General features: G+C 41.8%; 2 protein-coding genes and 1 long non-coding RNA gene across 3 annotated transcripts; 1 reads left to right on the forward strand and 2 right to left on the reverse strand.

The window, feature by feature from the left end:
• Positions 1-5,130: 5,130 nt before the first annotated feature.
• On the reverse strand, positions 5,131-13,889 carry LOC122430690 (pregnancy-associated glycoprotein 1-like). Its single transcript, XM_043451534.1, has 9 exons — positions 13,789-13,889; positions 12,559-12,709; positions 11,465-11,582; positions 11,247-11,365; positions 9,851-10,044; positions 8,837-8,953; positions 7,153-7,294; positions 6,967-7,065; positions 5,131-5,280 (listed from the first exon to the last, which is right to left on the reverse strand). Exons 1-9 carry the CDS (start codon positions 13,887-13,889, stop codon positions 5,131-5,133), a joined length of 1,191 nt encoding a protein of 396 aa, XP_043307469.1.
• An 11,151-nt stretch (positions 13,890-25,040) lies between these two features.
• Positions 25,041-41,422, forward strand: LOC122430912. Its single transcript, XR_006266404.1, has 3 exons — positions 25,041-25,162; positions 28,440-28,442; positions 41,353-41,422. It is a non-coding gene; the product is annotated as an uncharacterized LOC122430912 (long non-coding RNA).
• A 3,710-nt stretch (positions 41,423-45,132) lies between these two features.
• LOC122430618 (endogenous retrovirus group PABLB member 1 Env polyprotein-like) lies at positions 45,133-46,535 on the reverse strand. Its single transcript, XM_043451343.1, has one exon. The coding sequence runs from the start codon at positions 46,290-46,292 to the stop codon at positions 45,390-45,392; it is 903 nt and encodes a 300-aa protein (XP_043307278.1). The 5' UTR covers positions 46,293-46,535; the 3' UTR covers positions 45,133-45,389.
• Between the last annotated feature and the right edge of the window lie 25,554 nt (positions 46,536-72,089).

Below are 72,089 nucleotides of genomic sequence, written 5' to 3' on the forward strand. Positions count from 1 at the left end.
TGCTGAAGCTGAAGCTCCAATACTTTGGCCACTTTTTGGGAAGAACTGACTCTTTAGAAAAGACCCTGATGCTGGAAAAGATTAAAGACAGGAGGCAAAGGGGAAGACAGAAGACGAAATTGTTGGGTGGCATCACCAACTTGATGACCATGAGTTTGAGAAAGCTGTGTGAGTTGGTGATGGACAGGTAACTCTAAGGTGCTGCACCCCATGACGTAGACATGACATAGACATTATATAGACATGGACATAGACATGACATAGACATAGACATGACATAGACATGGACATGACTGAGAGACTGAACAGAACTGATGTACAGAGGGCGATCAGGAAGCAGGCAGAAGTCTTGGGGCAGAAGGAGGAAGGAACAATTCCTATACAGCTGACAACGATGGCTCAGCAAGCCGTTTCAAGCTGGAGAAGCTGTAGGGAAGCAATTCTATGCCAGGTGGAGAGAATGGTAAGAGAAAGACAGGGTGGCAATGCTAGGATATCTCAGAGGACAAGATCCCTGTTCTATTAAACTTTATCCATGCTCAATTTTCTTAGATGATTGGAAACATGAGTTTTGTTTTGGAAGTGGTAGAGCAATATTCAGTGGAAGGACTGATGCTGAAGATGAAATTCCAACACTTAGGCCATCTGGTGTGAAGAACCAGCTCATTGGAAGAGGCCCTGATGCTGGGAAAGATTGTAGGCAGAAGGAGAGGGATCAAAATGATGAGATGGTGAGATGGCATCACGGACTCAATGGACATGAGTTTGAGGAAACTACACAAAATAGTGAAAGACAGGGAAGCCTGTTTTGCTGCCATACATGTAATCACAAAGAGTCAGACATGATTTAGCAACTGAACAATACCAAGGAGAACAGAGGGTCCAGTGAAGCCTCTGGCCCTGGTAGGAGTGAAGAAAGATTTAGGTAAAGGGGAGGCTTCCCATTCTCTGGTGCAGGTCCCTGAATCCAAGACAAGGAGCACAAGATACTGAATGTGTTATGAAACATTGTTTTCCAAAAAAATAAAAAAAACTGTTTTCTGCATGACTGAGATCTTTGACTGAGTTTGTGCTCTAGATTTTGCTGAGGGTTGTGGAAGGAAATTGGGGTGGGCTGAGTCTGCAAAAACCAGGTGACCAGCTGCTGGAGGGCGAGGCATGTGGTAAACATTCTGTACTGGGTGGAAAATGAATCCACAAAATGTGTCCCTTCTGGGTTATACATGCCAAAGTATCCCATTGTTGCAGCAGATCCCTTCAGTGGTGTTTGGGGGCAAGTGAGAAATGCACCATTCGTGGTTTGCTTTTATCAATTCCTGTGGGTAGTTAGATGACTCAATGTCTGGTTACTTCATTGCATGTTTAGAATCATGCTTGAGAAAGAAAACTAGATGAGGTCCACACATATTTTGTCGTTAAACAGCAAGCATAGGAAGGTTTTTAAGGCAACTGTTGGTAATTTAAACATGAGAGGCCAAATGGGGACAGTTTCATTTAAAAGGCTGAGATTGGATTGTACAGGTTGCCATAGTTGGTGCTATGACAAGTAGCCATAACTGCTGCTTGTTGCTATGCAGGAGATGTGGGAAACTGACAAGAGACCAAAAGCCTTACAACTCTCCTTGCAGTGCTATTTCAGGTTAGAAGTAGTTGGCAAGGAAAGGCTGACAGGTAAGGCAGGGAAAGGAGTAATCTGAGCCAGTAATCATTAGCTCTTGTTGGAGCCAACAAAACAGAAGCATCGACTCAGTCAGACTTCTGTGTCATGGTTCTGGGTGGGAGGATAATTCATATTTGTTCCAGACTCAGGAACCCAGAAAGCCCTCTCAGCACCACTTGTTCTTAGCAGGCACACATGCAATCGAGAAGGTGCAATTATCATCATGGTGCCCATTTTCTAGATGAGAAAACTGAGGTTAAGGGACATGATCAAGTTCACACACTTATGCATGTGAATCGCCAAGCAAAAACCAAGGGCAACAGGCCTCATTTGTGTCTTTTTGTTCCACACCCAATGGGAGTAGTGGGTGGTGATCTGGGACCAATGCTTAGGCAGAAGCAAGCAATATTCAGGCTTAAATTAAAGAAAGTAAGGAAAACCACTAGAACATTCAGCTATGAGCTGAATCAAATCCCTTATGCTTATATAGTGAAGATGAAAAGTAGACTCGTGGGATTAGGTCTGGTAGCCTGAAGAACTATGGAAGGAGATTTGTAACATTGTATGGGAGGTGGTCACCAAAACCATCCCCAAGAAAACCAAATATAAGAAGGAAACACAGTTGCCTGAGGAGGTCTTAAAAAGAGCTGAGAAAATAGAACTGAAAGGCAAAGCAGAAAGGGAAAGATATACCCAAATGAATGCAGACCTCCAGAGAAAAGCAAGCAGAGTTAAGAAAGTCTTCATAAGTGAACAGGGCAAGAATTGGAGGAAAATAATAGAATTGTAAAGAGTATAGATCTCTTCAGGAAAGTTGGAGATAACATAGGAACACTTTAGGCAAAGATGGGCACAATAAAGGACAGCAAAGTCAAAGACCTACCAGAAGAAGATGAGATTAAGAAGAGGTGGCAAGAATGCTGAGAAGAACTGTACAAAAACTGTCATAAAGACCAGGATAGGGATGATGCTGGGGTCACTCATGTAAAGCCAGATATACTGGAGCAAGTAGTCAAGTGGGCCTTAGGAAACATCACCACAAACAAAGCTAGTGGAGGTGATGGAATTCCAGCTGAGCTGTTTAAAACATCCTAAAGAATGAGGCTGTAGAACTGCTCCATTCAATAATATGTCAGCAACTTGGAAAACTCAGCAGTGACCACAGTGCAGGAATAGGTCAGTTTTCAACCAATCCAAAATAAAGACAATTTCAAAGAATGTTCAACCTATCATGCAATTGCACTCATCTCATTTGCTAGCAAGATAATACTAAAAATCCTTCAAGCGAAGCTTCAACAGTACATGAACTGAGAACTTCCAGATGTACAAACTGGTTTGAGGAACCAGAGATCAAATTGCCAACATCCATTGAATCATAGAGAAAGCAAGGGAATCCCAGAAAAACATTTCCGTCTGCTTCACTGACTATGCTAAAGCCTTTCATTGTGTGGACCACAACAAACTGTGGAAAATTCTTAATGAAACTGAAGTATAGGATCACCTTATCTGTCTCCTGAAAGTCTGTGTGTAGGTCAAAAAGTGCCAGTTAGTATCAGACATGGAGCAACTGAAAGATTTAAGATCGGGAAAGGAGCATGAAATGGTATACATTGTCACTCTGGTTATTGAACTTATATGTAGGATACATCATTCAATATGCTGAACTGGATGAATCCCAAGCTGGAATCAAGATTGCTGGGAGAATTATCAACAGCCACAGATATGAAGATGACACCTCCCTAATGGCATAAAGCAAAGAAAAGCTAAAGAACCTCTTGATGAGGAGAGGAGATGCAAAATGTGGATTAAAACTGAACATTCAAAAAACTATTCACAAAATAATACTCAACATTCATAGCATCCAGTCCCACAATTCGTGGCATATAGATGAGAGAACAGTGGAAACAGTGGCAGATTTTATTTTCTTGGGCTCCAAAATCACTATGGACCTTTACTGCAGCCACAAAATTAAAAGACATTTGCTCCTGGAAGGAAGCACGGCTATGAAAAACCTGAACAGTGTAATAAAACCAGAGACTCACTTTGCTACAGAAGTCTGTAGTGTCAAAGATATGATTTTTTCCAGTAATCATGTACAGATGTACAATCTGGACCAAAAACGGGAGAATGCCAAAAAATTAAGCTTTTCAACTGTGGTGCTTGAGAAGATTCTTGAGAGTCCCACATACAACAAGGAGATCAAGACAATCAATCTGAAAGGAAATCAACCTCTGACCCCTCCTGTCTCAGCTGAGGCATCTACTGAGGGCCTCCAGGTGGAGAGAATGGATGCTTCCACTGCAAAAGTGCCTAACCTTGGCAGCTCCAAGCAAAGAGCTTGCAGTCGCACCTCTGGAGGAAGCTCAGAAAGGCTGAAGGCTCTGTGTACCCTGGGTCCCCCGATACATGAGTTGCATTCTCCCCACAGCATTGGAGGCCAACGAAGGAGCATTCTGGGCCCTGGAGGAGGGGGATGGCTCAGGCATCCACTGGGGCCATCACTTACCAAGTAGGACTGGAAAGGACAGAGCAGGCATATGTGGCTGAGAGCTGGTGATTGGGGTGTGGGAACAAGAGGGCACCAGCTCTGCATGAACTACCTCTCCCAGACTCCCCTGGAGGAGAAGCCCAGTGATAAGATAATCTGAGATGGGATGAAAAGAGTCTATTTCACTACCTCTTAGAATTCCTCTGAATGAGCAGTTGGTGGAGTTGGTGGGTCATCACAAGCTCTTCCATGGCCTAGATCATCCCCCAGTCGCTATCCTTTGGGCTGCCACTCCCCAGCTTCAGTCATGTAGCTCTGGAGGAAACAGAATCATGTGTGCTGCTGGGTCAGGGCCAATGACCATGTAATGTCAATGATAGGACCCCATGGCCCTGCCAGGATGGCTGATCTGGGGCTGTACAGGTGATCTGAGGTGGGTCATTCAGAGAATACCATTGAACTCTGATAGCTCCGAGCTTCTTTCCTTACTAGGTGATGCCTTGGGTATATAAAACCCTAGGTCAGGTAGCTTGGACTCCCACACTAGGTGTAGAAGCCTTAAGGAAGAAAGTTGTCAGTCTAAGACCCCCAAAGAAGAGGGAAGGGAAAGACCAAGGATGAGAGAGAACTGATGACTTCTAATTTCTTGTGTCCAGTCACTGAGATCTTTGTATTTGCTCTGATTCTTGTGTCCTGGATTCCCAGAATCATTTCAATGAGTTCCCCTTTTCCTTGAAGCCAATTGGAGTTGGGCTCCTCTCAATTTTGATTCAGACTAAGTTCTAGATCCTTCACTCCCAGACACAAACAGAGGCATGCATTTGTTTCAGCACCATTACAAGTGAAACCCTTTATTCTTTACTGAGAACAGGGTGTGCAGACCACCAAATTCAGTTCATCAGCATCCTGGGCAGGAGTGCCCTAAGTGTGAGTGAGTGTGTGTTAGGAGTGGCCTTACTGATTCCTGAATCACTCCAAGCATTTACACTGCCTGTGCCAGGCCAATCCTGTCATTTCCTCGATCATAAACCGAGAAGTACTGCCTCAGGAAGACGTCACCCAGGACCCAGGTCTCTCTAGGTGTATTCACTGGGATCGGTTTAAAGGTGATATAGCAGTTGCCGTCAGAACCCTGGGGAGAATCAGAGACACACACCAGTCAGGCTGAGCCCTTATCAGCGACTCACCCCAATATCCAAACCGAGCACCATTCTTGATTTAATTTCCCCTCTTTTGATAAGAATCAAGTGGTTTCATGAGCAGCAAGGGATGTGAGAGTTCATCCAAAACCAAAAGGGGCCCATACATGCAGCTGCCATGAGGAAGGGTGTGGTGAGTGGAGGACTGGGAGTTCAGGAAACAGTGGAATGATAAACAACAAAGTCCTACTGTAGAGAGTAAGGAACTATATTCAATATCCAGTGATAAACTGGAAGAAAAAGAATGTATATTTCTATGTATATAACTGAGTCACATTGCTGTGCAGCAGAACTTAAGGTGACACTGAAGATCAGCCACACTTCAATACAATTTTGAGAAAAGAACAAGAGTGTCCCTTGGTTCTCCTCACTCCCTGTTTCTTTTCTCCTGACTCCTGCTCCTTGTTTTCTCTACAGAGAATGCAGGTCCTCTTCTGGCATCCCCACAATCCAAACTGTATTAAAAAAACTTTATTTTATATTGAAGTATAGTTGATTAACAATATTCTGAGTTTCAGGTGGACAGTAAAGGGACTCAATTGTATGTATCTATGTATCCTGGTCCCAAAGATACCTCTCCTACCCAGGCTGTCATATAGCTGAGCGGATTTGCCTGTGCTACACAGTAACTCGTTGTTGGTTATCCAACTTAAATATAGCAGTGCCCACAACACGTCCTTGAAGACTTAACTCAGGAACTCTGGGAAGCCTCCTTCGGCCCACACTCACCCTCTTTGGCCACTCCAGGCTTGGTTGGGTAATGTACTCTGGTTCCCAATTCCCACTGGTCAGTCCGTAGCCCTCATCACCCCTAGTAAGTCCCCAGTGCCCCAATGCAGAGCACCTTGGGATGCCATTTGCATGGAATCCAGTGTAGTGTTGCCTAGACCCAAGCAACCCTCCACATGGCTCCGTGAGTTTGTTGTCTTAGAATTCCTGAAATTCCCTCCCTTTCTCAAAGCCTTCCTTGAGCCCATCAGCCTGCTGTGTACTCCCACAGGGAGCTGACATGAAGTCTCCACCCTGTGCCGGGGTGAGCAGTCACTGTGCACCCTTTATTCACCTTAGTATCCAACATCCCCACAGAGGGGTTGGGTACCCCAATTCACAAAGGGGGACCTGGCCAGAGCAAGGGGAAGAAGCAGCCGAGATCTAGGGTGACCATGTAATTTATCATCCAAAGCAAGAAAACTTTGAGAAGGGAAGGGAGACTGTTAATTTGTGATGGGACAGCACACTGGGATTGTCCCCAGCCATTCACCTTGTAACATGGCCTATTTCAGGGACTGCTAGTGCTGACTTTCGTGTTCATGCACCTAAGAGTTCAGATTGAACTGAAGCTCTCTGAGGACTGAGGGCCTCAGTGTTCCCCTCGCCTTGTGACTCCCACCATGCCAGCATGGTGTGGCGTCTCCACATTTATTTCAGGATGATCAGTGTCCCAGACGGCCCTTTACTCTCAAGTGATTGGTTCTGTGGGAGGCACTGGCCCAGCCACAAGGCTCAGAGCATCTGCAATGGTGTGATATGGCCTGCAGAGGGCGCCCTGCCCCCAGCAGCAGCCCAGGGGATCCTGCAATCTCCAGTTTGAGAATGAACCCTCAGTATTGTCCCCTCACCTTGATGGCGTAGGCTTGAGCTGGCACTGGGTAGTTGATGCCATTGATGGTGAAGTCAATAGAGGGCAGGGTGTTGACCGCAGAACATGAAACGTAGTGCTGTTAGAGAGAGAGGGAGAGAGGTTGGCCCTGGAGATCCTTGTTGTGTGTGGAGACTGGGAGTGACCCTTGGGCATGACCTTTCACCTCAGAACCCCGTGGCTTGGCACGGAGGAACCTCAGGATGTTATCAACCAGTCTTCTTGGGCCAGTGATCAGTGATGTCCCGGTGTCCAGAATGGCCTCACAGCCGGCATTACAAGCAACAATGCGTCTGTTCATGGAGATGCTGAGAGGCAGTGGAACAAAGCGGTCATCGAGGTCACTCTGAGTCTCCCCAGAGCTTCCCTGTTCCCGACTGTCTCCTAAAGAGCCCTTTGTCTCTTGCCCTGACTCTCTTTATCTGCTCTCGATACGGCACCTCCCTTGACATCCTTGAATGCAGTACTTGAATACACCAGGATCTTTTGTACCTTAACACAAGCTGGTCTTCCTTCCTAGAAGACTCCTCTCCCCTTTGACTAGCAAATTTCTACTCATCTTCCAGATTCCAGCTTAATTGTACTGTTTTCAAGGAAGACTTTCCCCCGGTGTTTATCAGTCTCCTGTCCTGGTCAGTCTCTGTAGACCCTTCCCCATGACTAGCATGTACCAAAGTCACAATTCACTAAGTGTGTGTGTCATTTCTGTGCATCTGCTTTCTTAGATGTGAGGGCGAGTTTTATTCTCCTTGCCTCCCTAAAGTGCCTGGCACACAGTGGATGCCCAACATTTGTCTGTTCAATGAGTGAATGAAGACTATGAAAATAATGAGAAACATCCAAAGAGCTGTATCTGGTGGGGAACATATAATGGTCGAACACAGAGTGAAGATGGAGATACACAAGGCAGAAGATTCTCATAGTGGTGGGAGAGAGGGGCTCCTCTGTGAGAGGGTGTCTCCCATCACTGCTCCTACAACCAGCTCAGACCCTGAGACGCTGGCCAGGAAATACATGACTAGCCCATGGAAACTCCAAAGGACAGGTCAGTGTTTGTCTGAGGGTATCACACAGAATCCTATCAGTTATTGCCTCTGGTCCTCAGGTCACTCCTGGATCCTAACTTTCTGATTGTCTTAGTTATAGCCCCTGCCCCACTCTGTGCCCAGGGATGTGGGGTGTCTTTTTTATTAGTTGCTTTCACATTAAGACTGCAGCCAACATCTCTCCACTGCTGGGTAGCTGCTCCCTAAGGAGACCAGTTTTCCCCATTTTCTTAGGAATTTCCCTGTTTTTAAACTGAGATTTATCTGTATTGAGAACTTCCTTGGTCCCAGGTAGCCCTGGACAGTTGGTCATCTTATAGCGCTGTCCAGGCTGGTGAGATCCTCCCTGATCCTGTTCACCACACTGCAGAGTCCTCTGACCGTGCTCCCCGCCTCACAGGGCAGTGGGTGCAGCGCTCTCCCAGCTTCACAGACCTCTCTGGACCCTGTGAGGATCCTGGTCAGAGCCCTGGTCAGGAGGCCTGGGGATTATGAACCCATGGGCTGTTTGTGTAGCTATGTGCTTGTGTGTTTGTTTGTATGTGTGTTTGTATGTGTCTCTGTGTGTGCTTCTGTGTCTCTGACTAGCTATGCAAGTTTTGCATGTTTTTATGTGTCTCTGTGTATGTTTATACGTGTCTGTTTGTGTGTTTCCATGTGTCTGTGATTCTGTCTGTGTCATTGTGGGTGGTATATATGTCTCTGTGGCTATTTGCCTGAGAATCCATTTGTGTATGTCTGCCTGTGTCCATGTACAGTAGTGGGAGCATTTTTTTGGGCTGACCCTCAGAGGGAGAGGCTTACCGGTCCATGCGGACACACCATCTGCCTGCTTTGATCAATGGTACCCAGTTGAGCGTTCCCCGGTAGTAGGATGTATCCACCCCACCAAACATCACCACACTGCCCTCTGGATTGCCTCTGTAGAGAGAAGACAGTGGGGATCCTTGGAAGTCGGTAACAACAGCACTATCTGAGAGCTTTGCTTCTCCAACCATCAAGGCTCTAATAAGGTACTTATCTACAGATGCAGAAATCGAGGCTAGGAGCAAACAGACTGAGGTCGGTTACTGGGTAATGAGTGGCACAGAGGAGGGTAGAAGCTGAGTCACCTGGCTGGGCTCCACCCACAATATCTTCTGAAGACGCCCTGGACCTCCTGTGACCTGAGTGCTCAGACACCCTCAGAGGACAGAGTGCTGAAGAATTTTTTGCTTTCCTCTTGTCCACTTTGTCATTTTTCAGGAAAATCAAGACCTGGGAGTGCTAAGTGTGTGGGATCAGGTCACCTAGAGTTGGCTCCAAAGGCCTGTGACCTCCACTGTCCAAAGGGCCCCACACTCAGAAGTGATCCCACCTCTGCTCTCCCTGTCTTGAAATACGTAATATTTCTTGAACAGGGGTCCCGCACTTTTGTTTTCACTGGCTCTTGAAAATTGGGTAGCTGGTCCTGGGTTACCAGTAAAATTCTAATGAGGAAGGAAAGCTACCCACCATCCTTCTCCTTCCTTATCAAATTAATTAGCTAATCCTAATGCCTTTTCCTTCAACTTGTTTCCTATTGCCTTCCATTAGTCTTCATTCTCACTCATCCCCCGAGATCAAGTTACTGATCTTGAGGCCAGGAGCAGGGTTGTGTTCCAATAAAACATTATTTATAAAAGTCAGTGGTGAAGCCAGGTAGGGGCCTGGGGCCATAGTTATCTTGGATTAGATTATCTCTCCGGATACTTCTTTCTCAACTGTTCCATAATTTTCATGCAACTGAAAGCAAATTACAGCTAATTTAGAGAAATGGATTGTCCATCTCAGACTTACTTGCTCAAGTAGAAGGCAAAGACGGGCTCAGAAATGGCACCTTGATTCTTCAGGTTGTCAAAGATGGGGATAACTCCACTGAAAGAAAATTTGGGGTAGCCCAAGCCCAAGACACCATCAAAAGGTACTTCCTGATTCCTGGATATCTCGATGCTTAGACCAAATTGCTGGTCAGTACTTACAAGGTCCCCAATCTGTGGAAGAGAAGAGTGATCCCACTTACAGACACATGAATTGGGGATAGGACTGGGCTGGAGTGCATTGCCATTAGATCCTCAGAGAAGAATTGAGGCTGGGCTGTGTCTTTGGTGGACCTCAGGCGGTTAGACCAAGCTGAGAGGGGAATTTGGGTTCCATTTGAGAAAGGCTGTGAATTTTAAAACATCTGACCCTCTGAAAGACACCACCTGAGTGAGTCAAATTGGCCTCATGGCTTCTGTACAGGTGCGGCAACCAAGAGTCAGGCCAGGACCCATCGGTGCCCCGTTGTGGACAAAATGAGCCGAGAGCAAGGTAGCCTTCTCTTTGGCATCACTGTGACCTACTGGCAGGAGTGGACTGCATTCTCTGTAAGGTACTATGGATTCTGCATCTGTCCAGGAAGAGAGAAGCTGAAAACACATTCTTGCTTGCAGGGATCTATGAAATTACTGCCTGGGGAATTCAATTTTGGGGGTATGTGTGTCTTTGTGTGAGTGTGTATGACAGAGAAAGAGAGAGGGGGGAACTACTCAAGTACTTTGGGGGAAGCAAGCCATAAGTTATGTTGGACTCTCAAAGGCCCCCTAGTGTGAGAACTCATTTATCAGCCCCCTAACTTCTCAGGACTTCAGTTTCCCAGTCTGGGTACCTGAAGCCCTTGACTGCCCCGAGGGTCTCCAGATCAGTTTTATCCTGTCCCCAAACACCCCACAGCAACTTCAGTCCTGAAAAGCCAGCTGAGCTCCACTGTTTGCCACATGTGTGTCCTCAGCAAGGCCCTTACTGTCTGCACCTCAGTTTCCTCATATGTCTCATGAGCTAATCAGAGTAACTGCTGTGTGGCATTGTTGCAGGACTAAACCACTTATCACCTGAAAGTGGCTAGAACAGTGTATCAGAATATAAATTGGGTCCTTTTTTCCCCCTCTTCTCACTCCCAGCAAAATGAACCTTGAACTGCTCATGGGCAGAGAAGCTTCAAGTCCCCATCTCAAGCCACTCTCTGGGTTAGCTAATCTGTGTGCTCATCTGTCACCACGGGCACTCCCTCCCCAAGGACAGGATCCTGTGAGTAAGATGGCCAATATCTATGGGAGTTAGACTAGGAAGTGTCCTGCCAGATCATCCTGCAACTGTTTTGCAAGCAGTGGTCACTCCATAGCCAGTCCTGACTTAGCATTTGTTACACTGTTACCCGAACGGTGTCACGAGCAACAATTCCCTTCATCCTCCCAGAAACGTAATTGATGCTGAAGGTCTTATTGGTAGGCCGGTAGGTGGAAGACTCACGATGTCTGAACAAAACGTGTGAAGCTGCAGACACAAGAGATAAGTGTCACCAGGTGCCAAGGGTGCAAAACAGGGTGGCAGGGCAAGGGAAAGATGGTCCGGGTACAGGTTGTCTGTACTCACAACAGAATTGGCTGGTGCAAAACATAGAGGGCACCCACAAGTTAGATGAGCCTGTATCAAAGAGAACCTGGAATTTCTGAGGGGGTGTTCCAATGGTGATGTTACCCATGTAGATCATCTACAGGGAAAATGAGGGAGTAGGTTAGTGCAGAGCTGGCTACCCTCTATTCCCACTCTCATTCCTCCCTCTGGATGTCACATATCTCTTGAGATCACTTTCTAACCACCGTGCAGCTCACTGACTTTGGTCACAGAGGTGCCTGCATTTGATATATCTTTCCTGTGCTACATGGTATGCAGGATACTGACTCTATGACCAGGCGTTGAAGTGGTACATCCTGCATTGGAAGCACAGAGGCATAACCACTGGACCTCCAGGACCACTAGACACCAAAAGAAGCCCTGGTGCCTTCATTTGAGAAACTCTGTAGTGTCTTCAAACCAAGCCTTAGCACCCCCTTCTCCAGGACGTCCTTCTTGATCAACCTCAGCCACTCCCTCTGAAGTCAGACCACATCCAATCAACACCACACAGGTGACCCTTTCATTTGACATGTATTTACTAATATGCCTATCTCTCAGGCCAGCATGAGCATTCTTGAAGACAAAATAAGCCCTTTCTCTAATCTAAAAACAGTAACCAGTGGTAGATACTTATGGCTTTACACGGAATACGGGTTTATTGACTTTTTATGGCTGTGATTCTTGCTTCTGTGGAAATTGATTTCCTCTGCCTGGGGATTCACAATTGCTTTGTCCTTGGTTCTACCATTTGCTCAGTGACACTTCACTCTTCATCTGTAACTGACTGACTCACTTATTTCAGAAGGAACAATCTCCCTCAAACTAATGACACATCTTGGACACAGAAATGGATATTTATCTGCCACCTGCTAATTGCCAGGCCCAGTCACAAAGACCAACAGTTGAGGATGAGAGTGTGTTCTCCTCGGGGTGGGATCCCTGTTTTCCAGTGTTTCTGCCTCCTGCAGGATCCTCAACCCCACATCCCACCTGGCACCTCCAGATGAGCCCCGGTGCTAGGCTAGAGCACCACGGGTCACTGTGGAGCACCATCCTCCCAAAATACTCACATTCTTGATGTTTCTCAGGGGGAAAATAGTTATATTTGACCCAGGAGAAGAAGTCTGGTAGAGTCTGTAATCATGTTCCTCCAGGAAACTGTTCAGCATATTTTTTTCACTGCGGGTTTTTCTCATGATCTGCACTCTCGTTAGAGGTATTCTTTACCGAGAATTTGACCAACAAAACAAAGAAGAAGCTCCGATTAGCTGTCCGTGTTCAGGTAAAACTGTCATTGTAATGGCCCTGTGTATTTTCTAATCATTTTTATGAGGCACATTATTATCAGAATTTTATGCATATACCATGGCAAAGACATAGGTTTGATTACAGGTTCTGTTCTGCAATCTGGGACAAGCCATATGATCATGTGGTGTCTCAGTCTCCCCCTCGGTAAAATGGTGGAATGTAACAATACAAACCCTCCAAATCGAATATTTTTGGGGGCTAAGTGAAGTGATGGATATAAGATACCTGATAAATAGTAAGTCTCACCAATGACAGCCATTAGCATTGCTGTTGCAATCTCACTGTATCCTTTTCATAGAACCTCGAGGAAGGAGGTAGAAGGGGGACTCTTATGCTCTTTTACAAGGGAGCAATTTGCAGTGCAAGAGGTTACTGAGTTGGCTGTGATCAGGCTGCTTGTCAGATATAAATCTTTATATCAAACAGTATATGTTTTTCCAAGGTGAAAGAGTAGAGGGAGTTGAAAGAAGAATCCAGGAGTTAGGGAACAAGTAAGGATAATTCAGAGGCTCTAGAATGAAGGATGAGTTGAATGAAGAATTAAAAGAAAACAACACAGAGAGAAATACACTCACAGAGACCTCCAAAGAGATGGAGAGGTAAATTATAGTAATACAGAGAATCAGACATAGACATATACACACTTAAGTAGACAGAGAACAAAGAGGACTTGTTGAATAAAATGTAGAAAAGTGCCATTCCACAGGACAACACCTACATCTGCATAGACTGTGCACTGAACAGTTGTAAGGAGTTGCATTTTCAATAGGTCATGACTGGACTCCAAGAGTTGTGCAACCATTCACATCTACACCAAGACCCTTGGGATCCACAGTTCCTAAAGTAAGGTACTTATCAATAAGTAAGGGTTGAAAAAAAGACTGTCAGGGAAATATTCCATTCCCATCTAAACCTGATGGGTGGAAGAGTAATCAGATGAAAAGAAAAATCCAAGAAAGGAAGATGATACAGCTTACAGTCCCCATACTTACTTGACTATGCACTCTGAGAAGGCTACCAGCCCGAGGAGCACAAGCCACTTCATGCTTCTTTCCTGGCTCCAAGTACTCAGGGAAGTTCGGGTTCTTAACATGTAGTGGTGACCAGGAGCCCTAGTTATATATGCTCTGACCTACCCTAGTTTTCCCCTTTATGCCACTAATAGATCTGATAAAAACACAGAGCTTTTGATAAAATCTTTACTTTCATCAGTGTCCTTGGCAAGTGGACTTTGAAGCTTCTCAGAATACAGACAATTGAACTGTAAACTCTCCCTTGAAGCTTGGCTGGAAAATCTAACTGATCTTCATGGACATCTAAGGAGATGAAGAACTTTGCCTACTTGGGGAAAAATCTGCTAAGAACATCATGAAAATGGTAACTAGGGGCCATGGTGTACATTCATGATTTCATGTCATCTTCCTAGCCACTTCATGAGATATGCATTGCTGTCTTCATTGGAGAAGAGATTGCTAGGAGGATAAGTTGTCAAATGGCAAAGTGAAGAGTTCAGGGACACCTCAGGGACATACAACTGGCCTGAGGTAGTGGGTCTAATGACAGAGATCAGGGGCACCTGTGATGCCAGTCTGCATCAAAGATTTAGGGCAGAGCAGTACTTCAGTTGCATGGTTTTCAGTATTGGAAGAAATGCCATATGCATCCACAAGATATTTTATATCATCCAACAAATGTACAAGGAAGGACTGTGCTGGGTTCTGGGTTAAAGGCTTCAAAGTCAAAGTGGATCAAGACAAAAGTACTCTTTATCTTAAGAGAGCTAGCAGTCTAGTCCTCACAAACTCATGGCCCCAGGAGGCAAGAGAAATGATAGTAGGACTAGGTGGCCATGCTGGACCATGACCCCTGGCAGCAGACTTTCCTCCACTTCACCCATGCTTGAAAGCAGGCCAGTTAGCCATGTTTTCAAGAGAATCAGAAGGTTGAATATGTATGTACAATCTACTGGTTTTAATGTTAGCATCTAATTTTGTTTTCTCAAAAAAACAGTGGGAACGAAATCTGCACAACGATGTGCTGGAATCAGCCTTCAGTCTCTGCAGGTTTTTTATTTCTAGCCTAGACTTGGGAGTGCAGTGGGGACAGAGAGGAATTTAATACAAGTTGGTTGATTTACAAAGAGACTGAATGCATACTGAACATTTTTATTTCCTTTCTCTTTATAAAGAAAGATCATTGGGGACATGGAAACCAACACATTTAACTGCTGAAGATGAATGGATACATTTCTGATAAAATTTCCCCATAGTGTCTATACCATGAAAAATTTTGTCTGCCAAAGCAAAGACCAAAAAAAACAAAAAAAAAAATTTTTTTTTAAGGTCTTCCCAATCAAAGAAGACAAATCAGCTGTGGCAGCCGAAGTAAAGACAATCGTGTTTAATGACTCATCCAGGACTCCCAGGGCCTATTCAGCATGAGATCTATCCAGGCCTGTCCCTTGAATACAACAGGAGCCTCTCCTGTCGCCAGATGTATGTATGTGGGGCACTGTGTCTTGATCCTCAATTTTGCATATTGTTTAAATTCAGTTTTGGTGGTTAAATTCAAACAGGAGGAATATGATGTCACTGACAAATGACAGACCTCTATGCCCATTGAACTATGGCCTTGGAGAAGACTTTTTTTTTTTTTTTCATTTATTTTTATTAGTTGGAGGCTAATTACTTTACAGTATTGTAGTGGTTTATGCCATACATTGACATGAATCACCCATGGATTTACATGTGTTCCACATCCTGATCCCCCATCCCGCCTCCCTCTCCATCCCATCCCTCTGGGTCTTCCCAGTGTACCAGCCCTGAGCACTTGTCTCATGGATCCAACCTGGACTGGTGATTTGCTTCAACCTTGACCATATACTTGTTTCAACGCTATCCTTTCAGAACATCCCATCCTTGCTTTCTCCCACAGAGTCCAAAAGTCTGTTCTATACATCTGTGTCTCTTTCTGTTTTGCATATAGGGTTATCATCACGATCTTTTAAAATTCCATATATATGTGTTAGTATACTGTATTGGTGTTTATCTTTCTGGCTTACTTCATTCTGTATAATGGGCTCCAGTTGCATCCACCTCATTGGAACTATTTAAATGAATTATTTTTAATGGCTGAGTAGTATTCCATAGTGTATATATGCCATAGCTTCCTTATCCATTCTTCTGCTGATGGGCATCTTGGTTGCTTCCACGTCCTGGCAATTATTAACAGTGCTGCGATGAACATTGAGGTGCATGTGTCTCTTTCAGATCTGGTTTCCTCAGTGTGTATGCCCAGGAGTGGTATTGCTGGGTCATATGGCAATTCTAGTTTCAGTTTTTTAAGGAATCGCCACACTGTTCTCCAGAGTGGCTGTACTAGTTTGCATTCCCACCAACAGTGTAAGAGGGTTCCGTTTTCTCCACACCCTCTCCAGCATTTATTGTTTGTAAACTTTTGGATAGCAGCCATCCTGACTGGCGTGTAATGGTACTTCATTGTAGTTTTGATTTGCATTTCTCTGATAATGAGTGATGTTGAGCATCTTTTCATGTGTTTGTTAGCCATCTGTATGTCTTCTTTGGAGACATGTCTGTTTAGTTCTTTGGCCCATTTTTTGATTGGGTCATTTATTTTTCTGGAATTGACCTGCAGGTGTTTCTTGTATATATTTGAGATTAATCCTTTGTCTGGTCCTTAGTTTGCTACTATTTTCTCCCATTGTGAAGGCTGTCTTTTCACCTTGCGTATACTGTCTTGATGACTGTGGCTTTGTACTAGAGCCTGACGTCAGGCAGGATGATTCCTCCAGTTCCATTCTTCTTTCTCAAGATTGCTTTGGATATTCTAGGTTTTCTATATTTCCATACAAATTGCGAAAATATGTGTTCTAGTTCTGTGAAAAATACCTTTGGCAGCTTGATAGGGATTGTATTGAATCTATAGATTGCTTTGGGTAGTATAGTCATTTTCACAATATTGATTCTTCCAATCCATGTAGACGGCACATTTCTCTATCTATTTGTGTCCTCTTTGATTGTGTTCATCAGTGTTTTATAGTTTTCTATACATAGGTCTCGTTTCCTTAAGTAGATATACTCCTAAGTATTTTATTCTTTTTGTTGCGGTGTTGAATGATGTTGTTTCCTTAATTTCTCTTTCTGTTTTCTCATTGTTAGTGTATAGGTATGCAAGGGATTTCTCTGTGTTAATTTTATATCCTGCAACTTTACTGTGTTCTCTGATTAGCCCTAGTAATTTTCTGGTAGAGTCTTTAGGGTTTTCTATGTAGAGGATCATGTCATCTGCAGTGAGTTTTATTTCTTCTTTTCCCATCTGGATTCCTTTTATTTCTTTTTCTGCTCTGATTGCTGTGGCCAACACTTCCAAGACTATGTTGAATAGTAGTGGTGAGAGTGGGCACCTTTGTCTTGTTCCAGACTTTAAGGGAAATGCTTTCAATTTTTCACCATTGAGGATAATTGTTGTGTGTTTGTCATATATAGCTTTTATTATGTTGAGGTATGTTCCTTCTATTCCTGCTTTATGGAGAGGTTTTTTTTTTTTTTTTTTTTTTTTTTCATAAATGGATGTTGAATTTTGTCAAAGGCTTTTTCTGTATCTATTGAGATAATCACATGGTTTTTATCTTTCAGTTTGTTAATGTGGTGTATGACACTGATTGATTTGTGGATAATTAGGAATCCTTTCATTCCTGGGATAAAGCCCACTTGATCATGACGTATGATCTTTTTAATATGTTGTTGGATTCTGTTTGCTAGAATTTTGTTAAGAATTTTTGCATCTAGGTTCATCAGTGATATTAGCCTGTAGTTTTCTTTATTGTGGCATTTTTGCCACATTTCTTCATTTCTTCCTTCTCTAGTTGCTTCAGGTGTAGAGTTAGGTTATTTGTTTGACATTTTTCTTGTATCTTGAGATAAGCCTGAATTGCTATGAACCTTCCCCTTAGCACTGCTTTTACAGTGTCCCATAGGTTTTGGGTTGTTATGTTTTCATTTTCATTCCTTTCTATGCATATTTTGATTTCTTTTTTGATTTCTTCTATGATTTGTTGGTTATTCAGAAGTGTGTTATTTAACCTCCATATGTTCAAATTTTTAATAGTGTTTTTCCTGTAGTTGAGATCTAATCTTACTGCATTATGGTCAGAAAAGTTGACAGGAATGATTTCAATTTTTTGAGTTTACCAAGGCTAGATGTATGGCCCAGGATGTGATCTAGTCTGGAGAAGGTTCTGTGTGCACTTGAAAAAGGGTTAAATTGATTGATTTGGCATGAAATGTCCTACAGATATCAATGAGGTCTAGCTGGACCATTGTGTCATTTAAAGTTTGTGTTTCCTTGTGAATTTTCTCTTTAGTTGATCTATCCATAGGTGTAAGTTTGGTAATAAAGTCTCCCATTATTGTTGTATTATTGTTAATTTCCCCTTTCATTCTTGATAGCATTTGCCTTACATATTGTGGTGTTCCTATGTTGGGTGCGTATATATTTATAATTGTTATATCTTCTTCTTGGATTGATACTTTGATCATTATGTAGTGTCCTTCTTTGTCTCTTTTCACAGTCTTTATTTTAAAGTCTATTTTATTGAATATGAATATTGTGACTCCTGCTTTATTTTGGTCTCCTTTTGTGTGAAATATTTTTTTCCAGACTTTCACTTTCAGTATGTGTCCCTTGTTTTGAGGTGGGTCTCTTGTAGACAACATATATAGGGGTCTTGTTTTTGTATCCATTCAGCCAGCCTTTGTCTTTTGGTTGGGGCATTCAACCCATTTACATTTAAAGTAATTATTGATAGGTATGGTCCCGTTGCCATTTGCTTTGTTGTTTTGGGTTCGGGTTCATACAATCATTCTGTTTCCTGTCTAGAGAAGATCCTTTAGCATTTGTTGAAGAGCTGCCTTGGTGTTGCTGAATATTCTCAGCTTTTGCTTGTCTGTAAAGCTTTTGAATTCTCCTTCATATCTGAATGAAATCCTTGCTGGGTACAGTAATCTGAGTTGTAGTTATTCTCTTTCATTACTTTAAGTATGTCCTGCCATTCCCTTCTGGTCTGAAGAGTTTCTATTGAAAGATCAGCTGTTATCATTATGGAAATCCCCTTGTGTGTTATTTGTTGTTTCTCCCTTGCTGCTTTTAATATATTTTCTTTGTGTTTGATCTTTGTTAATTTGATTAATATGTGTCTTGGGGTGTTTCACCTTGGGTTTATCCTGTTTGGGACTCTCTGGGTTTCTTGACCTTGTGTCACTATTTCCTTCCCCATTTGGGGGAAGTTTTCAGCTATTATCTCCCTGAGTATGTTCTCATGGCCTTTCTTTTTGTCTTCTTCTTCTGGGACTCCTATGATTCGAATGATGTGGCATTTCACATGGTCCCAGAGGTCCCTTAAGAGATGGTCTTATTTTTTTTTCTTTTCTCTTTTTTCTTCTCTGCTTCATTTATTTCCACAATTTTATGTTCTACCTTACTTATCCTATCTTCTGCCTCCATTATTCTACTGTTGGTTCCCTCCAGAGTGTTTTTGATCTCATTTATGGCATTATTCATTGTTTTAATTGACTGTTTATTTCTTCTAGGTCCTTGTTGAACATTTCTTCCATCTTCTCAATCCTTGTCTACAGGCTATTTATCTGTAACTCTATATTGTTTTCAAGATTTTGGATTGAGCTTGGAGGAGCCAAGATGGTGGAGGAATAGGACGGGGAGACCACTTTCTCCCCACAAATTCATCGAAAGAACAATTGAACACAGAGCAAACTGCACAAAACAACTTCTGATCACTAGCTGAGGTCATCAGGCACCCAGAAAAGAAGCCCATTGTCTTCGAAAGGACGTAGGACAAAATATAAAAGATAGAAAGAGAGACAAAAGAGTTAGGGGTGGAGATCCATCCCAGGAAGGGAGTCTTAATAGAGGAAGTTTCCAAACACCAGGAAACCCTCACACTGGCAGGTCTGGGGGAAGTTTTTAAATCTCAGAGGGCAACCTAACTGGGAGGGGAAAAATAAATAGAACCCAAGATTACGTGCCTAAAAGCAACTTCCAGCAGAAAAGTACCCCAGATGCCCGCATCTGCCACCAGCAAGTGGGGGCGGAATGGAGAGGAGCCGGCGGCATTGCTTAGGGTAAGGACCGGGCCTGAGTGCCCAGAGGGCAATCGGAGGGAGCTTTTGTGAGTTACCAGCTTAAACTGTGGGACAGCAAAAGAGAGAGAGAAAATTAACCGGCCCGAACACACGGCCGGTTGTTCGCAGAACAAAGGGACCGAGCAAGTCCAGAGGAGCTAGACAGCTGCAGACCGGCCCAGCCCCGCTGGAGGCAGGAGGCAGGGGGGAGGGGAAAGGGGCAGGCTCGGCCCCAAGGATTGCATCCCCTACCGCACTGCAAACAGGCCTCCAGTTTCTAACCAAAGACTTCCTGAGATTCTGGATGGTGGACACCCGCCGGGAGGGTCATGGCTAGACACAGGGCACACACACCGGACTGGCGCCGGCGGGGACTGGCGCTGGGGATGTGGAGGGGAGAAGGCGCACTGCACCTGGGGAGAGTGCACCCATGAAGCTCCTGGCTGCCTGAGCTGCATGGGCCGGGTAATGCACAAAACGCAGGCGTAGCCGAGTCCACGCTTCTGTGGAACACCCAAGGGCTGGAACCACGCGCAGCACAGGGCATGCTCCATATAGAGCAGCCGGGAGCCTAAGCATAGTAGACGGGGAAAGCAACACCCCTCCCTCCCCGCAGCGTGACAGAACTACTAACCTGAAGAAGAGACCACCTCCGCCCGCCTGTGTCAGGGCAAAAAATTAGGCACTGAAGCGAACAGCAAACAGAAGCCAAATAAACAAAGGGAACTGCTTCAGAACGGACCGGTGCAACAGATTAAAACCCCTGTAGAGAACACTGACTACACTGGAAGGGGCCTATAGATATCGAGAAGTGTAAGCTGGAACGAGGAGCTATCTGAAACTGAACCAAACCCACACTGTCCGCAACAGCTCCAGAGAAATTCCTAGATATATTTTTACTTTTTGTTTTTTAATTTAAAAAAAAATTATATTTTTCTTTTTTATTTTTTTCTCTTCTTTTCTTTTTTATTTTTTCTCGTTTATTTTCTTTTAAAATTCCCTATTACTCCCCCATTACTCCTTAATTTTCATTATCACAGATTTTTATGATTTTTTAATTAAAAAAAATATTTATCCCTTTTTTTTTCATTTTTTTCTTTTTCTCTTATTTCCTCTTAAAGTCCTCTATTACTCCTCTACTACTCTTTAATTTTCATTTTCATTTCAATATAACCTTGCAAAAAAAAAATGAGAGAGAATCCCTATTTTAAACTGAACTTCATATATATTTCTAAAATTTTTGTGTATTTGTTTTTGTTTTTAATATTGTATTTTTAAGAGTCTAACCTCTACTCTAGATTTTTAATCTTTGTTTTTCACTATGTGATACAAATTTTGGACATTTAAGAATCCAATATTCAGTTCCCATTTTTATTCAGGAGTGTGTTGATTACTCTCTCCCAGTTTTGACTCTCCGTTTTCTACCTCAGAACACCTCTATTTCCTCCTTTCCCAATCTCTTCCCAATCCAGTTCTGTGAATCTTTGTGGGCGTTGGGGCTACAGAGAACACTGTGGGAACAGACAACTGCATAGATCTGTCTCTCTCCTCTTGAGTCCCCCTTTTTCTCCTCCTGCTCATCTCTATCTCCCTCCTCCCTCTCCTCCTTTTCATGTAACTCTGTGAACTTTTCTGGGTGACTCTCAGGGGGAGAATCTTTTCGCCATTAACCTAGAAGTTTTATTATCAGTGCTGTATAGTTGGAGAAGTCTTCAGACTACTGGAAGAATAAAACTGAAATCCAGAGGCAGGAGACTTAAGCCCAAAACCTGACAACACCACAGAACTCCTGTCTACATGGAACATTAAGTAATAAGAGACCATGTGAAGGCCTCCATACCTACACTGAAACCAACCACCACCCAAGAGCCAGTAAGTTTCAGAGCAAGACATACCATGCAAATTCTCCAACAATGCAGGAACATAGCCCTGAGCGTCAACATACAGGTTGCCCAAAGCCACCCTAACACATGGACGCATCTCAAAACTCATTACTGGGCACTCCATTGCACTCCAGAGAGAAGAAATCTAGTTCTACACACCAGAACACCAACACAAGCTTCCCTAACCAGGAAACCTTGACAAGGCAATCGTCCAATCCCACCCACTAAGTAACACCTCCACAATAAAAAGGAACCACAGACCTCCAGAATACAGAAAGCTCACTCCAGACACAGAAATCTAAACAAGATGAAAAGGCAGAGAAATACCCAACAGGTAAAGGAACATGAAAAATGCCAACCAAGTCAAACAAAAGAGGAGGAGATAGGGAATCTACTTGAAAAAGAATTTAGAATAATGATAATAAAAATTATCCAAAAACTTGAAAACAAAATGCAGTTACAGATAAATAGCCTGGAGACAAAGATTGAGAAGATGAAAGAAATGTTTAATAAAGACATAGAAGAAATAAAAAAGAGTCAATTAAAAATGAATAATGCAATAAATGAGATCAAAAACACTCTGGAGGGAACCAAGAGTAGAATAACAGAGACAGAAGTAAGGATAAGTGAGGTAGAAGATAAAATGGTGGAACTAAATGAAGCAGAGAGGAAAAAAGAAAAAAGAATCAAAAGAAATGAGGACAACCCCATGGACATCTGGGACAAAGTGAAACGCCCCAACATTCGAATCATAGGAGTCCCAAAAGAAGAAGACAAAAACAAAGGCCATGGGAAAATACTCGAGGAGATAAGAGCTGAAAACTTCCCTAAAAAGGGGAAGGAAATAGTGACCCAAGTCCAAGAAACCCAGAGAGTCCCAAACAGGATAAACCAAAGGTGAAACACCCCAAGACACATATTAATCAAATTAACAAAGATCAAATACAAAGAACAAATATGAAAAGCAGCAAGGGAGAAACAACAAATAACACACAAAGGGATTCCCATAAGAATAACAGCTGATCTATCAATAGAAACCCTCCAGGCCAGAAGGGAATGGCAGGACATACTTAAAGTAATGAAAGAGAATAACCTACAACCAAGATTACTGTACCCAGCTTGGATCTCATTCAGATATGAAGGAGAATTCAAAAGCTTTACAGACAAGCAAAAGTTGAGAATATTCAGCAACACCAAGGCAGCTCTTCAAATGCTAAAGCATGTTCTCTAGACAGGAAACACAGAAAGATTGTATAAACGTGAACCCAAAACAACAAAGTAAATGGCAATGGGACCACACCTATCAATAATTACCTTAAATGTAAATGGGTTGAATGCTCCAACCAAAAGACAAAGACTGGCTGAATGGATACAAAAACAAGACCCCTATATATGCTCTCTACAAAAGACCCACCTGAAAACAAGAGACACATACAGACTAAAAGTGAAGGGCTGGAAAAAAATATTTCACGCAAACAGAGAACAAAAGAAAGCAGGAGTCGCAATACTCATATCAGATAAAAGAGACTTTCAAATAAAGGATGTGAAAAGAGACAAAGAAGGACACTACATACTGATCAAAGGATCAATCCAAGAAGAAGATATAACAATTATAAATATATATGCACCCAACATAGGAGCACTGCAATATGTAAGGCAAATGCTAACGAGTATGAAAGAGGAAATTAATAGCAACATAATAATAGTGGGAGACTTTAATACCCCACTCACAACTATGGATAGATCAACTAAACAGAAAATTAACAAGGAAACACAAACTTTAAATGACACAATGGACCAGCTAGACCTAATTGATATCTCTAGGACATTTCACCCCAAAACAATCAACTTCACCTTTTTCTCAAGTGCACAAGGAACCTTCTCCAGAATAGATCACATCTTGGGCCATAAATCCAGTCTTGGTAAATTCAAAAAAATTGAAATCATTCCAGTCATCTTTTATGACCACAGTGCAGTAAGATCAGATCTCAATTACAGGAAAAAAAATGTTAAAAACTCAAACATATGGAGGCTAAATAACACGCTTCTGAATAACCAACAAATCATAGAAGAAATCAAAAAAGAAATCAAAATATGCATAGAAATGAATGAAAATGAAAACACAACAACCCAAAATCTATGGGACACTGTAAAAGCAGTGCTAAGGGGAAGTTTCATAGCAATATAAGCTTACCTCAAGAAACAAGAAAAATGTCAAAAACCTAACTCTACACCTAAAGCAATTAGAGAAGGAAGAAATGAAGAACCCCAGGGTTAGCAGAAGGAAAGAAATCTTAAAAATTAGGGCAGATATCAATGCAAAAGTAACTAAAGAGACCATAGCAAAAATCAACAAAGCCAAAAGCTGGTTTTTTGAAAAAATAAACAAAATTGACAAACCATTAGCAAGACTCATTAAGAAACAAAGAGAGAAGAACCAAATTAACAAAATTAGAAATGAAAATGGAGAGATCACAACAGACAACACTGAAATACAAAGGATCATAAGAGACTACTACCAGCAGCTCTATGCCAATAAAATGGACAACTTGGAAGAAATAGACAAATTCTTAGAAAAGTATAACTTTCCAAAACTGAACCAGGAAGAAATAGAAGGTCTTAACAGACCCATCACAAGCAAGGAAATCGAAACTATAATCAGAAATTTTCTAGCAAACAAAAGCCCAGGACCAGATGGCTTCACAGCTGAATTCTACCAAAAATTTAGAGATGAGTTAACAAATATCCTACTCAAACTCTTCCAGAAAATTGCAGAAGAAGCTAAACTTCCAAACTCATTCTATGAGGCCACCATCACCCTAATTCCAAAACCAGACAAAGATGCCACAAAAAAAGAAAACTACAGGCCAATATCGCTGATGAACATAGATGCAAAAATCCTTAACAAAATTCTAGCAAACAGAATTCAACAACATATTAAAAAAATCATACACCATGACCAAGTGGGCTTTATCCCAGGAATGCAAGGATTCTTTAATATCCACAAATCAATCAATGTAATACACCACATTAACAAATTGAAAGATAAAAACCATATGATTATCTCAATAGATGCAGAGAAAGCCTTTGACAAAATTCAACACCCATTTATGATTAAAACTCTCCAGAAAGCCGGAATAGAAGGAACATAACTCAGCATAATAAAAGCTGTATATGGCAAACCCACAGCAAGCATTACCCACAATGCTGAAAAATTGGGAGCATTTCCCCTGAAATCAGGAAAAAGAATAGGGTACCCACTCTCACCACTACTATGTAACATAGTTTTGGAAGATTTGGCCACATCAATCAGAGGAGAAAAAGAAGTAAAAGGAATCCAGATAGGAAAAGAAGAAGTGAAACTCTCGGTGTTTGCAGATGACATGATCATCTACATAGAAAACACTAAAGACTCTACCAGAAAATTGCTACAGCTAATCAACGAATATAGTAAAGTTTCAGGATATAAAATTAACACAGAGAAATCCCTTGCATTCCTATACACTATCAATGAGAAAGCAGAAAGAGAAATTAAGGAAACAATACCATTCACCACTGCAACAAAAAGAATAAAATACTTAGGAGTATATCTACCTAAAGAAACAAAAGACCTATACATAGAAAACTATCAAACACTGATGAAAGAAATGACAGAAAACACACACTGATGGAGAAACATACCGTGTTCAAGGATTGGAAGAATGAATATTGTCAAAATGGCTATACTACCCAAAGCAATCTATAGATTCAATGCAATCCCTATCAAGCTACCAACGGTATTTTTCACAGAACTAGAACATATAATTTCACAATTTGTATGGAAATGCAAAAAACCTTGAATAGCCAAAGTAATCTTGAGAAAGAAGAATGGAACTGGAGGAATCAACCTGCCTGACTTCAGACTCTACTACAAAGCCACAGTCATCAAGACAGTATGGTACTGGCAAAAAGACAGAAATATAGATAAATGGAACAGAATAGAAAGCCCAGTGATAAATTGACACACCTACGGACACCTTATCTTCGACAAAGGAGGCAAGGATATATACAATGGAAAAGAGACAAACTCTTTAAAAAGTGGTGCTGGGAAAACAGGTCAATCACTTGTAAAAGAATGAAACTATAACATTTTCTAACACCATACACAAAAATAAACTCAAAATGGATTAAAGATCTAAATGTAAGAACAGAAACTATCAAACTCCTGGGGGGAAACATAGGCAAAACACTCTCCAACATGAATCACAGCAGGATCCTCTATGACCCACCTCCCAGAATATTGGAAATAAAAGCAAAAATAAACAAATGGGACCTAATGAAACTTAAAAGCTTTTGCACGACAAAGGAAACTATAATCAAGGTCAACAGACAGCCCTCAGATTGGGAGAAAATAATAGCAAATGAAGCAACAAAGAATTAATCTCAAAAATATACAAGCAACTCCTGTAGCTCAATTCCAGAAAAATAAATGACCCAATCAAAAAATGGGCCAAAGAACTAAACAGACATTTCTCCAAAGAAGACATACAGATGGCTAACAAACACATGAAAAGATGCTCATTATCACTCATTATCAGAGAAATGCAAATCAAAATCACAATGAGGTACCATTACACACCAGTCAGGATGGCTGCTATCCAAAAGTCTACAAGCAATAAATGCTGGGGAGGGTGTGGAGAAAATGATACCCTCTTACACTGTTTGTTGGGAATGCAAACTAGTACAGCCACTCTGGAGAACAGTGTGGAGATTTCTTAAGAAACTGGAAATAGAACTGCCATATGATGCAGCAATTTCACTTCTGGGCATACACACCGAGGAAACCAGATCTGAAAGGGACATGTGTACCCCAATGTTCATCGCAGCACTGTTTATAATAGCCAGGACATGGAAGCAACCTAAATGCCCATCAGCAGACGAATGGATAAGGAAGCTGTGGTACATATACACCATGGAATATTACTCAGCCATTAAAAAGAATTCATTTGAATCAGTCCTAATGAGACGGATGAAACTGGAGCCCATGATACAGAGTGAAGTAAGCCAGAAAGATAAAGAACATTACAGCATACTAACACATATATATGGAATTTTAAAAGATTGTAATGATATCCCTATATGCAAAACAGAAAAAGAGACACAGATGTACAGAACAGACTTTTGGACTCTGTGGGAGAAGGCGAGGGTGGGATGTTTCAAGAGAACACCATCGAAACATGTATATTATCTATAGTGAAACAGATCACCAGCCCAGGTGGGATGCATGAGACAAGTGCTCGGGCCTGGTGCACTGGGAAGACCCAGAGGAATCGGGTGGAGAGGGAGGTGGGAGGGGGAATCGGGATGGGGAATACATGTAACTCCATGGCTGATTCATGTCAATGTATGACAAAACCCACTACAATATTGTAAAGTAATTAGCCTCCAACTAATAAAAATAAATGAAAAAAAAAAAAAAAGATTTTGGATCATTTTTATTATCATTATTCTAAATACTTTTTCAGGTAGATTCCCTATCTCCTCCACTTTTGTTGGCATGGTGGGCATTTTTCACGTTCCTTTATCTGCTGGCTATTTGTCTGCCTTTTCATCTTATTTAGTTTGCTGTGTTTGGTGTGGCCTTTCTGTATTCGGGTAGTCTGTGGTTCCTTTTTATTGTGGAGGTTTCTCCCAGTGGGTGGGGTGGACGTTTGGCTTGTCGAGTTTGGCTGGTGAGGGAAGCTTGCAATGGTGTTCTGGTGGGTGGAGCTGGATTTCTTCTCCCTGAGTATAATGGAGTGTCCAGTAGTGAGTTTTGAGATGGGTCTATGGGTTTGGTGTGACGTTGGGCAGCCTGTATATTGATGCTCAGGGCTATGTTCCTGCATTGCTGGAGAATTTGCATGGTATGACTTGCCCTGGAACTTACTGGCTCTTGGGTGGTGGTTGGTTTCAGTGTAGGTATGGAGACTTTTGGATGACCTCTTATTAATTAATATTCTCTGTAGTCAGGAGATCTCTTGTGTTCTAGGTTTTGGGCTTAAGCCTCTGGCCTCTGGATTTCAGTCTTATTCTTCCAGTACCCTCAAGACTTCTCCCTCCATACAGCACTGATAATAAATCTTCTAGGTTAATGGTGAAAGGGTTCTCCACGTTGAGGGACACCCAGAGGGATTCACAGCATTACAAGAAGAGGAGAGGGAGGAAAGAGATAGAGGTAAGAAGGAGGAGAAAAAGGGGGATTCAAGAGAAGAGAGACAGATCTAGGCAGTACTCTGTTACCTAAGTGTTCCCCACAGCCGAGAATACCTACAGAGATTCACAGAATTGGATTGAGAAGGGGGAGGGCGGAAATGGAGGTGATCTAGGGGAGAAAAAGAGAGTTAAAAGTGGGAGAGAGTGATCAAACCATTCAGCACCCTCCTCAGTAAAAATGGATATTGTATCTTGGATCCTTAAATGTCAAAAGTTGATTTCAAATACTGAAAAACAAATATTAAAAATTTTGAGTAGAGGTTAGACTCTTAAAAATCCAATATATAAAAAAAAAAAAGACAAAAAATTTTATAAATATATATGAAGTTTGCTTTTAAAATATGGTCTTTTTTTTTGGCCAGGTTATAGTAGGTTATAAAATTGAATATTAAGGTGTAATAGAGGAGTAATTGAGGACTTTAAAAAAAAAAGAAAGATTTTTTTTTTTAATTAACAAAAAATAATAATAGTAAAAATATATCTAGGAATTTCTCAGGAGTTGTTGCAGGCAGTGTGGGTTCAGTTCAGTTTCAGATAGCTCCTTGTTCCAGCTTACACTTCTCAATATCTATACATCCCTTCCAGTGTAGTGGGTGTTAACTACAGGGATTTTAATCTGTTGCAGCAGTTAGGCGGTTCTTAGGTGGTTCCCTTTGTTTATTTGGCTTCTGTTTGGAGGTCTCTTCAGTGTCTAATTTCCACTCTGACACAAGTGGGCAGAGGTGGTCTGTTGTTTAGGTTTGCTTGTTCAGTCGTCCTGTGGGGAGGGAGGGGCACTGCAGACAAATATCACTGGCGTGTGTAGGGAGTACTCGCAGTGTTCCGGCCACACTGGGTTTGCCCCCGCTCACGGCGTGTGTGTTTCCCCGTCTCCACTGCTCAGGCTCCAGTCTTCTTTACAGGGAGTGGGCCCTAAATTGCGTGCACTTCCCAGGCATAATGCCCTCAGGTTCAGCTTCTCGGGTACTCCACAAAGGCCCAGACTCGGTTGGGCCTGCCTTTTGTGCCTTCCCCATCCAAGCAGCTCAGACAGTGAAGAGTTTGACGAGCGCACTCTCCCCGGGTGCAGTGCACCTTATTCCCTCCGTAGTCCCAGCCTGTTTCCTGTGCGCTGGTCAGGTGTGCCTTTTGTCTCTTCTGAGGATCTGATTTCTGGCTGCAACCCTCCCGGTGGATGTCAACCATCTAGAATCTCAGGAAATCTTTGGTTAGAGACTGGAAAGCCTGTTTGCAGTTTGGTAGGAAATGTCATCTCTGCAGCCATGTTTGCCCCTTTCCCCACCCCCCTGCCTCCTGCCTTCAGTGGGGGGTGGGCTGGTCCACACTGGCTAGCTCTTCTCTGGTATTCACTCAGTCCTTTGCTCTAGGAAGAGGTGGGTAGTGCCTAAGTTTAGGGCTTCTTTCACATTAATCTCTCTCTCTTGCTATCCCACAGTTTAAGTTGCTATCTCTTGTTAGCTTCCTCAGATTGCCCTCAGGGCTTTCAGGCCTGGACCTTACCCTAAGCAATGTGGCTGCCTGCTCCTCTCCATTCAGCCTCCACTTTTGGTGGCGAATGTGAGCATGGGGTACTTTTCTTCTGGGAGTTGTTTTTAGGCATGTTATCTGTGGGTTTTATTTATTATTCCTCCCAGTTTGGTTGCCCTCCAAGGTTCAAAAACTTACCTTAGACCCGCCAGTGAGAGGGTTTCCTGGTGTTTGGAAACTTCCTTTATTAAGACTCCCTTCCTGGGATGGATCACCATCCCAATACTATTGTCTCTCTTTTTATCTTTTATATTTTGTCCTACCTCCTTTTGAAGACAATGGGCAGCTTTTCTGGATGTCTGATGTCCTCTGTTAGAAATCAGAAGTTGTTTTGTGGAGGTTGCTCAGCACTCAAATGATCTTTTGATGAATTTATGGGGGAGAAAGTGGTCTCCCCATCCTATTTCTGTGCAATCTTAACTCCTCCCCCTGGAAAAGAGTGAAACCCTTGGACTGTAAGGATATCAAACCAGTCCATCCTAAAGGAAATCAGTCCAGAATATTCACTGGAAGGACTGATACTGAAGTTGAAGCTCCAATTATTTGCCCACCTGTTGGGAAGAACTGACTCATTGGAAAAGACCCTGATGTAAGTAAAGATTGAAGGCAGGAGGAGAAGGGGAAGACAGAGGATGAGATGGTTGGTTGGCATCACCAACTCGATGGACATGAGCTCGAGAAAGCTCCAGAAGTTGGAGATGGATAGGGAAGTCTGGCATGCTGCAGTCCATGATATTGCAAACAGATGGACACGACTGAAGGACTGAACTGAACTGAACAAATTGAAAACAAAACTAATAAATCTAATTGTATCAAGTTGGTGACTAGCTGCATATAACAACACATTACTTAAGTGGCTTTAAAATTCAGGCTTATGACTACATTCAGAGTGGATTATCTTCCAAGGAAAAATAAAAATACTGCCCATAAAAAAAAAAAAAAAAAAAAACACCTAAGAAAACCAAAGGAAAAAAGGGAAGAAATCTGAAACTGTATTGATTAACTTCAGTTTAGTTCAGTCACTCAGTCTTTTCCAACTCTTTTTGAGCCCATGAACTGCAGCTCTCCAGGAGTCCCTGTACATAACCAGCTCATGCAGTCCCCACAAACTCATGTCCATTGAGTCGGTGATGCTATCCAACCATCTCATCCTCTGTCATCCCCTTCTCCTCCTGCCCTCAATCTTTCCCAGCATCAGGGTCTTTTCAAATGAGTCAGCTCTTCGCATCAGGGGGCCAAAGTATTGGAGTTTCATCCTCAGCCTTAGTCCTTCCAGTGAACATTCAGGACTGATTTCCTTTAGGATAGACTGGTTGGATTTCCTTGCAGTTCAAGGGATGCTCAAGAGTATTCTCCAGCATCACGGTTCAAACGCATCAATTCTTCGGGTCTCAGCTTTCTTTATGGTCCAACTCTCACATCCATACACGACTGGAAAAAACATAGCCTTGACTAGATGGACCTTTGTTGACATAGTAATTTCCCTGCTTTTCAATATGTTCTCTAGGTTTGTCACAACTTTCCTTCCAGGGTGTAAGAGTCTTTTAATTTCATGGCTGCAATCACCTTCTGCAGTCATATTGGAGCCCATAAAAATAAAGTCAACCACTGTCTCCACTGTCTATTTGCCATGAAGTGATGGGACCAGATGTCATGATCTTAGTTTTCTAAATATTGAGCTTTAAGCCAACTTCTTAACTGTCCTCTTTCACCTTCATCAAGAGGTTCTTTAATTCTTCCTCACTTTCTGCCATAAGGGTTGTGTCATCTGCATATCCCAGTTTATTGATATTTCTCTTGGCCGTCTTGATACCATCCTGTGCTTCCTCCAGCCCAGCGTTTTCATGATGTAATCTGTATATAATTTAAATAAGCAGGGTGACAATATACAGCCTTGATGTACTCCTTTCTTATTTGGAACCAGTCTGTTTTACCACATCCAGTTCTAACTGTTGCTTCCTGACCTGCATACAGGATTCTCAAGAGACAGGTCAGGTGGTCTGGTATTCTCACCTCTTGAAGAATTTTCCACATTTTATTGTGATCCACACAGTCAAAGGGTTTTGCATAGTCAGTAAAGCAGAAGTATGTTTCCCCCCCCCCGCCCCTGGAATTCTCTTGCTTTTTCGATGATCCATTGGATGTTGGCAATATGATCTCTGGTTCCTCTAACTTTTCTAAAACCAGCATGAACATCTGGAAGTTCATGGTTCATGTATTGCTGAAGCCTGGCTTGGAGAATTTTAAGCAATACTTTACTAGCGTGTGAGATGAGTGCAATTGTGCAGTAGTTTGAGCATTCTTTGGGATTGCAATGAAAACTGACCTTTTCCAGTCCTGTGGCCACTGCTGTGTTTTCCAAATTTGCTGGCATATTGAATGCAGCACTATAACAGCATCATCATTCAGGATTTGAAAAATCTGAACTCGAATTTCATCACATCCACTAGATTTGTTCATAGTGATGCCTCCTAAGGACCACTTGACTTCACATTCCAGGATGTCTGACTCTAGGTGCATAATCACACCATCGTGATTATCTGGGTTGTGAAGATTTTTTGTACAGTTTTCCTGTGTATACTTGCCACCTCTTCTTAATATATTCTCCTTATGTTAGGGCCATATAATTTCTGTGCTTTATTGAACTTATCTTTGCATGAAATATTCCCTTGGTATCTCTAATTTTCTTGAAGAGATCTCTAGTCTTTCCCATGCTGTTGCTTTCCTCTATTTCTTTGCATTGATCGCTAAGGAAGGCTTTCTTATCTCTCCTTGCTATTCTTTGGAACTCTGTTTTCAAATGGGTATATCTTTCCTTTTCTCCTTTGCTTATTGCTTCCCTTCTTTTCAGACCTATCTGTAAGGCCTCCTCAGACAGCCATTTTGCTTTTTTGCATTTCTTTTTCTTTGGGATGATCTTGATTCCTGTCTCCTGTGCAATTTCATGAACCTCTGTCTATAGTTCAGCAGGCACTCTGTCTATTAGATATAGTCCCTTAAATCTATTTCTCACTTCCACTGTATATTCATAAGGGATTTGATTTAGGTCATACCTGAATGGTCTAGTGGTTTTTTCCACTTTCTTCAATTTCAGTCTGAATTTGGCATTAAGGAGTTCATGACCTGAGCCACAGTCAGTTCCCAGTCTTGTTCTTGCTGCCTGTATAGAGTTTCTCCATCTTTGGCTACAAAGAATATGATCAATCTGATTTTGGTGTCAACCATCCAGTGATGTCCATATGTAGAGTCTTCTCTTGTGTTGTTGGAAGCGGGGGTTTGCTATGACCAGTGCGTCCTCTTGGCAAAACTCCGTAAGTCTTTGCCCTGCTTCATTTTGTACTCCAAGGCCAAATTTGCGTGTTACTCCAGGTGTTTCTTGTCGTTCTACTTTTGCATTCCAGCCCAGTGTAATGAAAAGGACATTATTTTGGGTGTTAGTACTAGAAGGTCTTATAGGTCTTTGTAGAACTGTTCAACTTCAGCTTCTTCAGCATTACTGGTCAGGGCACAGACTTGGATTGCTGTGATATTGAATGGTTTGCCTTGGAAACAAACAGAGATCATTCTGTCATTGTTGAGATTGCATCCAAGTATTGCATTTCAGACTCTTTTGTTGACTATGATGGCTACTCCATTTCATCTAAGGGATTTCTGCCCACAGTATTAGATATAGTGGTCATCTGAGTGAAAATCACCCATTACAATCCATCTTAGTTTGCTGATTTCTAGAACGTTGATGTTCACTCTTGTCATCTCCTGTTTGACTGCTTCTAATTTGCCTTTATTCATGAACATAACAATCCAGGTTCGTATGCAGTATTGCTCTCTACAGCATCGAATCTTTCTTCTATCACCAGTCCCATCCACAACTGGGTGTTGTCTTTGCTTTGGCTCCATCCCTTCATTCTCTCTGGAGTTGTGTGTCCACTGATCTCTAGTAGTATATTGGGCACCTACCAATGTGGGGAGTTCATCTTTCACTGTCCTTTGTTTTTCCCTTATTATACTGTTCATGGGGTTCTCAAGGCAAGAATACTGAAGTGGTTTGCCATTCCCTTCTCCAGTGGATCACATTCTGTCAGACCTCTCCACCATGACCCGTCTGTCATGGGTGGCCCCACATGGCATGGCTTAGTTTCACTGAGTTACACAAAGCTGTGGTCCGTGTGACAGATTGACTAGTTGTCTGTGATTGTGGCATCAGTCTGTCTGCCCTCTGATGCACTCTGTCGGTGCCTACCATCTTCCTTGGGTTTCTCTTACCTTGAACTTGGGGTCTCTCTTCACTGCTGCTCTGGCAAAGCACAACCGCTACTCCTTACCTTGGAACTAGTGTAGCTCCTCTAGGCTGCCATCCCTGATTTTGGATTTGGGGAAGCTCCTCTCCAACGTGCTTCTGTGCTGCCCTAGCAACCGTCACACTTCTGCCCCACCATCGCTGTGGCTAGCAGTAATTCAACAACTTATTCTTCCTGATATTGTTTCTGTTATTGTGACAGAATCATATGTATATTAATAGCTAAAAGCAAGACAATAATTAAAACTAATGCTCTGATGTAAGCCTTTCAGTGGCTAGAAAAAGAGGCTCACACATAACATAAAGAAGTTTAATTAAAACCCTTTGTCTTAAGTCTTGAACTGAAAGCATAAGTTTGTACCAACTAATTATATTCCATTTTATTTTATTTTCTATGGAAAATGTATACTTCCTCCTGTGACCACTGTAAAACCTAGAAGCAAGACAACTTGATAACAGTGAGTGTTCTGAGGTCTAACTTGTAGCTTCTAAATACGTTTCCCATCAGACGATCGTCAAGAGATGGCTGATTTTCAGGACTGAGTCAAGAAATGCACAAAATAATGTTGGGAATCTGGAATGACAGGAACCTGAGGGGACTTCAAAGACCAGTGAGGACTGGACAGAAAGTTTAGGACTCCAAATGAAAAGGCCAAACATCTACCAGTTTGTTGGGCAGAATGATATTTCTGCTTCTCAACACACTGTTTATGTTTGTCATAGCTTTCCTGCCAAGAAGCAAACTTCTTCTGATTTCATGGCCACAGTCACCATCCACACTGGTTTCAGAGGATGGGATGAAGAAATCTGTCACCACTTCCACCTTTTCTCCTTCTATTCACCTTGAAGAATGGGGCTGGATCCCATGATCACAGTGTTCTAATATTTAATTTTAAGCTGCTCAAATGTGCCCAAATGTTAATAAGCAACATCTAATTTGTCACTGTGATAAACTGCTAGGGCACCAACTCACCATTCTGAGCACTGAGAAAGGAAATAATCATCAATATGTATGCTATTTTTGGTTCTATTAAGCATATGTTATGTAACTACAAGGGGGTTCCAGGAAAACAATCTGGACTGTCCCTTCTGGGGGTGATTAGAGAGTGATGGGGAGCATCTATAATACAGATGAAGACTCACTCATCAGCCTGCAGCTCACCTCCTGCTGTGGAAGTCTATTTCCTAGTAGACCAAGGACCTGTACTGGTCCTGGCCCACTGTGCTGGTATTGTGGACTCTTGCTCTAAACCCAATAGTGCTACATTCTGTAAGACAAATCACCCTGCTTCCTCTCAGTTTCTGAACAAGTAAATGGCATTAAAATTGGGAGAGGAACATTTATTTTGTCTTAAAGGAGAACAACCAAGTGCAACAAATGAGAACAATCTTTCAATAAACTTTGAAAAGACAACTGCCTTTTGAGAATCAGGGAAATTTCCATATGGACTGGATATAAGATGTTCATTTTACTGGGAACAAAAGAGCAATTTTTTCACATCCTATCATTTTACCCCAAATACTCATTATGTACATTTTGTGAAAACTTCATCTTGTCCCTAAAATACTTCAGAAAAAATAAATATGGAGTAAAAGAGAGAATGAAATGAGGGCCTGTCTTGATTTAAAAACATATCTGCATAGCTGCTATGGATTGAATTGTGTCCACCCTTGACTCCCAATGTGATGGAATTAGGAAGTAGGGTCTTTGCGAGGTACTGCAGGTTGATATGATGTTTTGATAGTGGTCCCTCATGATGGGATTAGCCTCTCCCTCTTTTTCTTTCTTATTCTCCCTCTTCCTCCTTCCCTTCCCCCACCACGTGTGTGATCATGACAACAAGATAAAGACCTGATGCAAGTCAAGAATGTCTTTACTGGGGGGTAGCTAGGATGGCAGAGGAATAGGATGCAGAGACCACTTTCTCCCCTACAAATTCATTGAAAGAACATTTGAACACTGAGCAAACTGCACAAAACATCTTTTGATTGCTAGCAGAGGAAATTAGGCACCCAGAAAAGCAGCCCATTGTCTTCCAAAGGAGGTAGGGCAAAATATAAAAGATAAAAAGAGAGACAAAAGAGCTAGGGACAGAGACCTGTCCCCAGAAGGGTGTCGTAATAGAGGAAGTTTCCAAAACCAGGAAACCCTGTCACTGGCGAGCCTGGGGGAAGTTTTTGAATCTCAGAGGGCAAACTAACTGGGAGGAAAAATAAATAAAACCACAGATTACATGCTTAAAAGCAACTCCCAGCAGAAATGTGCCCCAGACGCTTGCATCCGCCACCAGCAAGTGAGGGCTGAATGGAGAGGAGTAGGAGGCATTGCTTCAGAACAAAAGAAAGACTGAGCAATTCCAGGGAAGAGCTAGTTGGTGGCAGACTGGCCCATCTACCGCTGGAGGCAGGAGGCAGGGGGGAGTGGAAAAGAGCAAACTCGGGCTCAGAGAGGGCATTCCCTACCAAACTGCAAAAAGGTTCCCAGTTTTTAACCTAAGACTTCTTGAGATTCTGAATGGTTGACATCTGCCAGGAGGGTCGCGGCTAGAGACCAGATCCCCAGAACAGACACAAGGCACACCAAACCGATGTGCGTGGAAACTGAGGCAGGGACCGCAGAGGGGATAAGGAGCACTGTACCCGGGGAGAGTACGCTGGTCAAGCTCCTGGCTGCCTGAGCTGCTCCGGCCAGGGAAGGCACAAAACGCAGGCCCAATGGAGTCTACGCTTTTGTGGAGTACCCAAAAACTGGAACTGCACACAACTCAGGGCCCGCTCCCTATTGAGCAGCCTGGAGCCTGAGCAGTGTAGCACTCGCGCCATGAGTTCGGGCAAACCCAGTGTGGCCAGAACAGTGTGAGTGCTCCCCACAGACACCAGTGATATTTGTCTACAGTGCCCCTCCCTCCCCACAGCACGAATGGACAAGTGAACCTAAACAAGAAACCACCTCCACCCAGTTGTGTCAGGGTGGAAATTAGACACACTACGAGACCTGCAAATGGAAGCCAAATAAACAAAGGGAACCACTTCAGAAGTGATTGGTGCAACAGATTAAAATCCCTGTAGTTAACACCGACTACACTGGAAGAGGCCTATAGATATTGAGAAGTGTAAGCTGGAACAAGGAGCTGTCTGAAACTGAACCAAACCCACAATGCCCGCAACAGGCCCAGAGAAATTCCTAGATATATTTTTATTATTTTTTAAATTAATTTTTTCTTTTTTTATACTTTTTTCTTTTATTTTCTTTTAAAATTCCCTATTCCTCCTCTATTACTCCTTAATTTTCATTTTCATATATTTTTACAATTTTTAAATTATTTTTCCATTTTTTTCTTTTATTTTCACTTAAAGTCCTCTATTGGTCCTCTATTACTCCTTAATTTTCATTTTAATTTCACTGTAAACTTGCAAAAAAAGACCCCATTTTTAAAGCAAACTTCATATGTATTTCTTAAATTTTTTTGTGTTTTTGTTTTTAATATTGTATTTTTAAGAGTCTAAAGTCAAAAAAAAAAATTAAAAAAAGAGTCTAACCTCTACTCTAGATTTTTAATCTTTGTTTTTCAGCATTTGTTATCAATTTTGGACATTTAAGAATCCAATATTCAGTACCCATTTTTACTCAGGAGTGTGATGATTACTCTTTCCCCCTTTTGACTCGCCTTTTTCTCCCCCAGATCACCTCTATTTCCTCCCTCCCCCTTCTCTTCTCAATCCAATTCTGTGAATCTCTGTGTGTGATCTGGGCTACAGAGAACACTTACGGAACAGAGCACTGCATAGATCTGTCTCTCTCGTCTTGAGTCCCCCTTTTTCTCATCCTGCTCATCTCTATCTCCTTCCTCCCTCTCCTCTTCTTCATGTAAGTCTGTGAAACTTTCTGGGTGTCACTCACGGTGGAGAATCGTTTCACCATTAACCTAGAAGTTTTATTATCAGTGCTGTATAGTTGGAGAAGCCTTGAGGCTACTGGAAGAATAAGACTGAAAGCCAGAGGCAGGACACTTAAGCGCAAAACCTGGAACACCAGAGAACTCCTGACTACAGGGAACATTAAGTAATAAGAGATCATCCAAAAGCCTCCACACCTACATTGAAACCAACAACCACCCAAGAGCCAATAAGTTCCAGAGCAAGACATAACACACAAATTCTCCAGCAACGCAGGAATATAGCCCTGAGAATCAACATACAGGCTGCCCAAAGTCACACCAAACTCATAGACCCATCTCAAAACTCATTACTAGACACTCGATTGCACACCAGAGAGAAGAAATCCAGTTCCATGCACCAGAACACTGATGCAAGCTTCCCTAACCAAGAAACCTTGACAATCCAACCGTCCAACCCAACCCACTGGGAGAAACCTCCACAACAAAAAGGAACAATAGACGACCAGAATACAGAAAGGCCACTCAAAACACCACAATATAAACAAGATGAAAAGGCAGAGAAAAACCCAACAAGTAAAGGAACATGAAAAATGCCCACCAAGCCAAACAAAAGAGGAGGAGATAGGGAATCTACCTGAAAAAGGATTTAGAATAATGATAATAAAAATGATCCAAAATCTTGAAAACAAAATGAAGTTACAGATAAATAGGCTGGAGACAAGGATTGAGAAGTTGCAAGAAATGTTTAACAAGGACCTGGAAGAAATAAAAAAGAGTCAATTATAAATGAATAATGCAATAAATGAGATCAAAAACATTCTGGAGGGAACCAAAAGTAGAATAACGGAGGCAGAAGATACGAAAAGTGAGGTAGAAGATAAAATGGTGGAAATACATGAAGCAGAGAGGAAAAAAGAAAAAGGAATCAAAAGAAAGGAGCACAACCTCAGGGACCTCTGGGACAATGTGAAAGGCCCCAACATTCGAATCATGGGAGTCCCAAAAGAAGAAGACAAAAGAAAGGCCATGAGAAAATACTCGAGGAGATAATAGCTGAAAACTTCCCTAAAATGGGGAAAGAAATAGTCGCACAGGTCCAGGAAACCCAGACAGTCCCAAACAGGATAAACCCAAGGTGAAACACCCCAAGACACATATTAATCAAATTAACAAAGATCAAACACAAAGAACAAAAATTAAAAACAGCAAGGGAGAAACAACAAATAACACACAAAGAGATTCCCATAAGGATAACAGCTGATCTTTCAATAGAAACTCTTCAGGACAGAAGGGAATGGCAGGACATACTTAAAGTAATGAAAGAGAATAACCTACAGCTGAGATTACTGTACCCAGCTTGGATCTCATTCAGATATGAAGGAGAATTCAAAAGCTTTACACACAAGAAAAAGTTGAGAGAATTCACCAACACCAAGGCAGCTTTCAACAAATGATAAAGGTCTTCTCTAGACAGGAAACACAGAAAGATTGTATGAATACAAACCCAAAACAACAAAGCAAATGACAACGGGACCATACCTATCAATAATTACCTTAAATGTAAATGGGTTGAATGCCTCAACCAAAAGACAAAGTTTGGCTGAATGAATAAGAAAAGAAGACCCCTATATATGCTGTCTACAAGAGACCCACCTCAAAACAAGGGACACATACGGACTGAAAGTGAAGTGCTGTAAAAAAAAAATTTCACACAAACGGAGACCAAAAGAAAGCAGGAGTCACAATACTCATATCAGATAAAAGAGACTTTAAAATAAAGGCTATGAAAAGAGACATAGAAGGACACTACATACTGATCAAAGGATCAATCCAAGAAGAAGATATAACAATTATAAATATATATGCACCCAACACAGGAGCACCTCAATATGTAAGGCAAATGCTAAGGAGTATGAAAGGGGAAATTAACAATAACATAATAATAGTGGGAGACTTTAATACCCCACTCACACCTATTGATAGATCAACTATACAGAAAATTAACAGGGGAACACAAACTTTAAACGACACAATGCACAAGCTAGACCTAATTGATATCTATAGAACATTTCACCCGAAAACAATCAATTACAACTTTCTCTCAAGTGCACATGGAACCTTCTCCAGAATAGATCACATCTTGGGACATAAAATTAACCTTGGTAAATTCAAAAAACTTGAAAAAAATCCAGTTATCTTTTGTAAACACAATGCAAAGTCTAGATCTCAACAGCAGGAAAAAAATTTTAAAAATTCCAACATATGGAGGCCTAATAACACGCTTCTGAATAACCAAGAAATCATAGAAGAAACCGAAAAAGAAATCAAAATATACATAGAAGCGAATGAAAATTAAAACAAAACAACCCAAATCCGATGGGACACTATAAAAGCAGTGCTAAAAGGAAGGTTCATAACATTACAGGCTTATCTCAAGAAACAAGAAAAAAGTTAAATAAATAATCTAGATTTACACCTAAAGCAACTAGAGAAGGAAGAAATGAAGAAACCCAGGGTTAGTAGAAGGAAAGAAATCTTAAAAAACAGGGCAGAAATAAATGCAAAAGAAATAAAAGAGACCATAGCAAAAATCAACAAAGCTAAAAACTGGGTTTTTGAAAAGACAAACAATATTGACAAACCATTAGCAAGACTCATCAAGAAACAAAGGGAGAAGAACCAAATCAACAAAGTTAGAAAAGAAAATGGAGAGATCACAACAGGCAATACTAAAATACAAAGGATCATAAGAGATGACTACTAGCAGCTCTATGCCAATAAAATGGACAACTTGGAAGAAATGGACAAATCCTTAGAAAAGTATAACTTTCCAAAACAGAACCAGGAAGAAATCGAAGATCTGAACAGACTCATCACAAGCATGGAAATTGAAACTGTAAACAGAAATCTTCCAGCAAACAAAAGCCCAGGACCAGATGGCCTCACAGCTGAATTCTACCAAAAATTTAGAGAAGAGCTAACAAATATCCTACTCAAACTCTTCCAGAAAATTGCAGAAGAAGCTAAACTTCCAAATTCATTCTATAAGGCCACCATCACCCTAATTCCAAAACCAGACAAAGATGCCAGAAAAAAAGAAAACTACAGGCCAATATCACTGATGAACATAGATGCAAAAATCCTTAACAAAATTCTAGCAAACAGAATCCAACAACATATTAAAAAAAATCATACACCACGACCAAGTGGGCTTTATCCAAGGAATGCAAGATTTTTAATTCCACAAATCAGATCAATGTAATACACCCATTACAATTGAAGATAAAACCATATGATTATCTCAATAGATGCAGAGAAGCTTTGACAAATTCAAATCCATTTTGATAAAAAACTCTCCAGAAAGCCGAATAGAAGAACATAACTACATAATAAACAGCTGCATATGGCAACACAACACAAGCATTACCCACATGGTAAAAATTGGAAGAATTCCCCCTTGAAATCAGGAACAAGAACAAGATTGTCCACCTCGCGCAAATACCTATTCCATAGTTTTGGAAGTGCTGGCCAACCGCAATCAGAGAAGAAAGAATAAAAGGAATCCAATAGGAAAAGAAGAAGTGAAACTCTCACTGTTGCAGAGACATGATCCTCTACATAAAGAAACCCTAACGACTCTTACCAGAACATTACTAGAGCGAATCAATGAATATAATAAAGTTGCAGGATATAAAATTAACAAACAGAAATCCCTTGCATTCCTAAAAAAAAAAAAAAAAAAAACAGAAAGAGAAATTAAGGAAACAATACCATTCACCATTGCAACAAAAAGAATAAAATACTTAGGAGTATATCTACCTAAAGAAACAAAAGACCTATACATAGAAAACTATAAACACTGATGAAAGAAATCAAAGAGGACACAAACAGATGGAGAAATATACCATGTTCATGGATTGGAAGAATCAATATTGTCAAAATGGCTATACTACCCAAAGCAATCTATTGATTCAATGCAATCCCTATAACCCTAGCAGTGGTATCCTTCACAGAATAGAACAAATAATTCACAATTTGTATGGAAATTAAAAAAAAAAAAAAAAACTTGAATAGCCAAAGCAATCTTGAGAAAGAAGAATGGAACTGGAGGAACAACCTGCCTGACTTCAGGTTCTACTACAAAGCCACAGTCATCAAGACAGTATGGTACTGGCACAAAGACAGAAATATAGATCAATGGAACAGAATAGAAAGCCCAGAGATAAATCCACATACCTATGGACACCTTATCTTTGACAAAGGAGGCAAGGATATACAATGGAAAAAAAGACAACCTCTTTAACAAGTGGTGCTGGGAAAACTGGTCAACCACTTGTAAAAGAATGAAATTAGAACACTTTCTAACACCATACACAAAAATAAACTCAAAATGGATTTAAGATCTAAATGTAAGACCAGAAACTATAAAACTCCTAGAGGAGAACATAGGCAAAACACTCTCTGACATAAATCACAGCAGGATCCTCTATGACCCACACAGAATAATTAGAATAAAAGCAAAAATAAACAAATGGGACCTAATGAAAACTAAAGCTTCCTGCCACAACAAAGGAAACTAATACGGGAAGTGAAAAAATAGCCTTCAGAATGGGTGAAATTAAATAGCAAAGAAGAAATAGACAAAGGGTTAATCTCAAAATATACAAGCCAACTCCTGCAGCTCAATTCCAACCATAATGACCAAGTCAAAGAATGGGCCTAAAGATCTAAATAGACATTTCTCCAAATGAAGACATACATATGGCTAACAACAAAACACATGAGATGCTCAACATCACTCATATAAGAAATGCAAAATCAAAACCACAATGAGGTACCATTACTCGCCAATCAGGATGGCTGCTATCCAAAAGTCTACAAGCAATAAAATGCTGGAGAGGATGTGGAGAAAAGGGAACCCTCTTACACTGTTGGTGGGAATGCAAACTAGTACAGCCGCTATGGAGAACAGTGTGGAGATTTCTTAAAAAAACTGGAAATAGAACTGCCATATGACCCAGCAATCCCACTTCTGGGCATACACACTGAGGAAACCAGATCTGAAAGAGACACGTGCACCCCAATGTTCATCGCAGCACTGTTTATAATAGCCAGGACATGGAAGCAACCCAGATGCCCATCAGCAGACGAATGGATAAGGAAGCTGTGGTACATATACACCATGGAATATTACTCAGCCATTAAAAGAAATTCATTTGAATCAGTTCTAATGAGATGGATGAAACTGGAGCCCATTATACAGAGTGAAGTAAGCCAGAAAGATAAAGAACATTACAGCATCCTAACACATATATATGGAATTTAGAAAGATGGTAATGATAACCCTATATGCAAAACAGAAAAAGAGACACAGATGTACAGAACAGACTTTTGGACTCTGTGGGAGAAGGCGAGGGTGGGATGTTTCCAGAGAACAGCATTGAAAACAAGTATACTATCAAGGGTGGAACAATCACTAGCCCAGGTTGGATGCATGAGAAGAAGTGCTCAAGATTGGTGCACTGGGATAGATCCAAGGCTGGGATGGAGATGGGAGGTGGGAGGGGGGATCGGGATGAAGGCAACACATGTAAATGCATGGCTGATTCATGTCAATGTAATCGAAAAAAACACTACACATATGTAAGTATTAGCCTCCAACTAATAAAAATAAATGGAAACAATAAATAAATAAATAAAATAAAAATTAAAAAAAAAAAAAAAGAAAGTCTTTACTGGGAACACAACTGTCCACACCTTGATGCTGCATAGTCTCCAACTATGACAACCCGTGGGACTAAGAGGTTAGTTTTGTAGTTATAGATGTCAATGATGAAATGTGAGTTCATGACACTCTTCTTTTATGATTTGTTATTGTGTGAAATTGTTTAGGTAGTAGAAGTTTAATACAAGGTCCATTTTGAAGTTTCTTCTTATGATACCTGAGGAGACCAAGATAGCAGCATTCCAGGCAGGTTCCCAATGAATGAGTGATTGGAGGACCCCATACTCCTTACTCACATCTCATCTCTTTCATCTGAAAATGTCCCCCAGATCTTGAAAAACCACGGCCTCGCCCGCACCGCCCCTCCACCACCATCTGCATCTCCTTTTCCCTGCTACGCTGAGTTATCTAGGTGGAGATGTTGAATCAGGACAGGGTCTGGAAGCAGAAGGAATGCAGACATTTTTAAAAACAATGAACTGTGCAGAGCCCTTCTTGGTTTTCCCTTCCTTAGGGGCATCGTCGGGTGAGTTATGGGGCCTGGGTAAGGAATGAGCCACAAGTGGGACTCCATAGGTAGCTGCAAGTGAAGGGAGGAGGAATTCAGAATCCAGTAACCAGGAGGTGGGCAGTTTGCACAGGACCCAGGAGAGAAGGAAGAAGCATTGGGAAAAGAATAGTGCCTAACAGAGGGCCAGACCTACCTGAGTCATTGGTAAAACATGGACGTCATGTCAGTCCCGCTGGAATTCCTCACTCCAGATGTGGAGGGGATAGAGCGTACTCACTGCCAAGGAGTCCGAGGAAATGACAGCCTCCCCCAGAGGCCCTTGATTCCATTCTAACTGTGTGTATCCTCCCCAAGCCGAGAGAGCAGGTCACCAACAAGATGACGTACTTGAAAATCAGTGTTAAATATTAGAAAAATTTATCCAAGAGTTCCTGGCATATCTTGTTCCCGAGTTTTGTAGGAGATGGATTCCACAGCCCTAATTTGGGTTACTTGCTGAGAATCTACAAAGCTTCCCCGTTGGTAACTTCTGACTTATATAAATGACCTGACCTCATCCTACAGAACCGCAAGTGATGGTGAAGTTCCAGTGGCAGGCCTCTAAGGTCCTCGGTGTCCCTTGCGGCTGTGTGCAAGTGGTCTAACACACCCAGTACTGACAGGACACAGGAACATCCAGACGGTTACAGCCCCTGCCACCAAGAGCCTGCTCACATGCCTCAGCAACAACACCTCTGAGCCATTGTCCACTGATTGGCACTGACTTCAGGCTGGAAACAAGTGTTTCTGGAGCAACTCCAGTCTCCCTCTCCAAGAGAATGGGAACTGAACACTGGGTGTATGTCTCATCTTAAAGCTGCCAGAGTTAAGTGAATGACTTGGGACAACGGAACTTGGTTCTCAGGCTAGGAGAATTCAGGGAAGGGCAAGATGAGTGAAGCTAATTACATCCACTGCTGAGGAGCTCCCAGATAACTGCAAACACCAGAGTGAAAGTTCCTTTTCTGTTGCCCCTCAAAGTCTGTCTCAGACTTGAACCAGCAAAACCTGCTCCCTGGTAGCAGCAGGAGAAGTGAGAGGGTTAACAGGCAGGAAGGCCAGGGGCCCCAAATAGTAGTCGGAAGGAGCTGCAGTGATAGCAGGAGTTTGAGCAACCATTTGTAACTTAAAAGCTTTCATGCGACTAGAAACAAATCTAGTTACACAGTTACAGATGCAGGGAGCAAACAGCAAAAACAAAACAATCAGAATTATTGTAATTAAGATAGTTTTCCACCATGGGGAACTAGTTAACGTCTCCCAAAGTGAGGCAATTGAGGCTTCAGGAGTATCCATGGCCCCAATCATCTTGTTCATGTGTTTAGTAAAAATGAGTAACATTAGTGCTCATATCAGGTATATATGTGCAGCATTGAGTATGAATGATGGCACAAGTTCCTCCTTGTGCAGCTGTCAGAATATCTAAAGCCAATCTGTTTTGTAAAACCACCTTTCTAATTTGTGCTTGTTCAGCATTAAGAGCTGAAATAGCTTTTTGAGACTCTTGTAATGCCTGTTGAGTAAAATTAGTCAAAGCATCTACTCGTAGCATAACATCTGTAGTTCCCAAAGAGGGGACAAACACTGCAGCTAAATAATCATACCAGTGAAATACAGACCTTGCCCACCGAGTTTTAAGGTGGGGTAAATTAGCAGGCTTTTCTGGAAGCTCTGAAAATATAAAACCATGAGTAAAGGCTAGACCCAGGGGGCATCTCCCTATCCAGCCAGGGGGAAGCCAAGCCCATAGGTAAGAGCCACATATCCAGTAAGTCCCGTTTGGGGCAAGCCAGCGTGACTGAGATACCCAGTCCCAATTAGTGCCTGGCCAGACAAAGGGAGGTCCTGAACTGGGATTGGAAAACACGGGAATGATTACGTTACATATTTTTTGAGGCAAAAATCCCAATTGTTTCCAATCAGTGTAATTAAGTTGCTGGCTAACTTTGGGGGATGGCTCTGCTTGTTCCCAGCATATAGGGGCAGTAGATATTAGACGTCCCTTTTCAGGAGTTAGCCATATAACCTCATCCCATATTTGATAAACGTCAGGTAAAAAACCATCAGATCTAGACCTATTTGTCTTATGTGCAGCAAAATAGTGATCAAACTGAGACAGTGTATAATCAAAATTAAAAGTCACATTATGTCCATAGTTAAGGTACAAAGTATTGCACCAGTCCATTCTAGGGTTGTTAGATGTCATCAGACGAAGAAGAGGCATCACATGTGATTGTTGTCGAAGGTATTCACAGACTTGGAGAAAGTCCTTTCCTTGAAGTGGAGATGTCCACCACGGGAAGCCTTTCACTGATGAAGAGGGGAGTGCTCCGCAGACCCAGCAGTTAGACCGATTGTGGAATGCAGCATAGGAGTGAGCCCAGGACAGGAAGGCATTGTCTTGAGGATCAAAGGGCAGACTCAGGATTTCTGGAGTCAGCAGAAGTAGGCTCACATAGATTATCAGGCCCATCTGAAACATACAAAGTCAGAGCATAGAAAGTAAAAACATAAAATGACATCACTTAGTTCTGGTCAGGGTGCCACCTCTTGACTCGAGTGTGATGTACCCACGAATCAATTCCTGGGACTTTGACAGCTGTGGGAGAAGAAAGAATAACCTGGTAAGGGCCTTCCCAGAGGGGCTCGAGGGATGAGCCCCCAGATCCCAATGTTTTATGAGGACCTCGGTTCCTGGCTCAAATAGAGGCTTGCTGGATTCAGAGGCTGGGTCAGGAGTCGTCTCCCGGAGTTCTGTTAATGCCTGTTGAAAAGCTGAGAGCTGAGTTACATAATTAGTTAACTCTAAGGCCTCAGGATCTATAACAATGTCTGTGCGTAAGAAAGGCCTTCCATAAATACATTCAAAGGGGGACAGTCCCTCCTTTTTTGGGGCAGTTCGAGCCCTCATTAAAGCTATGGGTAGGACTTTAATCCAGTTGTCTTGCGTTTCTTGAGTTAATTTGCGCAGATGTCTTTTGATAATGTCATTAGCTTTTTCAACCTTTCCTGAGGACTGGGGTCTCCAGGAACAGTGTAAGTGATACTCTATTCCTAGAGCTTTAGACACCCCCTGAGTTACAGCAGCTTTAAAGGCAGAACCATTGTCACTCTGAAGGCTCCGTGGCAGCCCAAACCTGGGGATAATTTCATGGATTAAAATCTTTATAACCTCCTTAGCTTGTTCACTACGACAGGGGAACGCCTCAACCCATCCAGTAAAAGTATCTACCCAAACTTGTAAGCAAGAATATCCATTAGCTTTTGGCATATGAGTAAAATCAATTTCCCAGTCTTCTCCAGGATACTTTCCCTTTCGTTGTAATCCAGATTTTGCTAGCTTTTCAGTCTTTGGGTTATTTTTCTGACATACCTCACACCGTTTGATAATGTTCTTTAAAGTTTTCATTATATTTTTACCTTCAAACAAACGAGAAGCCATCTGGTAAGTACTTTCTACACCCAAATGAAAACTCTGATGTAAACCCTTAAGAATTTTCCACTGAGCATTTTCAGGAGTTATTAATCGTCCATCCTCGGACTGTAACCATCCTTTATCAGTAATCTTTGCTCCTCTTTTCTCATATCTTTCTAATTCTTCCTCAGTATATTGTGGTTTTTCCTGTTCCACAGGACCTGTCCAGATCAAAGGCGTCTGTAGGGAGGGGGTTTCGTAAAGTGCCGCTTTTTTGGCTTGAGAGTCAGCTAACAGGTTACCGGCAGCTACTTTCCTCCCATCCCTGCTGTGCCCTTTGCAATGCATAACAGCTACTTCTTTAGGACAGTAGATAGCAGTTAAAAGTCTCTCAATCTCTCTGAAATGCTTAATAGGTTCTCCTGTTGCTGTTTTAAACTGTCTTTCTTTCCATATTGCAGCATGAGCATGTAAAGTCAAATAAGCATACTTAGAATCAGTGTAAATATTCACCCGTTGCCCTTTGCTTAACTCTAGAGCTCGTGTCAGAGCCACAAGCTCCACTAACTGGGCACTGGTTCCCTGGGGGAGAGATTTTGCTTCTAAAACCTGTTCAGCAGTCACCACCGCGTAACCTGCTTTGCGCTTTCCATCCCGAACAAAAGAACTGCCATCTGTAAATATTTCCATGTCAGGGTTGTCTAATGGGGTATCCATTAGATCCTCCTGAGCTGCATAGTTTAAAGTTAGGAATTGGGAACAATCGTGATCAGGTGTTTCATCTTCCTACTCAGGAAGGAAAGTGGCAGGATTTAAATTTCCACAAACTTTAAGCTTAGTTACTGGTCCTTCTAACAACAGTGACTGATATTTAAGAAGTCTACTGTCTGTCATCCACATATTAACCTTAGAATTTAAGATTCCACTCACATCATGAGAAGTCAGTACAGTAAGGTTTCGCCCATTAATTATTTTTAAAGCTTCAGGTGCTAATAAAGCCGCTGCCCCAATTACTCTTAGGCAGTGGGGCCACCCACGTGCAATTACATCTAATTCTTTGCTTAGATAAGCAATAGGTTGCTGGTGAGGCCCCCGGGGTTGTGTCAAAACTCCCAAGGCCATACCTTTTCTTTCAGTGACAAACAGGTTAAATTCTGACCCTGTGGGCAAACGCAAAGCGGGAGCTTGCAGGAGAGCAGTCTGAAGAACCTTAAAAGCCTTTTGAGTATCTGGAGACCAAACCAGTTTGTTGGTTTGGGCCTGCTGAGTTTCAGCTCTAAGTTTATATAAGGGCCGGGCAAGTTCCCCATAGCTCGGACGGAATCCAAATAAGACAGTAGACTGTGATTCCCAAAAATCCTCTCAATTGTCTTAAAGTCATAGGTAAGGGATGGTTTAGTATAGGTTTAATTCTCTCAGTGCCTATGGCCCTAGTCCCTTCTGAGATGATTAGGCCCAGATATCTAACAGATTGTTGACAAAGCTGAGCCTTTTCTCTTGATGCCTTGTAACCGCAGCCTGCCAGAAAGTTTAAGAAATCTTCTGAGGCTCGTGAACACGCTTCCTCTGTCTCAGCACAGAGCAAAATATCATCTACATATTGTAACACTACCGCTTCAGAGCTATTAAAGTTTTGTAGATCTCGTGACAAACTTTGTCCAAATAAGTGAGGGCTGTCACGAAATCCCTGGGGCAAAACTGTCCAGGTTAACTGGGAAGCTGGCTGTGTGGGGTCTTCAAAGGCAAATAGAAATTGACTTTCCTCCGCCAAAGGCACTGAATAGAAGGCATCTTTTAAATCAATTACTGAAAAATATTTGGCTCGTTCAGGAATTTCAGACAATAGAGTATAAGGATTAGGCACCACAGGGTGTAAAGGAACCACAGCCTCATTTATTATTCGTACATCTTGAACTAATCTCCATTTATCATTTGATTTTTTTACACCCAAAATAGGAGTGTTGCATGGACTGTTACAGGGAACTAATAGTCCCTGCTCCTTTAAATTCTCAATGATGGGTTTTAACCCTTCCTTAATCTCAGGTTTCAGTGGATACTGCCTCTTATGTGGGAATAAGTGTGGGTCTTTGAGCTTGACAACCACAGGAATAGCATTTTGTGCTCGACCCACAGATTTTCCATCAGCCCATACTATAGGATTCACATTTTGTTCAACTAAAGGGAGAGAAAGGGAAGGCTCCATATTCATGAAAACAGAGGCATGGACTTTGCTCAGTATATCCCTCCCCAAAAGAGGTGAGGGTGATTCTGGCACGATAAGAAACTCGTGTGAAAATAGCACAGAATCCCAGTTGCATGATAGAGAATAACTGAAGTAATACCTTTTGGCTCGTCCAGACAGTCCCATTACGGAAGCGGATCGGGAAGAAAGTGGGCCAGGGGCTTCAGTAAGCACGGAGTAAGTTGCCCCAGTATCTAAAAGGAAATTGACGGATTGGCCTCCCACTGTTGTCAATACCCGGGGTTCCTCAGGTGTAATTAGGACGGGAGCTTGTGTGGGGACCCCCGGGCACCTTCAGTCCTGATTGTCTTGAGAGTCAGACCCCTGAGACCTACGCCTCTGGGGGCAGTCTCTCCTCCAGTGTGGTCCCTTGCAGACCGGACATGGAGCCGGGGGCGGCTTAGATGGCTGAGGGCAATCCCGCTTGAGATGCCCCTCCTTTCCACAGCAATAGCAAGCCCATCCCTTTTCACCTGGGTCCCTCTGGGCATTTTTCTCAGGCTGCTTAAGAACGGTTTTCATAGCCATTGCGAGGGCTTCCGCCTTTTCCTTCATCTTTCTCTGCCTTTCTTTCTTTTCCTCATATTCCCTACCATAATAGACTGTCTGAGCCAGTTGTAACAGATTATCTAAAGACTGATTTGGTCCATACGCCCGTTTTGATAACTTACGGCGAATATCTGGAGCCGACTGAGTGAGAGATCTATCCTTTAAGATCACTTTCCCCTCTTCACTTTCGGGATCAATCTCAGTGAATCTGTGAAGGGCTTCTCTGAGTCTATCTAGGAATTTACCAGGAGCTTCTTTCTCCTCCTGTTCTATGTCTGCCAGTTTGCTATAGTTTAAAGGCTTAGAACGCGCCTGTCTGAGTCCTTCAAGAATACATCTGACAAAATGACTCTAATCCCATCTTCCTCTAGCAGTGTTATAGTCCCAGTCTGGTTCTGTAGCTGGGACCGCCTGACTCCCAGTGGGGAGGGCAGTTACCTCGTCTTCCCTCTTTCCCACTGATTCATTACCAAGCCATTCATCTCCATAAGCAACCGCTTTCTCCAAAACTCGAGCCTTTGAGTCGGGAGTCAACGTTTGTCCCAAGATATACATCACATCCTTCCAAGTGAGGTCATAATGTAGAGTAACACCTTTAAAAGCTCTAATATATTTTTCTGTTTCCTCTAAATAGTCTCCCAGATCCTCCTTGATTCTTTGTATCTCTTGATAAGAAAAAGGCTTATTAACTCTCATAGACTGATAATTTCTCCCGGTGGGTACTTCATGAAGAGGCAACACCATGAGTGGCTGTCCCTCAGTCTCTCTGGCTGCTCTGCGCCTATCCCAGGGATAGATTGGAGAAAGCTGCTTTTCTTTATCTCTTTGCCTCCTGTCCTCCATCTCATCTCTTACTTCGATGGTCTGAGTTTCTACTGAAACCAGAGTAGTTTGAAGTCGTACTGAGACAGGAGTTGTTTGGACCTCTACATGAGCAGTTCGAATCTCAATTTGGGTTCCCACTGAGACCGAGGCAGTTTGAGTCTCAGTTTGTGTTTCCACTGAGACCAAAGCAGTTTGAGTCTCAGTTTGTGTTTCCACTGAGACCAAAGCAGTTTGAGTCTCAGTTTGTGTTTCTACTGAGACCAAAGCAGTTTGAGTCTCAGTTTGTGTTTCTACTGAGACCAAAGCAGTTTGAACCTCATCTTGGAGACCCGGATACGGGGGCAAAGTAGGAGGACAGGGGGGAGCAGAAGGTTTCACACCCAGATCTACACCCTTAGGACATAAGTCTGGCATATTTCGCAGAGAGAAAAAGGGCAACACATACGCTACTTCTACCCATTTCCCTTGCTTTTTACAGAACCAGTCTAATTGTAAAACAGTGTTATACTTAAGAGACCCTCCAACTGGCCACCGTTCGCCGTCCTCCAGTGGGTACCGCAGCCATGCAATATCACATAGGAAGACCAGGTGTGTCTTCTTTAAGCCCTGGGGATCAAATCTATCCCAGTTTTTCAGGATACAGTTCAAAGGAGTGAGGCTGGAATTGTTAGCTCCCATCTGTAAGAGAGAAAAAAAAGCGACCAGAGCCATTTTTTTCTACCGGAGGCGTCCCTCCCTGCTCTAGATGGGGGGTGTAGACAGACGTTACACCAAAAGCTTTTCCTTCCTGGTCGGACTTAGTCTGTCTCCTACCGACGCAGGCGTCACACTCGTCCCTCCCGGTTCTACCACCGAGACGGGGTGGGGATGCACCAGGGGTAGACCTGATGGCATCCCTGACTGACGTCCAGCTCTTCACCTCGCTTGCCTCTGATGCCACCCGGGGTGCAATCAGAGTAACCTTCCGGAATGCCTCCCAAGCCAAGACCTCTGGGGGAAACATTTATCACCTGAGTGCCTGTGCACGACCCTGAGTACATTCTTGACCGCAATAAGACCGATACAACATGAAACTGAGATGTTCCTTCTAAGCGTCACCACACCGGTATAAGAGCCTCCTCTGGTCCACTAAGAGCCAGTGTTACCAAAGGAAAAAACCATTGCAGCTCCAATCCGAGTAACCTTTAACCTCAGAGATGCCCTGGGAGTTAGAGCTCCATCTAGCTTCCGAACTTTCCATGCCTAGCGAGGCTAGGCGCTTCCTGACTACCAATCCAAGTTTGAGACCTAGACCACAGTAGAGTAGCAACATAGGTCACAAGTCCCTTGAAAGTCTATGATCCGATAGATAAGGTTAGTACTTCTAATTCCCAAGGAGTTATGAAATGGTCAAAGAGACCGAAAAGTTTGACCGAGAAAGGAGAGTTCGGTCCACACGCTTTGCCCGTTTCTGGTCAGTTCCCGAAGGAGACATTGGTTGCCTCTTGGCATTGGCAGGTCGGTATAAACCCCCGACAGGTTTCTGCCATAGCCTTATGAGGTCACCGCGGGACCACAGAGCAGGGCTCCTCACTTGCTTCGCGCAGGGCGTTTCATTCATTCACACAAGCACACCATAGAGTTAGTAAAGTACAGCGGAAAACGTGTTCGCTAGGAGAACAAAGAACTAGAGCTCCAAGCATCCTTACCTTGTCCTGAAGGATCCCGGACGAGCCCCCAAGATGAAAGGTTGTTGCTGAACGATAAGACGCGGGATTCTTGGCCTCCGGAGGAGACGAATTCAATCCGGGGCCAGAGACGAGGCTGGATCGCTCAGAGCTTTTGTGTAATAAAGTTTTATTAAAGTATAAAGGAGATAGGGAAAGCTTCTGACATAGGCATCAGAAGGGGGCAAAAGAGTACCCCCCCTCCTAGTCTTTAGCTGTATGTTATATAGTCACTCACAGTCTGTTAATGAAATGAAAGGAATGTCATAAAATTTAGAATGGCATCAGATAATTCATCCCAGGCCATAAAACGATTGACTTGAATCTTGTAGAAGGGCAGAATACCAACAAATAGTTCGTTTACATAGATTAGGGGAACAATACCTGAGTAAGTAAGTTAGGCCGTTTGGCGGAACCAACTTGAAGATAGAGTCTGGGGTTCATTAACATAGCTTAAGACAACATTTCCATACGAAAAAGGAATGTATTGGTTAACTCAAAGTTTGAGAGCTTTAGGTGAGACCAGGTGTCATGGCAACACAGAATGTTAAGAGAAACCTCCTTTTAAATTTGTATAGAGAAGGAAAAACAGATCGCTGGTTTGTTTCTTCCTGCCGCTTAAGAGAGATAAAAATGTCTGGCACTTACAGCCTCTTTCCTCCACTTGGAGACCCCTGGCCTTCCTGCCTGTTACCCTCTCATTCCCCCCTTTTCTTTTAGGAGAATTATGTTGCCTAGGGAAAAGGGGCGTCGTTTTTATTCCATAACTGCTTCCGAGCTGACAAGGGGCGTTGTCCCTAAATTGGTGAGGCAACATATTTTCCTAATCCTCATAGTGAGGACGTCTGATCCAGGGGCCCCAAATAGTAGTTGGAAGAAGCTGCAGTGATAGCAGGAGTTTGAGCAACCATAATGAGAGGGTAACAGGCAGGAAGGCCAGGGGTCTCCAAATGGAGGAAAGAGGCTGTAAGTGCCAGACATTTTTATCTCTCTTAAGCGGCAGGAAGAAACAAACCAGCGATCTGTTTTTCCTTCTCTATACAAATTTAAAAGGAGGTTTCTCTTAACATTCTGTGTTGCCATGACACCTGGTCTCACCTAAAGCTAACTACTCTCAAACTTTGAGTTAACCAATACATGCCTTTTTCGTATGGAAATGTTGTCTTAAGCTATGTTAATGAACTCCAGACTCTATCTTAAAGTTGGTTCCGCCAAACGGCCTAACTTACTTACTCAGGTATTGTTCCCCTAATCTATGTAAACGGAACTATTTGTTGGTATTCTGCCCTTCTACAAGATTCAAGTCAATCGTTTTATGGCCTGGGATGAATTATCTGATGCCATTCTAAATTTTATGACATTACTTTCATTTCATTAACAGACTGTGAGTGACTATATAACATACAGCTAAAGACTAGGAGGGGGGTACTCTTTTGCCCCCTTCTGATGCCTATGTCAGAAGCTTTCTCTATACTTTAATAAAACTTTATTACACAAAAGCTCTGAGCGATCCAGCCTCGTCTCTGGCCCCGGATTGAATTCATGTCCTCCGGAGGCCAAGAATCCCGCGTCTTATTGTTCAGCAACAACCTTTCAAAAGCAATAGTCAGGGCTGTTTCTTCTGTGTTCAAGTCACAGTGGGCAAACCCCCGCTGTTGTGACCCCAAGAGGCAGTCATGCAGGTGGTGACTGACTCACTCCCAACTTAGAATCCAAATAGCACCTGCTCCTCATTCACACAACACAGACCCTTGGTTGCCTGGGTAACATGAACCTGCATTCACAGAGAGAAGCATTCTCTTCTCAACCTTCTGGCAACTTAGGTAAGTGTCTTATGTTTCCTCAGGGAATCCCTGGCTGAGCGAAGTTGGGGTTTGAAACTAGCCTGGATGAAGGGGATGTGTCCCCTCTTTGATGCTTCAAGAGACCTTGGAGCATCAAAGGCCTTGAGTAGGTTACAATCACTTTTATGTTTTTCAGGGACTTTGCTTTATGAATCTGGTTGGAGAAAAAGGACAGAAACACAGGACAAGGCTGGACATCTCTGTGTCCCAGCTGATTGTGTATTGAGTTTCAGCCACCAGGCTTCAGAGTCAGGGGCTGATGCTATTCACAAGCCACCTTTGAAGAAGGAATAGAGGAAAGAGTTTTGGGGCAGAGAACAGTTGGCCAAAGGGCCATGGGAATCACGCAGGGCAAGATGAAACAAGACTGATTATTGTTTATTTGCTCTATCAGTTCCACCAGGCTTCAGAGTCAGGGGCTGATGCTATTCACAAGCCACCTTTGAAGAAGGAATAGAGGAAAGAGTTTTGGGGCAGAGAGCAGTTGGTCAAAGGGCCATGGGAATCACGCAGGGCAAGATGAAACAAGACTGATTATTGTTTATTTGCTCTATCAGTTCCTTGCTGTTTCTACGCTGGAGAACAACTACATGGAGATAGTCAAGGCATTGGTGGTGCTTGGCACCTGGTGCTCCTGGTGATAACCAGTTTGTGTACACGTCCCTGAGTCCAGAACTGATTCAGCCTTGTGATAGTGCCAGGTTCTTCCTTCTTGGGAAGGTTGATATGGCTCATTGCTGTCAACTCATAACTGAAATATGGGATTAGGCCATGGTGGTTGACCTGCAAGCCATGTTCCAAGCATGGAAGGATGGTTGGCAGTGGAAGGGTAGCCATTTATTAAGCTTGGTTACCTTGGTTCTTAGCAGTGGCTATTTCCCACATCTAGGATGCTTTTCTCCAAGCTTTTTGCATGGTCTGATCCTTCTCAACATTTAGCATCATCTTAAATGAGTGTCTTTCAGCTTTGTTTTTCCTGGCCACTGCACTCTCACAAGCACAGACTCTGATCCAAACAGTGCCTAGACACTTCCCTCTGTCAAAACAATAATTATAGTTACCACAGTGGCAAGGTGGGAGAGGGATAAATTGAGAGTTTGAGATTAATATATGTATACTACTATATTTAATAGATAATCAACAAAGACCTACTGTGCAGCACAGGAATTCTGCTCAGTAGTCTGTAATATCCTGTATGGGAAAAGAATTTAAGAAAGAATGGATACATGTGTATGTATAAGGGAATTAATTTCCCGTACAACTAATATCAATACAATACTGTAAATACACTATACTTCTATATAAATTGAAAACTCAATTTAGAAAAGAAAAAAAGATTACCTGTAGAGACCCATGGGGTTCTCTAGACATGCAGGATTCCAGATATGGTGCTGGACATAGCAGAGTGGGTGCAGAAATCAAGACATTATCTGAGGTTTCATTTTCCTGAGCTTTGGTGTCTTTTGCTTCTATTGTCACCTTTCATTTGTCTTTGGAGTATCTAATACAAGGGCATGGAGACACCAGCTGGGTGTTGTTGTAGGATGAGTTGGAGGTGCTAGTAGGAGAGTGAAATCCCAGCTCCCTAGCCTTCGGTTGGGGCACGCTTGACGCACAAATTACGTCTCAAATTCCATGTGAGAACAGACTGTAGCTTCCCTCTCCATGACTTGCATGAAATCAGACCCTGATTGGTTTCATCCTTTTTCATGCCCTGCTTCTCCTGAGACCACGCTGGTTTCTCTGGGAGGTTTTATTTATTTATTTATTTTAATTTGGCGGCCCTAAGGCTTCATTGCTGCTCAGGACTTCTATATTTGCAGCAAGCATGGGCTACTCTGTTATTGCAGCACACTGGTTTTCAATCCTCTGCTTCTCTTAAGCAGATCACAGGCTCTAGGGTACTGAGGGTCAGAAGTTGTGGCCCACCGGCTTAGTTGCCCTGGGGCATTTGCAATCTTCCCGAACCAGGTCTCAAAAGCATATCTTAAGCACTGGATCAAAAGGGAAAACACTCTGGAAGGAATTTGAAATGCATCACTTTTACATGAAACTTGGCACCATGGCCTATTTATGAGGAGACTGATAGAGGATTGTCCCCTGTTTCAAGCAACCTCCTGAGACCAGGACTGGCTTAGGTTCCCCTCCCAAGTGTTCCTACAGTATCTTGACTGTCCTGCCATGTGGCTGTGTTCTTGCTTGAGTTTCTGAAACCCACACTAGACCACAGCTTCCAGAGGGCAGGGCTCTCACTTGACTCACTTGTAAGTATACGTCAGTAGATCTTGTCTCATTCAGACTCTAATATCAAGACAAGGCTAACACAAACATCAGTTATTCTATTATGAGTGTTAAGTTACAAGTTCAACTACTGTAATCAAACCCTAAATAACATTGTCTTAAATAGATTACAATTTCAATTCTCTTTCATATAATGGTAGTGCAGTTCTCTCCAGAGAGATGGGGACCCGCTCCTTTCTTGTCACATCTTCCACCTATGCTACTTACTTCTGATCTAAAATGGCTACTCCAGCTCCTGTCATTACAGCTCATCCCAGCACATGGGACAGAAAATCATACTTCCATTTGGAAGTGACTTATCAACTCTACTCAAATTCCACTGGCTGAAGTATCTTCCATGGTCATGGCAAACCTGGGGCTGGTGGGTCTACAGAAGGGCAGGGGAATGTGATCCTACTACAGAACATTCATAATGAGTAACAAGGGCCACCATCCTTCATTCATGTCCCTGTAACTCATTCTTCTTTGGTTCTCTCCACAAAGATCTCATTCAGTTTTGGCCTGCAGATATGGATATGGATGAGGTTATAAGAGAGGAAATAGCCCAGGCTGAGCAAATATGGAGAAAACAAGAAAGGAAAGAAGATAAGTGTTGGGAGCCTTTATGGGAGGTCCCGCCCGTGACGAGGTCATGAAGAAAATACCGGGCAGGCAAGGCCGTCTAGGATAAGGGACCCTCCAGGTTGGCCTCGGCCTCTACCCTACCCTATATCCTCCCCCCTTTTCTGCTGTTGTTGTTATTTGCCCTGCTGCAGATTCTTGTGTTGCCTGCCGAGAGCTCTCCTGCTCCTCTTTCACTGAATGAAGACCAACTTAAAAGCTAATTAATAAATCTCCTGGATGCTGATACCCTATGAAGTGGCCAGGGATGAAGGAAATGCTTCAATTCAAACCCTTTTGCTGGCATTCTGGCTTGTTTGATAAATGTGTGCTCTCATTGCACAAAATGCTCATAATTGTTCTAAACATCCTAAACACTGTACGCTAACAAAAGAAACTGTTAAGCATAGGCCCCTTCACCGGGTGAGAAAAGCCCCACAAATATTATAGCCACAAATGTGCCTAATAGAAAACAGTTTAGATAGAGATTAGCTGGCGACTTCTTGCAGGTAATTAACTTTTAGACTAAGAGCCTGTTTTGTGCCATATCTGCTGTTTTTGCAATCCTTTGCATTTCTGTTCTGTAAAAAATGTAATCCTATCTAGTTCCCTTGGAGATGACACCTAGTAGAAAGAAAATAGATTAACCACAAATAAGACAGGGTCGGCTACTGAAGTTGCTTAAAGTTGCACCAGGTGCAAGCCATAAATTGTCAACAGGCCTGAAAGCCAAAAGATATTATACATAGAGATTAACCATAAAAAAGGCCCTAATAGACACAGAGCCCTTTGGGGGGTGAGGAAGCCCTATTAGAAAATACAAAAAATATTGTTTTAAAAGTGGTTATTAGATCAATGTTTGATTGATGTTAATGTGCTGAGGTTGTACAGTGGAAACTATGTTAATATAGTTGAAGATATAGTAAAATAAGAGTTTAGCCCTAGTGTAAAAACAATAAGATAATTGTTAATTTTAACCAAGAGAGCTAAATAGGTGCTGCCTCACCAGAGCTGCAGAGTCTTTGTGTGTTAAACTTTTTAGATAAATTTAGCTGAGAATTTCTGCAAAAAGACTGACTTTTATGTTAACAGGATTGTATTTCTATTATGTTACAACTTGCTGTACCATGAGACTGCCACTTTTCTGTTTTCTGCTAACTTCAAGGCCAGGAGATAATGTACAAAAAAATCTATGGGAAAAGACTCTCATAAACAAAAAATATACAGAGCACACCTGGTTTCGTGAAGGACAAGCTGATATAATGTTAAACTAAGTCTGTATGCTTATCTGCCCCTTAGAAATGTACCAACTTAGAGTATAAAGGCTATGGTGAAAAATAAAGCAACTGCCAGACTCTGCCGCACATTCCTGGTCTGGTCTCTTTCTTCCTCTCTCTCTCTCCCTAGCAGACTTGGCCCTATCAAGGCCGGTCCTACGTGTCTCTCTCTCGCCAACGCCCTTCATCCTGAGGGTTCCCCTGGATCCTGCTGGGGCTGGACCCCAGCAGATAAGAAAATATAAAAATGCAAAATCTATAGGAAAGCATGCTTGTAATAATAATTTTGCATTTAGACAATTTAGGAAAACCTGTGGTTTATAAATCAATTTATAAAATAAAAACTAAGAGAAATGTAAAATATAAATATATTCACTAAACCCAACAAAATAATAAGGCTATATCATATTAAACACTTAGTAGTATCAGGATTAAGTTTGGATGCACATTGCAAAAAAATAAAACAACCATAACTTTAGCAAGATAAACTTGATTTTCCTTCCCATTGAAACAAAGTTGGAGGTGGACCAGCCAGAACTTGGGTATAATCCATCTCCAACGTTACATGATTGTCCAATTCAACTGCAAGAGTTCCATACATCACAACTAAAATCCAGGCAGCAGTTAGGAAGAAGATAGGGAAGGGAAGAGACTCATCTCTCAGCTAAATCAGCTCCTTATAAGCAGTCTTCCAAGATATCCTTCTTCAAGGTCTGTTTGCATCTCAAAGTCACCAGTCATGACTAAGAGCATGGGTGGGCAGGAAATGCAGTCCTGTCGCTTCTGGGCTCATAGGTATATACATTAAAAAACAAAAAACTATTTTCAGTTTTGAAAGAGCAGCAGAGAATAGATCATTTTGTAGGTAGACAGAAGCACCTGCCTTTAAGAACAAACCTTTTCTGAATAAATGAGGCTGAACTGCTGGTCACAGTGTGGGAGCCAGGAGGTAGGAGCAGCAATGAGAAATAGCTAGATGGATCTGAATTGTGCTCCAGAATAAAGAGGAAGACTGGTCAGTTGTGATCTTCTAAGAACTGAAGTGAGGATTAGACATACCACCTGACCCAATTTATTTTGAAAACTGCTTTTCCAACTCAGGTCCCAAATCTCTCTCAATTCTTCAGCTTCTAAATACTTTGTCTTTGTTACCTCACATTCTGACCTACCTGTCTCACCTTCCTTATTTCTGTTCATATCACTTCTCCATCTAGTCCACCAGCATTACAAGATCCAGTACTGAGGAGTTAGCAATACTTTCTAGAAGTGGGTAGAAACACAATGACTATTTCCACTTTGATATTTCTTTGTCCTGATCAAGGCTTTTGAAGGACTGAGATGGCTACAATTATGGAGGTCACACATATCCTCTAAAATCCCAACAAAAAATTTGACTTCCTTGGACCTGGAGGGGATGTGTTCACTTTTGCATCCACCGGTCTTAGCAGAACAGTAAGTCCCCTGTATACAAACAGGTTACATTTCAAAAGGGTATTCAAAAATCCCAATTTCTTCATAATTTCAGCAAAGTTACTTAGGTAGTCAACTAAGACAATTGGCTATGTATTAATTTAATATAGTCATTTAATAGCTTTATGATACTTTTCACACAAATAATACATAAAAAAGAAACACAAACAATAAAACAAACATTTTTAATCTTGCAGTACCTGGATAAGGCATGGAAACCCACTCCAGTATTCTTGTCTGGAGAATCCCCATGGCAAGAGGAGCCTGGTGGACTACAGTCCGTATGTTGCCAAAGTTGGACACAGCTGAGCAACTAAGCACAACTTTAAAAGTAGAGTAGTAGTACCATCTATGTCACCACTGCATTTATGCGTCCATCCAGGCAGCGTAGGCTTGAAATAAAATATTGCACTATTGTCCTCCATACACTTCTGTACAATAAAGTACACAAAACACACCCACTTGTCTGGGATGTGCCCACGGCAATGTGTGTCAGATCTGTGAATTGATTGATGTGATTGCACATGCAAATGCACTTTTACATGTTTGAAAGTTTTCCACTTGAAGGTTTGTATGTAACAGACTCACTACACAGGTTTTCAGTGAATGTGTGTAGTTAAGGAACAAGAGAGGAAAGTAAGGAGCTCCCTGTTCTTTTCCTTTTTGCATGTATTATGGCCACTCTGAATAGGAATTCCATTGAGGATAACTGAGGCCCAGTGTATGGGAACATCACTGCAAGTGACAGAGGACCAAGATTCCAGGACGTGGCACAAGAACTATGGTTGATTGAAAAGAAACAGGAGTGCAAAATAGGAGGAAACATGTTTTCCCTGGTTTATGTGAACGACTCGGCAAATATCATCTGGATTTGTTTGCAGTGATTGAGCTGTGGTTTAGGGGAGCAGTCTCTCTTGCTCAGTATGAGCAAAGAGAGGAGAATGAACCATGAAAATCGAACATGTGTCCCAGGTCAAGTATGTCTAGTATTGAAGAGACGTAAGTCATCTCAATTTATCTGCTCCCTCCTGAGAAGAATTAGAGTAGTAAAAGAGGGAAGGTCCACACTGTGCTATCATCTAATTCTTCTTCTGCCCAGTGAACATTGATTTCTAATGCAATTTCTTTATAAACAGAGGATGTACTTTGTATGATGGAAGGCTTCTAATTTACTATTCTGTGTAAACCTTTGGGGCTGTTCTGTGCCCAGGCACATGGTGCCATGGGGCCTGGCAGGCTCTCTTTTGGCTGCAGACTGCAGTGTATGGGGATCTGCTGTCGTCTGGGGCCTGGGTTGTATCTTCAGTCTAGGTTCACATCTGAGGGGTTAACTCTAGTTGGGTTTAATTCTATCATCTTGCTCTTTATCTTCAATTTGTCCCATGTTCTTTCTTCCCATTTCTCTTTTTATCACTGACTGCTTTGTGACTGAGTAGTTTTTTTATGATTCCCTTTTATATCCTTTGTCACTTTAATAACCGTATATGTTTTCTAAGTAGTTTTAAGATCCATGGTATGCATCTTTAACTTGTCAGTCTATCATTATTACTTATGATAATTATTAATAATTATTAAATTGTTTATTTATTTATCTTTTCTTTGGCTGTGTTGGGTCTTAGTGTGGCATGCAGGATCTTCCTTGTCGTAGGAGCTCTCTATTTGAGGAGGGCAAGCTCAGTACTTGCAGTATGTAAGCTCTATTTCAGATATGCAGGCTTTGTTGCTCAGTGACATGTGGGATATTAGTTCTCTGGCAAAGAACAAACCAGCATCCCATGCATTGCAAAGCTTATCCTTAACCACTGGACCACTGGGGAAGGCCCTATACTTACCTTTTAACATATATTACATGTTTATAATTTTGGGTACTCTTCATTACCCTTGTAGATATAGATTCCCACTTCCTTTTAAATTCCTTCTGACTTGAGACCTTTTATAAAACATTTATTACATTGGTCTGTTGGTGGTGATGCGGTCTTGTAGTTGATGTGTGTCTGAGAAAGTATTTTATCTTGTTTTTGATATGTATTTTTCTTGGGTATAAAATTCTGAGTCAAGTATATTTCCCTCAGCACTCTAAGATGTGGTGCCAGTGTCCTCTGGCTAACATTGTTTCATATGCCTAAACTGCTGTCATTCTCATTTTTTTCTTCTTCTATTTCTGTTTTTCTTTCTGGTTATACTTCTTTGGTTGATTTTTTTCATTTATTTTTATTAGTTGGAGACTAATTACTTTACAATATTGCAGTGGTTTTTGCCATATATTGACATGAATCAGCCATGGATTTACAAGTGTTCCCCATCCTGAACCCCCCTCCCACCTCCCTCCCCATCCCATCCTTCTGGGTCATCCCAGTGCACCAGCCCCGAGCACTTGTAGAACTCACCTTGCTTGCTCTCCACCTCAGGAATCCATTCTCTGCTGCCAGAGTTTGATGTAAAAAACTGCTCTTTCATTTATCATGTCTGCTTTGGAGTTGTTTGAGACAGGAGGATAAATGTGTCAACTGCTCCTCTATGTCCACCAAAATGGAAGTCCCCCTGCAATCAGAACTCACTGAACGCCTTGTGAATGCTAGGCACTGACTTCTGTGCATGGGTGTAGACTTGAATGGGGATATGTCTTGGGGCCTTGGGGAGCCACAGTCTTGCTGGAGAAACGTCCAATTACATATAGTATTTGCTACGGGGTATGTTCAGTTCAGTTCAGTCGCTCAGTCATGTCTGATTCTTTGCAACCACATGGACTGCAGCATTCCAGGGCTCACTGTTCTTCACCAACTCCTGAATCTTGCTCAAAGTCATGTCCATCAAGTTGGTGATGCCATCCAACCATCTCATCCTCTGTCGTCCTCTTCTCCTCCTGCCTTCAAACTTTCCCAGCAACAGGGTATTTCCTAATGAGTCTGTTCTTTACATCAGTTAGCCAAAATATTGGAGCTTCAGGTTCAGCATCAGCCCTTCCAATGAATATTCAGTATCGATTTCCTTTAGCATTGACTGCTTGGGTCTCCCTGCAGTCCAAGTGACTCTCAAGACTCTTGTCCAGCATCACAGTTCAAAACCATCAATTCTTCGTTGCTCACCATTTTTATGGTCCAACAGTCAAATCCATACTTGACAGCTGGGAAAAATCATAGCTTTGATTATACTGAACTTTTTCACCAAAGTAATGTCTCTGCTTTTAAAAATGCTGTCTATTTTTTTTGTGGCATCTTTGTCTGGTTTTGGAATTAGGGTGATGGTGGCCTCATAGAATGAGTTTGGAAGCTTACCTTCCTCTGCAATTTTCTGGAAGAGTTTGAGTAAGATAGGTGTTAGCTCTTCTCTAAATTTTTGGTAGAATTCAGCTGTGAAGCCATCTGGTCCTGGGCTTTTGTTTGCTGGAAGATTTTTGATTACAGTTTCGATTTCCTTGCTTGTGGTGGGTCTGTTAAGATCTTCTATTTCTTCCTGGTTCAGTTTTGGAAAGTTATACTTTTCTAAGAATTTGTCCATTTCATCCAAGTTGTCCATTTTATTGGCATAGAGCTGCTGGTAGTAGTCTCTTATGATCCTTTGTATTTCAGTGTTGTCTGTTGTGATCTCTCCATTTTCATTTCTAATTTTGTTAATTTGGTTCTTCTCTCTTTGTTTCTTAATGAGTCTTGCCAATGGTTTGTCAATTTTGTTTATTGTTTCAAAAAACCAGCTTTTAACTTTGTTAATTTTTGCTATGGTCTCTTTAGTTTCTTTTGCATTTATTTCTGCCCAGATTTTTAAGATTTCTTCCTTCTGCTAACCCTGGGGTTCTTCATTTCTTCCTTCTCCAATTGCTTTAGGTGTAGAGTTAGGTTATTTATTTGGCTTTTTTCTTGTTTCTTGATGTAAGCCTGTAATGCTATGAACCTTCCCCTTAGCACTGCTTTTACCGTGTCCCATAGGTTTTGGGTTGTTGTGTTTTCATTTTCATTCATTTCTATACATATTTTGATTTCTTTTTTGATTTCTTCTATGATTTGTTGATTATTCAGAAGCGTGTTATTTAGCCTCCATATGTTTGAATTTTTAACAATTTTTTTCCTGTAATTGAGATCTCATCTTACTGCACTGTGGTCAGAAAAGATGACTGGAATGATTTCAATTTTTTTGAATTTTCCAAGACCAGATTTATGGCCCAGGATATGATCTATTCTGGAGAAGGTTCCATGTGCACTTGAGAAAAAGGTGAAGTTGATTGTTTTGGGGTGAAATGTCCTATAGATATCAATTAGATCTAGCTGGTCCATTGTGTCATTTAAGGTTTGTGTTTCCTTGTTAATTTTCTGTTTAGTTGATCTATCCATAGTTGTGAGTTTGGTATTAAAGTCTCCCACTGTTATTGTGTTACTATTAATATCCTCTTTCATACTCGTTAGTGTTTGCCGTACATATTGCGGTGCTCCTATGTTGGGTGCATATATATTTATAATTGTTATATCTTCTTCTTGGATTGATCCTTTGTTCATTATGTAGTGCCCTTCTTTGTCTCTTTTCACATCCTTTATTTGAAAGCCTATTTTATCTGATATGAGTATTGCGGCTCCTGCTTTCTTTTGGTCTCCGTTTGCGTGAAATATTTTTTTCCAGCACTTCACTTTTAGTCTGTATGTGTCTCTTGTTTTGAGGTGGGTCTCTTGTAGACAGCATATATAGGGGTCTTGTTTTTGTATCCATTCAGCCAATCTTTGTCTTTTGGTTGGGGCATTCAACCCATTTACATTTAGGGTAATTATTGATAGGTGTGGTCCCATTGCCATTTACTTTGTTGTTTTGGGTTCACGTTTATACAACCTTTCTTCATTTCCTGTCTAGAGAAGATCCTTTAGCATTTGGTGAAAAGCTGGTTTGGTGGTGCTGAATTCTCTCAGCTTTTGCTTATCTGTAAAGCTATTGAATTCTCCTTCAAATCTGAATGAGATCCTTGCTGGGTACAGTAATCTAGGTTGTAGGTTATTCTCTTTCATTACTTTCAGTACGTCCTGCCATTCCCTTCTGGCCTGGAGGGTTTCTATTGATAGATCAACTGTTATCCTTACGGGAATCCCTTTGTGTGTTATTTGTTGTTTCTCCCTTGCTGCTTTTAATAATTGTTCTTTGTGTTTGATCTTTGTTAATTTGATTAATATGTGTCTTGGGGTGTTTCACCTTGGGTTTATCCTGTTTGGGACTCTCTGGGTTTCTTGGACTTGGGTGGCTATTTGTTTCCCCATTTTCGGGAAGTTTTCAGCTATTATCTCCTCGAGTATTTTCTCATGGTCTTTCTTTTTGTCTTCTTCTTCTGGAACTCCTATGATTCGAATGTTGGGGCATTTCATATTGTCCCAGAGGTCCCTGAGGTTGTCCTCATTTCTTTTGATCCTTTTTTCTTTTTTCCTCTCTGCTTCATTTATGTCCACCATTTTATCTTCTACCTCACTTATCCTATCTTCTGCCTCCGTTATTCTACTCTTGGTTTCCTCCAAAGTGTTTTTGATCTCATTCATTGCATTATTCATTTTTAATTGACTCTTTTTTATTTCTTCTAGGTCTTTATTAAACATTTCTTGTATCTTTTCAATCTTTGTTTCCAGGCTATTTATCTGTAACTCCACACCTTATCTTTCACAAAGGAGGCAAGGATATACAATGGAAAAAAGACAACCTCTTTAACAAGTGGTGCTGGGATAACTGGTCAACCACTTGTAAAAGGATGAAACTAGAACACTTTCTAACACCATACACAAAAATAAACTCAAAATGGATTAAAGATCTAAATGTAAGACCAGAAACTATAAAACTCCTAGAGGAGAACATAGGCAAAACACTCTCCGACATAAATCACAGCAAGATCCTCTATGACCCACCTCCCAGAATATTGGAAATAAAAGCAAAACTAAACAAATGGGATCTAATGAAACTTAAAAGCTTTTGCACTACAAAGGAAACTATAAGTAAGGTGAAAAGACAGCCCTCAGATTGGGAGAAAATAATAGCAAATGAAGAAACAGACAAAGGATTAATCTCAAAAATATACAAGCAACTCCTGAAGCTCAATTCCAGAAAAATAAATGACCCAATCAAAAAATGGGCCAAAGAACTAAACAGACATTTCTCCAAAGAAGACATACAGATGGCTAACAAACACATGAAAAGATGCTCAACATCACTCATTATCAGAGAAATGCAAATCAAAACCACAATGAGGTATCATTACACGCCAGTCAGGATGGCTGCTATCCAAAAGTCTACAAGCAATAAATGCTGGAGAGGGTGTGGACAAAAAGGAACCCTCTTACACTGTTGGTGGGAATGCAAACTAGTACAGCCGCTATGGAAAACAGTGTGGAGATTTCCTAAAAAACTGGAAATAGAACTACGATATGACCCAGCAATCCCACTTTTGGGCATACACACCGATGAAACCAGATCTGAAAGAGACACGTGCACACCAATGTTCATCGCAGCACTGTTTATAATAGCCAGGACATGGAAGCAACCTAGATGCCCATCAGCAGATGAATGGATAAGGAAGCTGAGGTACATATACACCATGGAATATTACTGAGCCGTTAAAAAGAATTCATTTGAATCAGTCCTAATGAGACGGATGAAACTTGAGCCCCTTATGCAGAGTGAAGTAAGCCAGAAAGATAAAGAACATTACAGCATACTAACAAATATATATGGAATTTAGAAAGATGGTAACGATAACCCTATATGCAAAACAGAAAAAGAGACACAGAAATACAGAACAGACTTTTGAACTCTGTGGGAGAAGGGGAGGGTGGGATGTTTCAAAAGAACAGCATGTACACTATCTATGGTGAAACAGATCACCAGCCCAGGTGGGATGCATGAGACAAGTGCTCGGGCCTGGTACACTGGGAAGACCCAGAGGAATCGGGTGGAGAGGGAGGTGGGAGGGGGGGTTGGCATGGGGAATACGTGTAAATCTATGGCTGATTCATATCAATGTATGACAAAGCCCACTGAAATGTTGTGAAGTAATTAGCCTCCAACTAATAAAAAAAAAAAAGAAAAAAAAAATGCTGTCTAGGTTTTTTCATAGCGTTTCCTTAAAAAAGCAAACATCTTTTAATTTCATGGCTGCAGTCATCATCTGCAGTGATTTTGGAGTCCCCAAAAATAAAGTCTCTCACTGTTTCCATTGTTTCGCAATTTTTGCCATGAAGTGATGGGACCAAATGCCATGACCTTCATTTTCTGAATGTGGACTTTAAGCCAGATGTTTCACTCTCCTCTTTCACTTTCATCAAGAGGTCTTTTAGCTCTTTTTCACTTTCTACCATGAGGTTGGTGTCATCTGCATATCTGAGGTTATTGATATTTCTCCCGGCAATCTTGATTGCAGTTTGTGCCTCATCCAGTTGGGCATTTCTCATGATGTATTCTGCATATAAGTTAAGTAATCAGGGTGACAATATACAACACTGGCATACTCCTTTCCTGATTTGGAACCTGTCCGTCATTCCATGTTGAGTTCTAACTGTTGCTTCTCGACCTGCATACAGATTTCTCAGAAGGCAGATAAGATGGTCTGGTATTCCAGTATCTGTAAGTTTTCCGCAGTTTGTTGTGATCCACTCAGTCAAAGGTTTTTGCATAGTCAATGAAGCAGAAGTAGTTATTTTTTCTGGAGTTCTCTTGCTTTTTCTATAATCCAATGGATGTTGGCAATTTGATCTCTGGTTCCTCTGCCTTTTCTAAATCCAGCTTGAACATAGGGAATTTCACAGTTCATGTACTTTTGAAGACTTGCTTGGAGAATATACTTTGGTAGCAGGTGATATGAGTGAAACTGTGTGGTAGTTGAACATTCTTTGAAATCACCTTTCTTTGGGATTGGAATGCAAACAAACTTTCCAGTCCTGTGGCCACTACTGAGTTTTCCAGATTTGCTGGCATATTGAGTGCAGTGCTTTAACAGCATCATGGTTTAGGATTTGAAATTGCTCTACTGCAATTCCATCACCTCCACTAGCTTTGCTCCAAGTGATACTTCTGAAGGCCCACATGATTTGCATTTCATGATATCTAGCTCTAGGTGAGTGATCACACCATTGTGATTATCTGGATCATTAATATTTTTTATACAGTTCTTCTATGTATTTTTTCAACCTCTTCTTAATATCTTCTGATTCTGTTAGGTCCATATCATTTCTATCATTTATTGTGTCCACCTTTGCATGAAATGTTCCCTCCCTATCTCTACTTTGCTTGAAGGGATCTCTGGTCTTTCTCATTCTGTTGTTTTCCTCTATTTCTTTGCACTGATCACTTAGAAAGGCTTTTTTTTTTTTTTTTTAAATCTCTCCTTGCTATTCTTTGGAACTCTGCGTCCAGATAGGTATGCCTTTCTTTTCTCCTTTGCCTTTTGCTTCTCTTCTTTTCTAAGTTATTTTTAAGGCATCCTCAGACAAACTTTTTGCATTTTGTTTTCTTAGGGATGGTCTTGATGTGGTATGTACAGATCAAAAATTGAAGATCATGGCATCCCGTTCCTTTACTTCATGGCAAATACATGGAGAAACAATGAACACTTTGAAGGGCTTTATTATGCTGGACTCCAAAATCACTGGAGATAGTGACTGCAGTGGGAAAAATAAAGAGACACTGATCCTTGGGAGATAAAGCTATGAAAAACCTAGACAACATACTAAAAAGCAGAGACTTTATCAGCAAAGGTCTGTATAGTCCAAGCTGTGGTTTTGCCAGAAGTTGTGATTGGATGTGAGAGTTGGACTATAGCGAAAGCTGAGCACCAAAGAATTGATGCTTTTGAACTGTGGTGTTGGACAAGACTCTTGAGAGTCCCTTGGATGGCAAGGAGATGCAACCAGTCCACGATAAAGGAAATATGTCCTGAATATTCATTGGAAGGACCAATGCTGAAGCTGAACCTCCAATACTTTGGCCACCTGATGTGAAGAACTGACTTATTAGAAAATACCCCAGTGCTGGGAAATATTAAAGGCAGGAGGCAAAGGGGAAAACAGAAGATGAAATTGTTGGGTGGCATCACTGACTTGATGAACATGAGTTTGAACAAACTCTGGAAGTTGGTGATGGACAGGGAAGCCTGGTGTGCTGCACCCCATGATATAGAAAGGAGTTAGCAGTATATAGCAAGCCCTCTGAACAGTGGATAATCAGGGGCCAGGCAGACATCTTTGGGGAAGGAAGAAGGAAGAATTTCTGGTCAGCTGACAATGATGGGTTGGCAGGCCTTTTCAAGCACGAGAAGCTGTAGGGAAGCAATTCTATGCCAGGTGGAGAGAATGGTAAGAGAATGGCAGGGCAGCAGTGCTGGGATTTCCCAGAGGACAAGATCACTGTACTATTAAACTTGATCAATGCTCAATATTGTTTGGTGATTGGAAACATGAGATTCATTTTGGAAATGGTTGAGCAATATTCAATGGAAAAGCCAATGCTGAAGATGCAGCTACAACACTTAGGCCACGTGATGTGAAGAGCCAGCTCATTGGAAGAGACCCTGATGCTGGGAAAGATTGTTGACAGAAGGAGAGGTGTCAAAAGGATGAGATGGTGAGATGGCATCACCGACTCAGTGGATGAGTATGAGGAAACTCCGCGAAATAGTGAAAGACAGGGAAACCTGTTTTGCTGCCATACATGTAATCACAAAGAGTCATACATGACTTAGAAACTGAACAATACCAATGAGGACACAGGGTCCAGGGAAGCCTGTGGCCCTGGTGGGAGTGGAGCAAGATATAGGTGGAAGGGGAAGCTTCCCATTCTCTGGCACAAGTCCTTGAATCCAAGGCAAGGAGCACAAGATTTTGAATGTGTTACCAAACACTGCTTTCTATAAAAACAAAAGCTCTTTTCTGCAGGAGTGGATACTTTGACTGGGTTTGTTCTCTACATTTTACAGAGGGATGTGGAAGGGATCTGGAGTGGACCGAGTCTGCAAAAACCAGGTGACCAGCTGCTGGAGGGCCAGTCTCATGGTAGACATTCTGCACTAGGTGGAAAACGAATCCAGAAAAAATGTCCCAAGTGGAGTGTACACGCCAATGTATCAGATTGTTGTGGCAGATCACTTCAATATTGTTTTGAGGTAAGCGAGAAATGTACGATGTGTGGTTTGCTTTTGTCAATTTTTGTGGGTAGTTAGATGTTTAACTGTCTGGTTACTTCATTGAATGGTTGGAATCATGCTTGGGAAAGAAAACTAGATGAGGTCCACACAAATTTCCTCATTAAACAGCAGGCATAAGAAGGTTTCTAAGGCCACTGTAGGTATTTTAAACATGAGGGTCCATATGGGGATAGTTTCATTTAACAGACTGAGATTGGACTGTGCAGGTTGCCATAGTTGTAGCTATGAACAGTAGCCATAACAGCTACTTGTTGCTATGCAGGAGATGTGGGAAACTGACAAGAGACAAAAATCCTTATAGCTCTCCTTGCAGTGTGATTTCAGGCTAGAAGTAGTTAGCAAGGAAAGGCTGACTGGTAAGGCTGAGGAAGGGAGCAATCTGAGCCAGTAATCATCAGCCCTTGTTGGAGCCCAGAAAACAGAAGCATCGGCTCAGTCAGAGTTCTGTGACATGGTTCAGAAAAGATGTCATTTTCCTTGAATCAATATTTAGTCTTGGGGATGGCAGCCATAACCTCTAAAAAGATGATTTCCTTCTCCCCAGGTGGCAGAATAATTCATATTTGTACCAGATCCAAGAATCCAGAAATCCCTCTCAGGGCTACCTGATCTTTACAGGCACACATGAAATCTAAAAGGGGGGATTATCATCATGGTGCCCATTTTCCAGATGAGAAAACTGAGGTTAAGGGACTTGATCAGGTCAAATAGCTAAGCAGGTGAAACACCAAGAACAAACCTAGGGTAACTGACCTCAAATTGTGTGTTTTTTCTCCATACCTGCTGGTAGTTGTGGGTGGTAATCTGGCCCTGTTGCTTAGGCAGAAGCAATCAGTATTTAGGCTTTAATTGAAGAAAGGAAGGAAAACCACTAGACCATTAAACTAAAAATAATCCCTTATGATTATACAGTAGAGATGAAGAGTAGATTATAGGGATTAGAGTTGATAGCCTGAAGAACTATGCATGCAGTCTTGTAACACTGTATGAGTGGTGGTCACCAAAACCATCAAGAAAAACAAATGTGAGAAGGCAAAGTGGTTGCCTGAGGATCCCTTTGAAACAGCTGAGAAAATAAGAGACGTGAACAGCAAAGGAGAAAGTGAGAGATATACGCAATGGAATGCAGACTTCCAGAGAATAGCAAGGAGAGATAAGAAGGTCTTCATAAGTGAAAAGTGCAAGAACAGAGGAAAACAATAGACTTGTGAAGAGGATAGATCTCTTCAGGAAAGTTGGAGATACCAGAGGAACACTTCATGCAAACATGGGCACAATAAAGGACAGAAAAGTCTAAGACCTACCAGTAGCAGAGGAGATTAAGAAGAGGTGGAAAGAATGCACAGAACTATACAAAAATGGTCATAATACCTGGATAGAGATTATGTTGGGGTCACTCATGTAAAGCCAGATATACTGGAGCATGAAATCAAGTGGACATTAGGAAGTGTCAATACAAGCAAAGCTAGTGGAGGTGATGGAATTCCAGGTGAGCTGTTTAAAACATCCTAAAGAGTGAGGCTGTAAAAGTGCTGCATTCAATATGTCAGCAAACTTGGAAAACTCAGCAGTGGCCACAGAGCTGGAAATGGTCACTTTTCACTCCAATCCAAAAGAAAGGTAATTTCAAAGAATGTTCAGC

This window comes from Cervus canadensis, chromosome 29 (genome assembly GCF_019320065.1).
Source record: "Cervus canadensis isolate Bull #8, Minnesota chromosome 29, ASM1932006v1, whole genome shotgun sequence".
Classification (NCBI taxonomy): Eukaryota; Metazoa; Chordata; class Mammalia; order Artiodactyla; family Cervidae; genus Cervus; species Cervus canadensis.

What these genes read in the sequence shown, in the direction of transcription:
- LOC122430690 (XM_043451534.1), bottom strand. Translation starts at nt 13,889, where the DNA reads ATGTTAAGAACCCGAACTTCCCTGAGTACTTGGAGCCAGGAAAGAAGC. An exon ending in TTGCTCGTGACACCGTTCGG is followed by an intron (nt 10,045 to 11,246) that starts GTAACAGTGTAA and finishes TCTCTTCCACAG; the next exon opens with ATTGGGGACCTTGTAAGTAC. An exon ending in CTCAAGCCTACGCCATCAAG is followed by an intron (nt 5,281 to 6,966) that starts GTGAGGGGACAA and finishes GATTCTCCCCAG; the next exon opens with GGTTCTGACGGCAACTGCTA.
- LOC122430618 (XM_043451343.1), bottom strand. Translation starts at nt 46,292, where the DNA reads ATGCCTCTTCTTCGTCTGATGACATCTAACAACCCTAGAATGGACTGG.